The sequence below is a fragment of the Papaver somniferum genome, chromosome 1, assembly GCF_003573695.1.
Source record: "Papaver somniferum cultivar HN1 chromosome 1, ASM357369v1, whole genome shotgun sequence".
NCBI lineage: Eukaryota > Viridiplantae > Streptophyta > Magnoliopsida > Ranunculales > Papaveraceae > Papaver > Papaver somniferum.
In genome coordinates, this window is record NC_039358.1 from 204695340 (window position 1) to 204766985 (window position 71646).

Genomic DNA, 71646 nt, shown 5'->3' on the forward strand with positions numbered 1-71646 from the left:
CTGCTGCTGCTGATGAAGAACACCAAGACCACGAAGAACAGACTGGCGTAGACAGTCGTTAATAAACAGAGTCTAAGACGCACACTGGACGGTCGCAGTGCAGTCTCAACATCAGCAGCACTTGTCTCTTATCGTTCTTTTTGTGACGCCTTCTGTGGGTCGTACATTCACCGTTTTACTCATTTTTATCATTTTAATCAACTTTTGAGCAACAAACATGTATTTTGAGAAAGTGATTAATATGAGAAGCTAAATCCCAATACTGGGACGACGGATGGAGCCTTATTTCACGCATGTGGTAATTTTAAAAATTCTTTTTATGATTTTTGCACTTGTTTTTAATTGTTTTATGGTTCGAATTAATTAGTTATCATTTTATTTGATGGGTCATGCTTGCTTAAATGTTTGATGTTCCATGCTTACGATTTATAACTAATATTTTGAGAATCTATATTGGTAAAGAATAAGAGTCCATATTTTTAATATTTGAGCTATAATTGCATGGAATTATTTTTTGAATCACATGAATGGAATTTGGTGAAATTCTTAGTCCCAGTACCTCTCACCATTGTTAATATTTTTTTTTGTATATAATTTTATTAAACCTTTAAATTTAATCTTCACAAATCTTTGAGTTCGAATCCTATTTACTACAACAACGACTCTCAAAAACTTTAATCAGTAATGCCCATCCGGAAGAGATACCTTAAATTTTCAGTCTAAGATAATAATCTTAGATTGAGAGCCTAAGGTGAGAAAGGCTCTCCCAAGGAGTGCAGAAACTCGATCAGGGCGCCGAGGTACGCGGTTGAGTCTAGTTACCGAGGCGTCTGGAGCGTACCTTGCCACTCTTGACAAGTCCTGACTATGATGCACTCGGTCCTATGATACCCCACTTAGGGTGCGGTATTGTAACCACAAAACCTCATCGGTGGTGGGATACGAGACTGGGAAATCAACTGGTTGTTGATACCGGATTGGAAGAGCCATAATCTTAACCCGATAGAGGTAAGCTTCCTTGAAAGGGAAACCAGGGGGAAGATAAGGATGACACCCTCCATTAGGGAGCTGAATTGTTTAAAAAAACGACAATGTTATGGGGCTTTTACTCACGGGAGTACTTAGGTCTGTCGCATTTTCGCATAGAGATATCCTGAAGAGGCAATAATACAAGAGATGATAAGTCAAGATCAATGGGTCGTTGCATGAAAGTGTAAAGACTGCCTGCGATTTTTCGCCCGACAAAATAGAGGCAACAATATGACCTCTACATAGGGAGGCGAAGTAAGACCACACTAGACACACACAGACCTATATATTATGATGATTATATCATTATTATGCAATTCTAATAATGCAGGAATAAGGAAAAAAAAGAGAAACAATACAATGCGATACGATGAACTAAATGTAAGTAACTAAACATTATCTATACATTACATGACATAAGCATCGCATACGCATTCATAGCATAAGCATTACATGGAATAAGCATCGCATACACATTTCATCGCATAAGTGTTTTCGCTCAATTATTTCGCATCAGCAATTTGAAGACATTATACTCAAAGAAGAAAGACGTGAAAATCAATTCGCTCATCCAACACTTTCTCAAGAGTTCTTCCCTCATAGATAAAGAACAGAGGAAACCATGGATAATCAAGAAAATATATTTTGTTCTTTATCTTTTAGGTCAGAATCATTTCCAAAGAAGACGCTCATTCATGAATAACAAGAATTCTCACCAACAATGAAGTAAGAGAAATAGAAGACATGAAATAGGAATCACATCAAAAAAGTTTCGCATGATTGATTCACAATACTTCTTATATTTCGAGAATTAGTACTTCTTATACTTTTTCAAGGATACTTCATACTTCTTATGCTTCTTTAAGGATACTTCATACTTCTTATGATTCTTTAAGGATACTTCATACTTCTTATACTTCTTCGAGGATACTTCATACTTCGCATACTTCAAGAAATGATACTTCTCAAAGCTTCGGAACTTCACAAAAGAATCGAGCCAAGTACGTACTTTTCAAGTCTAGTATTCTTTCGCTCGTTCCTTCAACAACAAAGATCAAAGACTACTCCAACATCACGCATCTCACACCAGAGACTACAACAAAGTGGACTTTTCCTTGAAGATCACTCTTCAAGCGATATTCAAGAAAAAGAGGCAAAATGTAGGATCAAAATATCGCACAACACATTTGTTAATGTGCGAGATGCAATCATCTTAGCATGCGAGAACGTAGCACACGTGCGAGAGAAGTTAGCAAGGGTATAAGGCAGAAGTTAGCACAAGAATAACAAAAGATGAGTTGTACTCCACTACATGTGAGCTGACATCCACTATGCAAATACTATATGACAAGAGAAAAGAAGGAGAGAGAAAGTAATATGACAAGAGGGGACACATTCTGTAGAGAGAGAAAGTAGAATTTGTATTATTATTAGTATTATCTCCTTCTTCTCCCTTCATCAACCTAGAGCTCCAAATACTCATTAATGAAGTCTTAACTGTAATTCATATGTAATTTCTACAATCATAGTGAAACTTAACCCCGTGGATGTAGATCACATTGATCGAACCACGTAAATCTTGTGTCCAATTTACAATTTTAGTACTTTAATCTTTATTTTGATTGTGAAATAGATTTAGGTCTAGGAATAGTTAATGGGGTGTGTTATAGGATTTCCTACAATTGCAAAATCGGTTCAATCCCGACCATGGTCACCTCTAGTTTCTTGGGATTTGTTTTTTCTAAAGTAAAATTAGGTTAAAACCCAAGAATAATACTAGAGTTTAAGCCTCTCCCATAAGGGAGAGTCTGCTCCCTACAACCTCACGCGGTTAGGAAAGAAACAAAAAAAAGTTTCGTTCTCCACATTCACACTCCAATGTTTGACGAGTTTCTAGCTCATATTAACATCTGCAATTTCTTTGTTTACTGCATTGACTTTGAGATTTCCAGAGATACTTGACGTGCTCGTAAGCACCAATGACCTGGTTTAAAAATTACATAAACTGCCTTCAAATCTCCGACTTCCATATATACTTTTTTTTTTTAAATTTTTTTTGAGCCTATAAGGGTGTGATAGTATAATCCATTATTTCGGGGAAACATTCTTGGTGTCTATCGTGCCCCTGATTATAGTGGATGCGGCTACCGCATATTATTACATATTGAACAACTTACTGTTCTGCTGCGCCCCAGAAGCACTTCAAAAGAAGCCGATCTGACGAAGAAAAAGAAGACTACTTCAATAGGCATACCAAGGTAATTTTTCAGTGGATTTTTTTTAAGTCGGCTTCCTTTACTTATTAGGTGGGTCTAGTAAGTTTGATCAAACTGGTCCCTTATCATACCTGCACTCTAAAAATTTTCTCTCTAAGATAGACTCTTTTCTTTGTTTCGCGCCGCTAGAGTTAGTTATCACTAGTGTGGTTTAATATGTATGAGTTAACTCACCATATCGTTATACATAAAAAGTCACAGTCAAAAAACTGGAGCCGAAAACCACCAGAGAGCAATAAGTTTGCTTTGTGAGAATATGGAAGACTGATATTAGATGTTCTATTAAAAACTAGTTCCAAAAAGTAAGCAAATGTGACTGGCCGCACTTTCGGCTGGTGAAGATCAGGAATTAAGCAAAATACATTTGCAAATGTGACTGGCCGCACTTTCGGCTGGTGAACAGCTGAACTGCTGCATGGATCCGGAGGCCTCGTCGGATCAGTGGTGGGTTGGTCCTCCACCAACCAAGGGACAGAGACTTCCGCACCAGTTGGGAGATCTTCAGCATCGAACTTGGCTTGTAAAGCTACAGCCTCATCATATTCAAAATCTGATTGATCATATTCATAATCGGATCCTTCTTCAAAGTCAACAAGACTATTTTCGTGTGACTCATACATATCTGACCCATCTTCATCATTGTCTGAATTATAATTACTCATTAGTTCATCTAGTTCAACTTCAGAACTATCAGATACATCTTCCTCCCCGCCTTCAGAAGGTACCAAATGAATCGTTTTAAGCTTTTTCTCGGTGTTAGAAGTAGCCATAGAAGAACTAGTTTCCATATTGTCCATATAGAAGAAGGAAGCGAAGATCAACCGCTTGAATTCTTTGATCGGGGGATTATCCACCAAGCAAACACTTAATAATATATTGGATGAGTGAAACCCTAGATCAAAAACTATGCATTTATTAAGATTAGAGAATAAAAATAGAGTGCTATGCAAGGAAACACCATTCTTAGACCGTCTACGAAAGACTTTCCTTTCTCAGCCGGGATTCTGATTGCATGCATGCCTTAGGAGTTAGTTTATGTTTAGGACAAGGTAGGTTTCTTGATCCAACCATTTTTCTTTGTTTCCTATTTTAACTTAACTAACGTCTGCCAAGAATTTCAGATTTCCGTACAGATTATTGTTGTAGTAGCCCAGCATTTGGACTGAGTTTGAATGGTATTTATTTCCATCTAGTGTGAGGACTACACTGCAGAACCTAATAAGTACTGATGAGTCTGAGGTTCTCTTAGGGAGTGGTGCATGGTACTTTTCTAAGGAGGACTGTGTATAGTTCTCTTAGATTTTGTTTATTTATTTTTCTTAAACTTTTCTAGCTCTGTGCTGTCATTTTTATTGTCTCTTTTATTAATACAATACACATTATCAGTGCTGTCGTGATCATTGACAGAGATTGTTCTACTTCATGGAAGTTTAATTGAGCACTTGCACTTGCGATATCAACAGATAAATTTAGACAAAACGACTTAATGCATCCCTGGCAATGAATTTACGGCTGCGGAATTAGCATTGACAAGGCGGTGTCTTTATTTTTCATCTGACCGAAGTACGTATTCCTACCTCCGAGTAATCTAACCAGCTCCCTCATTAATTTCAAAAAATAAATAAAAACCAACAAAATAAACATTTTAAATAAGTCTTGGTAAATCACTTATGTAAAGGAAAACTCTGAATGGCTTAAAGATTCTTTAGAAGAAGGAAAATGAAGATTATGGCTAATAGTTATCATCTTTTAAAAGAGTAACACAGTGGTTCGCTCCCATGGCCCATGGGGTTTGATGATCTGTTGAAGGATTTATGATCCCGGGATACAGCCCTAAAGAGGGCAAGTCCATAATGGGATTGCAGTTTCATCCTGAGCGAATGAGAAAGCATGATTCTGACGAGTTTGATTATCTTGGTTGTTCTGCAGCTTATCGAGTAAAACCTCCATCCATGTACGACTAGTCAATATATTTTGTTACCTTGAAATTATTATCTGCACAAATGATCATGTTTTAACTTAATAATGAAGAAGTAGTTTTTCGGTCTTACTAAAACAACAGGCATACCAGTGTATCTCCGATCGGGTTCTGCTGAGCTCTGACGGAGAATGGAGCAGGTGTTATATATTTCGTCGTTGCCACGATCCATGAATTTTAAAATCCTGGCAATAGAGGAGGACAGTTTTGCCCTAAATTTGGTCCGATCCAATCTTTATTGAGACTTGATAATAAATTTAGATTTCGCCAATGTCTCAAAAGCATCTTCTTCCAAGAAAATCTGAAGCCAAGATTACAAGTCAGTTAAGATGGTGGTGGAAACAGTTGTGAGTAGAATTATTTACCTGATTGCATGTAGCTTTGGGAGAGCCTCTAACTAGTTTTTCCCCATTAGAAAGACTACCATCAATCTTAGATACAAAAATCTTCTGGAAACTTTTACTATAAAAAACTGAGAAAAGATAGAGCTATTAAAAATCTGAAAATTAGATCAGTTGGAAGAACATATTACTCCCTCTTGATCTCTTTATACTCCGTTGTTGGATATTTTTATACAAGTAAAGGGTTACCCAATTTCACATTGCATGTTCAACAAGTTGTTGGATGTTTTTATACAACAAGTTGTTTGACTCCCATTGTCCACACAAGATGCCAGGCTAGGAGTAGAAGAAGATCCTTGGTCAGATCCTTGCTGCACCTGCAGTGGATTGGCTGGAACATAATTCACCCTCAGTTTCAATTCCTGAATATCAACAACATCGGCACTTTCTTTGTTGAACATTTCACGTAAACCGATGCTCTCTACAAGGACGGCAGTTTCTTTGTTAAACATTTCCCGTAAAACGATGCTCTGTATAAGGATCTTGTCTATGCATTGCAGCATATCCTCCTGTGCCCCTGGTGCTCGCATAGTTACTGTAACGTCACGTGTTGTTCCAGGCAATAAGATTCCCATGTTTGGACGAGCACAGAATTTGTTTCCACTCGATGTTTTGACCTTGAAAGCAACATATTGATCGGTTTGGTTAGCTAATTTCAGACAGCATGAAGTCTTCTTATTCAATAAGAATGGAAATTTGATCTCTGGAGGGGGAATTGATGCCATTGCTCTAGGAGGAGGAGAAGATCCTGCCGCATATACCCGCAGTACTGGATTGGCTACTGGAACAACATAAATCACCCTCAACTTGAATTCCTCAATAACCCTGCCACTTTCTTTGCTAAAAATTTCACTTGTAATGTTCCTTGTTGGTGCTGCAACAACAGTAGTCTGTACAAGGAACTTGTCTTTGGATTGCAGCATATCCTGTGGAGCTTCCTTTTGTGCTTGCATAGCTACTGTAACGTCGCATGTTGTTCCAGGCAATACGATTCCCATATTTGGACTAGCAGAGTATTTCTTTGGGTTCGTGGTTTTAACCTTGAAAGCAACATATCCATCGGTATTGTTAGTGAACTGCAGAGAAGATGAAGTCTTCTTATTCAATTCGAAAGGGAATTTGAGCTCATGATCTGTGGGTTGAATGTTTAAGAGATTATTATTTGCTCTACTCATTCTTCTTCACCTTTGTAGAAACCTGTAGCTGCTTGAAATCGATGAAGATGGAGTAGTAATAAACTCGCTAGGAAGAATTACTTAAGATGAGAAGAACACTTTCTGGTATACGCAAAGAATTACCTCAGCCAAGGCTTAACAGCCTTTATATACTGCTGCTGCTACTACCGAGTTCGACCGGAAGTCGGAACCTCAAGACCGACAGATTCTAAAACTATACAACATTAGAATTCCTAATCAAAAAATAACTCGGTCAGATTTCCATAATAGTGGCGGTTTAGAGTTGATTAAAATTATTTATTTAAAGCTAATTTTGGGCCGGAGCGTATTCCGGATAACTGACCCAGTTAAAAATAGGAAGAATCATAGAAGATGCATTGAACCCTGATTTTGGGCATATCCAAAACTTTCTAGGCATACAAAACAATAGTCCCATCTTGGGTGATCTTATAAGGGGTACCCCATGGGTAGTTCAATTACCTATATACTCTTAATGTAAAAATCTAAAATCAGTTTTCTAAAAAATCAAAATCAGTTTTCCTTACCATCTCTTCTTCTTCCTCCTCCTCTAGCCGAACTCTTCCCCCTCCTGCGAAAAAAAAAAATTCATCATCGTGATTAATTGTCGATTCGTAAAAATTTGGTTGTCGATTAAACTCAACCACATAATGACTCGTACAAAGAAAAGCAGGGACTAAGCAAACCAAATCGTCTTCTAATCCATCAATTGAAGAAGAAGAACCAATTGAAGATGAAGGTGTAGAAACTGAAAATCAACCACCAATTGAACCAGAAATTGAACCAACTGCATCTCCAACTCCGCAAATGAGGATAAGAAAGCAAGTTTCACAAACCCGATCTCCTATTTGCTGTTTTTCATCGATTAAATGACGGTAACAATGTTGGGTTCGACTCAAAATTGAGTTGCGTTTTTAGCCGAACTGTTCTTCACAAAAGCTTCCTGTAAGTGTATATGAACAGTTCGGCATGAAATTTCATTAAATTTCAAGCCGAACCTAGTCACAGATAGAGATGTATAGGGGTTCGGCGTATTCGATAATCATAATATGTGCCGAACCTAGCACATTTACGAGGTTCGGCTATTACGATATTCTCAATATGTGTCGAACCAATAACAATATTTTAACCCAAAAAATAACAAATTGATGTTCGGCTCATACGATTTTCGAAATATAAGCCGAACCAGTAATTATTTTTTTCCGAGCTATTCAGGATGTTGTTCGGCTTACTATGAAACTTTCATATAAGCCGAACTAGTGTCTAACAAAAGGGTTGGAATTGAAAATTATAGGTTCGGCGCATGCAGTAAACAGATTCAGTGAGCCGAACCGTTCATCAATTGGTAGATTCGGCTCATAGATGTGAGCCGAACCTCAACCTGTTTCGCCGAACCATGATCCAAAAAATCATCTAAACAACCTTTATAATTCTGAAAATTATCTTAATCACTAAAGAAAATATTTAATCACTAATCAATATTACTAACACTAATACGTAAAGGGCAGATTTGCCATTAAAAAAATTTGGGTTAAGAGGTAATCTGATTTTGCTATTTCACAACCCTTTTTTATCTTTATGCAGTATGCCCAGTAAGATTTCAGTATGCCCAAAATCAGGGTTCGATGCATTTGCAGCTAGTAGCTGGAATGGGTTTTAAGGGTTTATCGGGAGATCTGATATTTTTATATAGGCCCGGTTCCATAAATCTTGTGGAACACTAGTAAAAACTCCTGCTTAGGCAAAACATATGTTGGGCGGTGAAACATTCAACAACTCGTGATGGAGCTTAAAAAAATAGTCCGATTTCATTCATGGTGGATGCCCGCCAGTACGCCGATCAAGAAGCTCCGGTCACTAGCAACCGAATCAGGTCTTGGACACCCTTGTTGAGCTAATTGAGGAACTGGAAAAGGGGGCAGATTCTTCAGAGCATAAACCTAGCAAGTTCAATTTCAACCTTATTACATAATTTCTCTCCTGCATCTGATAAGCTTCACATTTTAGCAGTTTAATGGATCATCAGCAAAAGTCAATAAGATCATCAGCAAAAGGACTAGAAAGGAGTGTTCTTCATCGCAAGGGGTTATGTTAATTTATTTATGACTGACTATTTGTCTTGAGGCTCTGTATCTAGCGAGCAGAAGACCAAGACATATGAGATAGAGCTGATGCATCAAGCAAGACACCAGTCCCAGTTAATACAGAGATTCCAATTGAAGCTAGCTAGCCAGTCCAAGAACAAGTCTGTACGTATTGACTGTGATCCCTCTAGTGCCAAAAGTTCAAAGCAGTCTGATTCCAATGCTAGAATCAGACTGATGAAACTCGCAGAATCTAGCAAATGGGAGAAATCCTACCCAGCTGGAAACACCATGTTCAAGAGTTTAACCTGTGGAATGTGCTGAAGCAGGAAGAAGAAAACATTACCTCAGAGTGTACATCTGTTTCATACTCTAAGTCAGTCAGTGGTTTAGCATGAGACAGTGGTAGAGTTTTCTAAGTGGCTCTCGTCTTCCCCAAGAGTGGGAGTGTTCAAATCAATGAGGCATTATCTAGTTAAAGATCACATAGTAAAACTCCCGACGAGGACAGACCTATGCACACTGGAAACAATGATGAGATTACTCGTATCTAACCCAAGTGGTTGGTCGGTAATGAGATCTCGAACTCGACAAACAAATATAAGGAGGTAGTCCTAAGTTCCATCCTGGTTCTACTCGTGCTAACTATCAACTAGAACAGGGCTCTAAATTTGTTCTTATACTTCTGATTTTACCTGCAGGATCAGAAAGTTAGCTGGCAAGGAACCCCATTTGAAGTGAGATTGGAGAAGGCGTTATCAGATGAGACTCTTGTAAAACTAATTCCAAGGTATATCTTCTTTCTATTTTTGCCGCCAGAGTTAAATATCAGTAACTCACCATTTCGTTATGCATAAAAAATCACAGCCAAAAACTGGACTAACTTGAGATTTGGACTAACCTGGTTGAAACACAACCAGATTTGGAGCCAGAAAATACCAAATGAATGAGCAATAAAGGAAGGCTGATATTAGATATTCAATTAAAAACTGTTCCCCAAAAGTAAGCAAATGTGATAGTCTTCCAGAACTTCCAGAAGGCGGAGCTCAGAAGTTAAACAAAAAAACATTTGCATAATTTCCTAATATAGACACTAAAATAGTAATATATCTAGGCTAAGTAGTGTTATTTGTCCTCAAATGAGCTTTACCTTGAACTTGAGGCTGAGCCTGAGACTCAGGTTGAACAAAATATGAGCAAAAGGTTGAAGTTGAGCTTTAGATGTTGAGTGAGCAAAAGGCTGAAACTGAGGTTAAGATTCAGCAGCAGCAACTTGTTCTCCAACTGGCTTGTAGAAATGTTCCTTAAAAATGTCACTGTAATTGGCTTCGGCTAACCTATACGCGTCTCCCAGACAGATGAACTGCTCACAATTCTTAGCGCCTTTAGATATAAACATTGGAGCAAGGTTCCCTGCCATGGTACCCACTTCGTTTTTGAAGTGCAATGAGGTGCAGCTCTTTTGACCTTCATTTACATCCTTCACTCCATGAACAATGGTTTCCTCCTCGTTCAAGGTTAACGAGGAGCTGCTCTTTTGACTCTCATTTTCAACCTGCACTTCTTCTTCACTCTCATTATCATCCTGCACTTCTTCTTCAACAACAGAACCGATCTGAGCACCTTCAATGTAAGCCTTACAAGTCGCCAAAATAGTCTGTGCTCGAAGGCGGAAATGTCCCAGTACATATTCCTCAAAATGCTTTGGGGGATTCTTAAGCGTGTACTGCATTGTCTTGCATGAAAGAATAAATGTGTCCTCATTGTATTCTTGGGAAAGCTTCTCGCCCCGTACAGTGCCAGCCTCGAACTCATATCCAGGCTCATTGAAGTAAGGCTTTTCATTCAGCACCAGTGCCTGGATAGAGAGAAGAACTTGCAGCATAGTGGATTGCCCTGGGGTCCAACGCTCAACGGTATGCCCCTGCCATGTGTTGAGAAGACTAAGGCAAACATATCCACTATTGTACAAGTTTGGATTTAAACGCAGATTATGTGCATGGTAGTTGACGAGCGGTGGTGTATCAGGATAATCTGATGGAAAGTAAACATCGAAGAAGAAGAGGCCGTCGTGATAAGGAGTCCCAGCTGCACCTACAATTACAGCCCTTAAAAGATCCATTCTTTCTTCATAAGCTCTAACAAATATAGTGTCAGGCAAATCCTTCTCTAGAAGTCTCCAATCCCGCTGAATAGCTTTTACCCACTTCTGTGATGCCTGCGTTGATTCGGTAACTGACTCTGATTGATAATGGTGGTCAGAGAAATCCACAACTGTATCGAAACTTTTAAATGATTTAAACTTCAGCATAACTTCATCCTCCTCTTCTTCAAACTGCTCGGGAACAGATGAACTGCTATCAGTGGGTTTGTCCTCCACCACCAACCAAGGGACAGATACTTCTGCACCAGCAGGGAGGTCTTCAGCGTCGAACTTGGCTTGTAATGCTGCAGCCTCCACCTCAGCATTCGACTTAAAAACAACATCATCAGATTCATAACCGGATCCTTCTTCTGGATCATACCCTTCTGACCCATCATCATCATCATCATTGTCTGAAATATCATTCACCATTTCATCTGCAGGTTCTATCGACATGACAGCCTTTCCCTTGTTATCTATGTTCAAGTATTTCTTGTCAACTTCACAACCATCAGCTACATCTCTCTCAGTAATTTCATCAAACATTTTAAGCTCTTTAATCCTATCAACTACATCTTCTTCACCATCTCTCTCAGTAATTTCATCAGTAATTTTAATCCCTTTAATCTTATTAGCTACATCTTCCTCTCCATATCTCTCATTAATTTTAACAAACATTTTAAGCTCTTTAGTATTAGCTTTAGAATTAGAAGTAACTATAGAAGAACTAGTTTCCATACCTTCAACTTCGTCCATTGAAGCAGAAAACCCAAGAAGTAATCCTGTATCACCGTGAGTTTAAGAATCCCTACACCAACTTTTGATCAAATTGGTTGGAGAGATCAGACTGCGGAATTGGGGATTATTGATTGTTGAAAGGAAAACCTAGAACTTATAAGCAGAGGTACAGTAAGAGGAAATGTTACAGTGGCGCAGGTCTCGTTGAATTTTTATTAAGCTACTTACAGTAATAATACACGTGGCGTGTTATATCATGATGGAATGATAGCCGTCGATTCAATCACGTGGGTATGCACGTGCCCAACACTCTGTAATTTCCTTGTTTTTTCCACCAGGCACGAACCCTCTTTGCACTTCCATTTTCTGCTGAGGGAGAAAATCAAGGAACCGGAAAATTTCCAATCTGTAAGGTAAAATGTGTTTGCTTATAATGTTTGCTAAATTTCTTGTTAATGGTAAAGAAACAGAGTTTATCTATGGAAGCTTAGTTTTTTTCCTTCAATTTTCTCTCTGTGGTGGTAAATTGGTAATGCTAGCTAGGGTTTATTGAAGATTTTGTGAAATCCCTATTTGTCCATGAAACTTGATTGTTTTTTGTTATTTGGAGTTTCATTGATTAGTCTAGAAATGGGTTTATACTCTATTTATGAAATGGGTTGTTTAATGGTAGGGCTTAAGGAAGTGACAGTTTTATATGCTTGATTAGCAATTGTGTATGCTTGATTGTTTCTGCTCATTCTGTTCCTTAATGAGTATACTTGGTTAGATTTTCATTTGTGATTTATTCTATGACTTTCCCCGCATACATTGTTTGTAACATTTCGAGTGCAATTGGGTGGTGCAGAAGCATCAATTGGAGCATGTTGCGGAAATCAGTGAAATAAATTACACATTTTTGGAAAATGGTGGGTAACATATGGTGTTTTGAAATTTGCTTAGTTAGGCCATGGAACCATGTTATATGTATTGATTAATGGAGCTTTGATATGGCACAGGCAGGTACTTCAAATTCCGCTCGGTGCAAGGCCATTTCTTATTTCATGTCAATGGGGTTTGATGAAGAGTTTGTAGTGAAGGCAGTTGATACGCATGGTTTGTATATCCCCTAGTAATCTGATCGATTATATGTCTAATAATTTCTGGTTGTTGATTGAGTAGTTTAAGAAGTCTCTCTTATATAAACTTCGTTTTCATGCGTGCAGCTGAAGGAGACGAAGTAGGAATACTGGATGCTTTACTTGCTTATAATGTGAGTTTATATTCGGTTACAACATCTGGTTTTTCAACTTACGAAGAAGACTCATCATCTATGTGACATCTCACTTGTATATAAAGTAAACTAATTTTGATGTTCTGTGTGTTTCAAATCTGGTACTTGGAGGTAGTAATGCCACCTTAGCCAAACAAGTAATATGAGGCATTGAGGTAATTATGAGATTTCATCTGTTTGAACTCGAAAAGGTAGTGCTAGCCATATCGATGTCTGTGATTACCATATCTAGGTAATAGGACCAACTTGAATTTACACTATCTTGGAGTGCCCTGTCTTCTTTTGGTTTGTCTCAACATTCAGGTTTCACTTTTGTGATTTGTATTCTTGTTGTGGTGTTCGAGCAATTAAAAATGTACTGAGATTTCACATGAATTCAGCCGCCCCAGTTGTCCATCTACAGAAAAATCTATTCTTACTTTCTTTCTGTCAAGCTATGTAAACAGACATTTAATCTTGCAGACTCCTGATGAATCTCCAACACCAGGCGAACCTTTCCCTTCAAATACTCAGGCTGGTGATAGATCTCTTCCACGAGGCGAAGCTGTCGTTTCCGATCGTTGTTCTCCAGATATTGAATGGGATGATGATCTGGATGAAGACTCAGATTTCTCGAGCATAGGATGTCTCCGAAATGAGGTATTTTAACTTGTGTACTTCTTTCAATTTCATATTCGATACACACTCTTTATCTGTTATCAAGTGAAGACGTTGATTCTAGCCTGTAATATCTGTAATGATGGTGCTTGACTATTTACTTTTATTCTCCTAGGAGACCTTGGAACATATGACTGACAGGGATCAGAAAATGATGCAGCTACTCGAGATGGATTTCCCCATTCAAGAAGTTATGTCAGCTATTCACTCATGTGGTGTGTATACATGTACCACTCTTTTCAGCTTTTTCATGAGCTTCTTAAGATATAGTGGTAATTAGTAAACTTATGTATTACCTCATTATAATATTTCTCACTTGTATATTTATTACAGTTCCAGAAACCCCAATATTGGAACTCATAGATTATATCCATGCTTCTCGAATGTTGAAAGAGGAAAGCTATAATCATCAGCGCGAACATCTTGCAAGTTTCAATGATGACAGATCATCACGACACCGAAGAGAAGGGTTAAAGAGGAAGCGTCAAAATGATGATGAACAAACACTCAAGCCGAGAGCAATGATTGAGTTAAAGAATAAGCTACCAGATTCAGCTATGGGGTCTCCGTATTTCTATATTGAGGACATTGCACTTACTTCAAGAACAAAATCCTTACAAGGCATTGAAACTGAATTCATAGATTCGAAGTTATTCAGTCCAGCTGCAAGAAAAAGAGGGTTTATTCATAACCTCCCAACTGAGAACAGATTTCAATTGCTTCCAATGCCTCCACTAACAATTAAAGCATCTCTACCACAAACAACCAGATGGTGGCCATCATGGGATTCAAGGACTCAGCTAGGCTGCTTACTAACTTCCACCGGAAGTGCCGAACTGACTCCGACTTGTGAGCGGATTAGAGAAACCCTAGAAAGTAGTGGAGGAGACCCAAATGCAGAGAACAAAAAGTTCATTCTTTTTCAGTGTCAAAAATGGAATCTGGTTTGGACTGCGAAATACAGTGTTGCACCACTTGAACCCGAAGAGGCAGAGCTATTTCTAGGGTATCCAGAATTCCACACCAAAGTTGGAGGAGCTAACCGAAATGACAGATATAAAGCGCTTCGGAATTCGTTCCAGGTTAGCAATCATCCAACTCCGGTAATATTTGCTCAATTTTTTTATTTTTATTTTTCGCCGATTAGCAGACAAAGCTGTAGAGTGGATAGGAATCCAGTTCTGTTTTGTTGATATGTCTCTGAAACGTGTCCATATTACACTGATGACTGATTCACTGGTCTTAGTACCTTACTCCCTTAGGATCACATGATCACATCCCTCAGGCTCAACTCAACTTCCACGGGTCTCATGTTTGATATTTTATTGTTAACTACATTTTGATTCCTCATCACTAGTTTTAAGGCAGTTTGTACAAATTTGAAATGTTCAAAATTTTGGTTCTTGTAAAAGCATGATAAGCCAGTTCACAGTAATCCCAATTTAAAATACTTACTCATCAGTGAAGCCTCAGACATTAGCTATCATTACAGGGCTATAATATTCAGTAGTCATCATCCAAGCGTGTGTCAGCCATTATGTTTTCATGGATTTGCCATGGTTACAACTTTAAATAAAACTCGCAAATTGGGAATTAGGGAAACTATGCTGACTCCTAAAGTAGTGAGTGAACTAAGAACTTGTTGTGCTGGTTCCTCACTAATATTTTCTTATTGATGTATCCAAGCTTACTGAACTTATCACCGTTATGTTTGACTTTACATTTTGGATTGCTGAACTCACTAGTATCTCCTATAAAAGATACGGAGTCTTTCGTTAGAACCACTTGGAATATAATTGACATTGTGGACTAAAGCTATAATCATTTTATGAATATTCTTGTCAATTGATTTCTCTGTTTTTGACTAAAGCTATAATCATTCTACGAATATTCCTGTCAATTTTCATGAACAAATTTCTGTATTTTTTGCAGGTAGATACCTTGGCTTACCACCTCTCCGTATTGAAAGACCGCTTTCCAAGGGGTATCTCAGTGCTGTCTCTTTACTCTGGAATTGGCGGGGCCCAAATAGCTTTGCATCGACTTGGAATATCTCTGAAACTTGTTGTTGCAGTTGAGCCTTCTGAAGTTAACAGGAAGATCTACAAGAGGTGGTGGGAGAGGAGTGGGCAGAAGGGGAAGTTAGTTGATACCATTACAGACATCAATGAACTCACAATAGATAAGTTAAGAAGCCTGATTAATTCTTACGATGGGTTCGACTTAATAATTGGAGGAAGCCCATGTAAGAATCAACCTGGAACCCATAAGAAGATCGGAAATACTCTTGAAGGGAAACTACCGGTTAAATCTTATGATTTTTGCAAGATATTAGATGATGTGAAGTTCCTTATGGCTGCGAAACAAGCATGAATCCGATTTTAAAATATAAGTAGAAACCTTGTTTAATGTACAGTATGAAAACGAGAAATATATAATGTACAAAAGCTTGTCCAACTATGTATGTCTTTCCTCTAATATAATTTTGCTTAGATTTGCAGATAAATTTCATACATAAATCTGAGATTTAACTTTCTTAAATTTGCTGGTTGTAGGGTAAGCTGATTAATATGAGCCATTCGAGTGCTCAAGCATTAGCATTTTTTATTGTCCTTCACACCTCGTATCTAATTCTTGGAATTGAATTCAAATCCAAAAAAATTAGTGACTCCATTACACTACTAGACCAATACTATGGAAAGCTATTATTTTGGAGGGAATTGGATTCCCAGGAATTGAAATTCTTAATTGTATGGAGTTGATTTGGGCTGTTTGGTTCAAGAAATTGGTGACATTCCCCCGAAATTGGATTACCAAAAATCCAATTCCTTGAACCAAACATGACGTTAATGTTTTACTGGCGCAGAAGCTAAACATGGGAGCGTGTATGCATGTAGGAGTACTCGCTGCTTATTGGTTAAACTCATGAAATAATAATAACAAAGATAGAAATTAAGATGGTGATTTTGCAAGATAGTCATGATTAACCGCTAAGCCCAAATCCTATGTAATGCTAAGCCCAGTTCCAAACACACTCTCTGTGTTTATTCCACCCAAGATAAAAATTGATCTGAAAGACTACTCTTCTGAGAGCAACCACAGTCACGGCCAAATTTGGGGACTAAACTCAAATTTGGTCTCAAAATATGCCGCAACGGAAGGGACCAAACCCAAATTTGATCGCCAAAATTAGGGTTTGAGACCAAATGTGGTCGTTAACCCAGACTAAACGAAATATAGTGGGACGGAAGTATTAATAGCGTATGAAAGCAGACGAGATTTTAGTGACCGTATGAAATCAGACGGAAGTATAATTAACGTATGAATCAGGCGCATCTATAAACTCCGCCTAACCAAACGCATGTAATACATACGCCCCAACACAGACGTAGTTATATTGTACGCCCCAATGGGACGTTGGTATATTTTACGTCCCAATGGGACGTTGCTTTAATGTACGCCCCAATGGGACGTTGGTATATTCACTCGTTTAGTGGGCTAATACGTTATTAGAAGAAGATTAGTGGGCTAATACGTTATTAGAAGAAGATTAGTGGCTAATATTTATGTAAATTCACTAATCAGGCGGTCATTAAAAGTGCGCCTGAATCAGGCGGTCATTGAAAGTGCGCCTGAAATCAGGCGATCATTAAAAGTGCGCCTGAATTAGACGGACATTAAAAGTGCGCCTGAATCAGGCGCACATTAAAAATGCGCCTGATATCAGACGGTCATTAAAAGTGCGCCTGAATGAGGCGGACATTAAAAATGCGCCTGAATGAGACGGTCATTAAAAGCGCGCCTGAACTGGGACGGTCATTAAAAGTGCGCCTGAACTGGGGCGTTTGTTATACTTCCGCCTGACTAAAAATAGTCTTCCACGACTGTGGTTGCTCAGTGTAAAATGCCAATTTTTTTTAGCTTTTGGTCTGCTATTTGGCATTTGGTCGACTCCATGACTGTGGATGCTCTGAGTATCCTTTCATTTGGTCTTCAATATTTTTCCTTAACCGTTTTTTCTTTCTTCTCCTTAACTTTTTCCTTCCAAACCTACATTCCTTGATTTTCGACGGAGTTCCAAATCTATTTACTGCATGGATCTTGATTATATCTTAAGATCCGGGCAAAAATTTAGTTATTGTATATAAATCTAGTATTTTGTTTGAATAAAATCACATCTTTAGCGCTTTATTTGAGTTTTTGTGTTCTACGAGAAGTCTGTGAATACCTGGAAGATTCAATGGCTTATTCATGGCAATCAGATTACTCAAGGTACACTTTCAAAGATGGTTCTTATACGTTAATGGCATTGATTGCGACAATCGCTTCAAATATATCATCGAGGGCGATCTACTCCAAAATCTTTTGAAGATCAGTGGCTACTGGAAATGATCGTGATAAAGATGATTTGCGCATATTACTCTCTTTCGGGACATTTCAATCTCAGTGAAGAACCCAAATCAAAATGGCAGAATTTCAATTCAAAAGTCATTATTCGAATACAATCTGTAACATCTTCGAAATTCAAGTTTTTGATGCTTAAGATGTATTATGAGTCAACTGTTGTTCTTATGATACAAAATCTTTGTATTTTCTCGTGGATTTCACTTTTGATGTACTTGAATCTGAAGTAAGCAAATCTATTATATTAATGAAATTTAAGAGGGCTACCTCATTCTTCCTCCAAAAAAAATATTATTATTTTTCTACTTAACTCCGTGTTAAACTAAATTCTATTCCATTTTGGTATGTTTCAAAAATGTGTCCAGCTTCTTTTTATAGTCATATTTTTCCAATGAACTCTGTACATACCCTTAAGTTTTTTGTATTCAAAATTTCTATTTTAATGAGACTCAATCTAAAATATTAATGAAATCTGTATAATTAAGGAAAAAAAATATATTCTTTTGAAGACAATATATGTATGGTTCCAAATCAAATTCTTTATTAAGGTTATACTCCATAAGTATACAATCTTTATTGATATTGTTTCTATAAATCGATATGTCTTAGTTTCCTTTTTTTTTATTTTCTATTTACAATCCCAATCAATGTAGTCAATTTCGCTCGTACCGGCCGAAATATCAACGGAATTTCGTGTACCAGTGTTAGAGCGAAACGAAAACACAAATATCGCGGTACGATATTTAGCCGATAATATCGACCGATATATACGAAACGATACAATGTGGTTCTCCCGATATTTGACAGTTTCAGAATTTTTTGTGTGCGTCAGGGCAATTTAGAAATTTAAATGAAGGGAAGGATTAAATCCCTAAATCTCATCGAAATTTTTGGCAGAAAAATCTTCAGAAACCCTTCTTGGCAGCCAAATATTTTTTTCTTCTTAATGTTAATGGCGTGATTCAATTGATGGTCTTTCTGTTAACAAGATGTTAGGATTTTGATTGTTAATTTCTTCTTTTGCTGTGATTTGTATCTAAGTATTCATTGATGAATTTATTTGTTAAATCTTGATATATTTTTTCCTTAGATTTCTTAGATTGTGTTCCTTTACACTGGAAATCACACACTGCAGTAGCAGTTTTTCTTTTCACTCAGGATGGGATTAGTAGAGTTGATTATCGTGACATCCTTTTAAAGCCTTATGTTATTGATAGTCACTTTCTAGAACATATTGAGTAAGATTTAACTTTTCCATCATTTAGAAGTATATCATGTAGGCTGGTAGCTCACTTGGAGGTGGTTTAGCAAGTCCCTGTTTGGGTACTACAAATTCTTTTAGTGGTTTTTGGTTTGCAACATGAACTACTTGGTGGAGATGATGGAGCTACGGAAGGTTATGATATCTACGATGAATCAAATAATTTTGATTAAAAATGTAATGTCCCTATTTAATTATCATTCTAGATAGTGAACTTCATATGACGGTTCTTATGTTCTGAATGGACTTGTTTGTTTTTCTAAAATTGATGCATTTTAATGTTGTCTAATTTTGTGTGAAACAATATAAATTATAGATATAAATTTGGAACCGATATTGCACCGATATTTGAAACCGAAATCTCCCCGATACAATGTTGTACCAGTGTACCGGTCCTCGGCCGAGACAAATCGGTATCCGATATTAACTACATTGATCCCAATACAATTTTTGGTAGTTTTTACTACTAACATATTTATTGAAATAAATTAGACAAGTAATTAAGGATGGGAATTTAAAGTACCATAGTCTCGTTAATATTTTGACAAAGTCAAACCGGACTGTCTTTTGTAAACCTGGGGAGTATTATTTAATTGAGAATTTGATTAGACAAATCAATTCCAGTATACTATAATCCACGTCTATTAAAAATGATAATAAAATTGCATTTTCTTGGCATGTCTTCTTGGCATCATGTGAATGTCTGACGGATGGCTTTTAAAATCAAATTAGAAATTATAAATCATAATATATTGATCATGATGGTGGCAAGAAAAAAGATAATACGAACCTAATCCATGGGGCATAGCTCGAGGGGCGAAGCCGGCCAATTATAAGGGTATGCATTTGTATCCATGTTTAGTTTGTTCCAAAACCTATGTTAGGTCACAAAATTGGTTAAAAAGACCAAAATTAACAATTCCTTGGTGAAACAGATTTGTGCATTTTAATACTGTTTATATGGATATGAATCAGAAAAATACTGGTCAATTATCCATTTTGGATATTTCACCCTGAAAATTTTAAAAAAAAATGTCTTTTACCTAAAGTAATCCTTAACCTTTTAAACCCTTTTGTTTAAACAGATCTTTTTCTTGGTGAAGCAACAAACGCAGCTTCTCTTCTTCTTCTTTTTCTCTCCTCACCTATGGAGTTTTATTATCTGGCTTATTTTCGTTACTTTAAGCATCAATCTTCTTCTCCATTACTACCACTACACCCACCATCGATATATATAAATTGACATTGCATAGATAAAGTGTTACAAGCAAAAAAACTTAAAACAAACTATACTAATAACTTTTTTTTTTTGTGGCAGCCTAGAGATGAACAACTTAACGGATCCAAATAGTCTTACTTCTGTAGTTGTTCGCATCATGCCAATTTTGAATTCTTGGTTCACTAACAATGTTCACAACATTCCAATTTTTCATACTTGATAGAACAACAACCTTCACATCATCCTTATTTGTTGTTCTTGATTCACCAACAGTTTTGCTCCGCTATTATTTCCTGCAACAACTAAATAATATTTCATTCATAATGGTTACTTTAAACATAGATGAAACCAGCCTCATCCCACAATAACACAGGGTGTGCAAAGGTCACAATTTGTAGAATCGCATGATGAAATCAGTTTCATCCACTAATAGCACATGTTGAGATCAGTTTCATCTAGTTTAAAATCATGTTCCAACCAGCGGAAACACATGATGAAACAACCATATTTCTTCCAATAGCACACCACAGGAGGAAACCAGCCTCATCCAAGGCAGCACATGATGAAACTAGTTTCATTCAGTAATCACACGGGTGTGCAAAGGTTTCATCCAGTGGAAACACATAGTGAAACCATGTTTCATCCAGTGAAAATACATAATGAAATCAGTTTCATCCAGTAATTAATAACAAATGATGAATCAATTTCTATGTTATAAACCTAGATATGTTCTTTTTGGCATTAGATAAACTAAACCTCAACCGAGATAAGATCATATGCACCAACAATAGCATTTAAAGTAGTCAAACGACACTTAAGATAAAAGTAAAACATAAGTACTAACAACCTAATCTAAGAAACATGAAACCAGGTTCATCTAACTCTACACTAATGAGAATTTGAAGTTTAACAAATCCAAACCTTGTGTTACCTAGGTTCATTAATTCTACACAAGTAATTAATAACAGTTAAAACAGAAAGAAAACGGGAAGTAGTACCTTTAGCCAGGCGCGCCATTGTGTCCTACCAAATTAGCGAAACTGTCAAAAAGGAAATTCATTCTAACTAAACCTGAATGAATCCAGTTTCATCCTAGTTTGATTGGGTTACAGAGAAAATCAGTTTGATATGGAAACCAATTTGATATGGAAACCAATTTAGCGAAACTGTTAAAAAGGAAATTCATTCTAACTAAACCTGGATGAATCCGGTTTCGTCCTAGTTTGATTGGGTTGCAGAGAAAATCAGTTTGATATGAAACCAATTTCATATCATACGTTATGATAATTTTGCAAAACCTAGATGGATGAATCTAGTTTCACCCTAGTTTAAATGGGTTAGTGAGAACCAATTTCATAAGAAACCATGACATGAAAGAGAGAGTTTCTTATACAGACGAAAACAATTTTAGAATTGGGGAAAAAAATTCAAAGAAAATCAAAATTAATAGATATAAATAGTAGTGGCCCTCTTCATGGTGAATAAGAGAAGAATCAATTAGGGTTTTTGGTGATTTTTTGGTGATTGATATTTTTGATTGAAGTGGTACTGGTGATGACTAAAAGATGAAACTGGTGAGGGTGATCTGGTGTTCATGGTTAATTTGGTGGTGATGGCAGAGAGAGTTTGATGCAAATGGAAGAGAAGTTTTGAAGATGTCAATGGTGGAGAAACTTAAGGTACCGATGGTAAAGAAGGATGTATCGTTTTTTCTGGTTGTAAAGAAAGATAGGAGATGGTCTAGAAAGTGCGAAGATCATGTCGATGGTTTTAAGGAGGTGTGATAGAAAGAGAGAATATATATGGTTCAGGGCTACTATCGTCAGTTTTACATTAAAAAGAACTTTGTCCATTTCACCCGGGCAAAAAGTTTACCCGTCCATCTGAACGGGAAAGAGTACTTTTCTAGTGAAATGACCCATTTTCTGCAAAATTAAGCGCATCTCTTCTTGTAAAGGTTGGCTTTTCCATCTCATATATCTACGCATCCTGAACTAAGCTTGTAGATGAAATTTTTATGAGAAATTGGGTCAATTGCCCAAATATTTTTAAAACATGATTATAATGGACGAGTAAAAATTAGTATGGGTGAAATGGACACCAAAAAAATAGCAAGAAAGAATCTGGATTCATCATGGCTTAAACTTAAAAATTAGCAAGGATGAAACTGGATGCATCCTGATGTAAATTAAAAATAGGAAAAAGTATTTGAAAATAGGTAGGAAACTGTTTACATCCTGGCTATTTTTACATTCTCGTCCATTTAAACAAAATCAAATTTTACATGTGTTTTTCACCCAAGAACTGTCGTTATTGGGTTAATTGACCAATTTTGTGCTTAATTTTGAAGCAAATTCAATCTCAAAAAAATCGTTATAATTAGCTGACTAATGATGTATTGATGTGGGAATTTTTTGTCAACTCTTTCAACCAATCAAAATTTTTCTATTTTTCAAAGAATTAATTAAAAAAATTATTCTGCAATCCAATTATTGGTTGTTTTTTTTTTCTTTCTTGAAGCATGGTATTCTACGCAGTTACTCTTTTTTTTTTCTTTCTTGAAGCATGGTATTCTATGTATTTACTCTGACAGATATTTTTGTGTATCAAAGAATATAAAATAGTAGAAGATCCCTTCACACTTTTATTTTCATAACTATCTCACACGTTGGGCGTTATTTTTCTGAACGAAACTCAAACCGTGACGGATTTGAAGTTAATATATTATAGATATGTTCCTTTTACCAAGTTCAACATGCCTACCAAAAATGAGCACATTCCGAAATATTTCACAATCTACCGGTCCTAATTTCATTGATTAAAATCCGTTGATTTTCAACGACTTTTTTCCAAAGTAGTAGACGGTGGTGTTATACGTTTCAAAATATGCTCATTTTCGGTAGGAATGTTGAGTTTTGTAAGACGAGGATATCCCCACATTATTAGTTTTAAATCCGTTACGGTTTGGATTTTATTTACAAAAATATCATCTACCAATATGTTTTGTTTTGTATTTTCTTTCGAACTATTTGTTTGGACAGGCCGTTTGTTCAATTCCTTATATGTGTATATTATATATGTTTTCTTTTTAAGTTTACATGCTTAATTATCTGGAATCTGTAAAAGAAAATAATGTTTAATTTAGTAAACGCTGCACTGAGCATCTTCGTATATAAATAGAGTCGAGGTATTTGAAGTGAAACCTCACAACACCTCAGAAAATAGTACTAAAGCGTTTACATTTCATTAACAATACACAATCATGGCAAACAGTCCTTTGAATCTCGTTCCTTCTTCCATTTTTCTTGGTTTGTTTTTTGTGGTTTTAGTTGCTTACCATTCTCGGTAAGTTGTTCACTTTCTTTTTCTTTTGCATTTTGTTTTTATCATTACCGTTACTCTATAAGATTTTTTTTTTTTTTTTGAAGCATGATTACTAATTTCTCATTTTTTTTCGTTTTGGTAATCAAAATACTAATGCTACAGATGATGTGTACTCTTCGTTAATGGAGACAACTTGGCGGACACTTGTACTAATGACCAATGCTCCGGGAAAACCATTCTTGGTGGTGGCATCCATCGTGCCCCTGATTTTAATGGATGCGGCTACGGCTTGTGGAATAATTTTGTGTACTGTGGCGACCCCATACCGCTCTGCGGATGTAACGAATATTGTGCAAATAATTATGGCGACAGCGTCGTTAGTGTGGAGTGCTGCAGTGACCGGCCGGAGGATACAGAGTGGAATGTGAGGTTTAATAACTGCGTTTGTTGCGGTAATTGACTGAAATCCTAGTAAATTAATAAGAAAACACAATTCCATGGATCTACTACACTATGATTCTAATGCTATATATTGTAGTCGGTTACTATACGGTCAACCATGTTAATTAGTGCTGTAATGTTGTTTTTTCATGAGCCGTGAGCATCATGAATGAAATTTGAAATCTGCTTCCCGAACAAGAAATAAATTTGATAATGCCTTGCCAACATTGGAGATTGGTTTCTTTATCATCTTCTTTAAATTCTGTTATTAAGCACTATTATGGAGTTGATAATGGCTCAGTTTAATTTTATCGTCTAACTAATCAAAACTCTTCAACACCATATATGGATAATATCACATAATGGGCCAACACAGAGTAAACATGTTGAGATCTTAATCAATGAAATTACTCTGTTTAATTAATTCACATTCTCTCCAAGCAAAATAATGGATGATTTGATCGACTAACTATAATCCACGGCATCTTGGCGTTTTCTTGAGTAGTGTTGATTTTTACTTTGATCTTATCATGCATGATGTGATTGCCTGATTGGTGGATCGATGGATTATAAAATTATAATCGTGTCATTGATTACGATGGTGACAAGAAAAAAAAGAATAATGCGTACCAAATCCCTGGGGAATGCATCGCTCATTGCTCAAATGATTCACCAAAATTTATTATCAGATAATTGCACATGGCATTTGTACTGGGACTCATTATCTTACCATCTGTTTCAGCAACTAACAAAAGGGACACAAAACAGTACTTATGGAGGTACAAGCATTTTGTTTGGGCTGTACCAAAATTTATGACTCTTGTTTTAGTGCTCGCGCCATCGTACTCATTCAAACTTACATAATAGAAATCAATTGGGTGAAAAACGAAAGTTTGACACGGTTAAATGTGCCGGTATTTTGAGCATTCGTAACACTTTTCATAATTATGATTTGAAAACTCAATGCGATAGAACATTGCCATTGCAAACGATTCAAGATAATTTTAATGGAGCCTATGGTTCTCAACACTAATAAGCTAGTTGCAGAAGTTACAGAGAATTGTCGTAATTCCAATTTTACCAAATTTGTAGCTAGTATATGGCCAAAAGAATAAACCCAACCATGGCGGATGCGCGTTTCTGTTAAGATTTCTTTTCCATTCAATAGATGTTTCCTTTTAAAAAGCAGACATTAAACTAATTCATGTTTTACCTAATCTTGTCATATTATATACAACATCTAGTTGATAATAATGTAATAAACTTTTGAATATTCAAAAAGTAGAGAAGTTAACAAGTGCTAATTAAGCTTATAAACTGATACACATCACTGGTTACATTCATTTAGAACCTCTAAAAAAGAGTTGTCATGAAGTACTCTTTGGTGTTCATCATTCTATCTTTCTTTCTGATTAATCAGTTTTCTTCAGCCAACAAAGGTCTTGTTCTTGCATCATCAGTGGTGCATGCAAATAAACTTGCACCAGCGTTGTACGTGTTCGGTGATTCTGTGGTTGACAGTGGCAACAACAATTATCTTAATACACTAGCCAAAGGAAATTATAAACCATATGGGATCGGTTTTCCGAACGGAGCTAGTGGCAGGTTCACCAACGGCTACACTATCGTAGACTATCTAGGTATGTATATTTACAATCAATTCTGTGTGTCTATCACCGGAGTCCTGCTCCTAGCTTTCTAATCTTTCCAAATTCAAGTTTCAAAATAAAATAGGTTCTTTTTTGGCAGCTGCATGGCTTGGATTACCGTTCGTACCCCCGTATTTAGGCTTGTCTAAAGTACAAAAGAGCAAAATAACAACAGGTATAAACTACGCATCTGGAGCAGCTGGTATCCTTCCGGAATCTGGAACTGCAACAGTAAGACCACATAATTTCACTTGATTTATTCTATTTCTATTCATGATTATCATAGGGGTGCTTGCATACCATATCAGCAAGAAGTTTTCAGACTCAGTCAGACCGACTTTCTTTGATGGATAAACTGGGGATACCTCCACAAATTAAGGGATATTTTTTATTGCAGTCGACATTATATTGTTGCAGTCTGTACGGAAAACAATGTCGGTCACAACAAAAAATATCTCCCAATTTGTGGGGTATCCCCAAATGTTGGGTTCCTTTCAAATGGCAAAAACTTTTTTTTTTTTGCCTTGTTTCTTGTAGTTGCTTGTTTAAGCCGGTCCACTATCACTTTTTTTTCGTTATCAAACTCGTTACCAGATATGCTCTTATAAATTTTGCTTCACCAAGGTTAACTTTTTTTTTTTGTTCTTGTAAAAATCGTTATGAATTTACTAACTTCTGACTTTTTTTTGCTTTTATAAGGCGAAAAGAAACTTTTTAAATAGTATCCATGCATGCTATAAAAGTATAAAACAGACTTTTCTGATTTCTATAAACGACGTCTACCTTCTGGTTGCCAGATATGCTCTTATTAATTTTATCTGTATGATTCAGGGAGACAACTTGAGCTTGGAAAAACAAGTGAATTACTTCAAGGACACAGTCCAATTTGACTTGCCTAAATCCTTGAAAACACGAAAAAATATATCCACATATTTGGCCAAGTCCATAGTTGTTGTTGTAATAGGTAGCAATGACTACCTCAACAATTACCTGCAACCAACAAGATACAATAGCAGCAAAATCTATACACCTCAACAATATGGTGCACACTTGGTATCAACACTCAAACAACATCTAAAGAATATGTACCATATAGGTGCAAGGAAATTTTTAGTGTTTGAAATGGGTCCGATTGGGTGTTTACCATCAGTAGTTAATAGTGTTAACCCAAGACCAATTACTGCCTGTGTAGAAGGTATTAATGGTCTGGTTAAGATTTTCAATTTCGGAGTTACAAATATGATTCAAGAACTTAGATCGACCTTGAAAGGCTCCACTTTTGTCTATGGAGATGTCTTCGAAAACACCTATCATCAAGCCATTACTCCTCTCAAATACGGTAAATTTTCTTCTTTTTTTTCTCTCCAAATTTCCCCCCTAAATTTGTCATGTTGATAAGTCTGCCCGTAGCAACTAACCCACTGTTCATTTTAGGCTTTTCTGGAGGAAATGCGCCGTGTTGTTCCGTTTCAAATATGAGTTCACTCTGTATTCCGAATCAGACACCATGCAAGAACAAGAATGCTTATCACTATTGGGACGGATTTCATCCAACTCAGAGAGTTAACCATGAAATCGCTAATGGATGTTTCAGAGGCTCATCGACTTGTTTTCCCATTAATGTTTACCAACTAGCATGCAGTTAAGATATTTTGGCGTGAATAAGGAGCAGCTGCATGTAAATTGATTCATTGGTTTTAATAAAACTTGTTTGTTATTATCTACTACTCGCTTGCAAATCGATGATACACTGGCTTGTGAAATCATGCCAGATCTGTGAAGATAATTTTGATGAGTATCAAGTCTACCTGGTGTTAGCCTTCTTTGTGCAGTAATGGCTAGATTGGCTGTGTTGTCACTTGTCACTGGATAATAGATCTTCGCATTACTTCTGGTTGTCGCCCGGTCTTCCCTGTTGTGAATAATAGTTATAGGATTGTTACAATTCTAGCACTGTAACATGGATGTAACATCCTAAGCAGTAAGTCAGCAACCTATAAGGTCTACCGACCTCCTCTTCACCACCATCACTTAAATCACCAGCTTTGACGAGTAGGTAAAGAAACGATATAGTGCTAAAATTTTGTATAAATTGCAATGACAAAGCAATCAGGTAATCCACCTCAAAATTCTCAATTTTTTTAGTTGAAGTTCATTCCACTTAATAGCTTGCTCCAATCGATTTTTTTTTTATCATGGTTAAGTATATGCTTATTAGCGAAATTGATGTAGCAGCGTCAGCAGATTTTTTATGGCCTATTTTATCATCTAAATAAATTCCTAAACTTGTTAAACAGAAAATTATCCCAAGTTCATACGAAAAAGTAGAAGTTCTTGAAGGTGATGGTGGTCTTGGTACGGTCGTTCACATTGTTCATCATCCAGGTATGTGTAATTAATCAAGTTATTACGTACCCTTAATTATCATCTCCTTTTCCTAATACTTGTGATGAATATATTAATTAGGATCGGTGCCATTGTCATACACACAAAAGATCGTGACAGTCGATAACCATAAACGTTTTCAAGAGATACAGCAGATCGAAGGAGGATATCTTGAGATGGGTGTAACATTTTACATGGAAAGTTTCCAAGTAATAGAGAAAGGCTGTGATTCAAGTGTAGTCAAGTCCATGGTTAGATATGAAGTTCCTGATGATTCCGCTCCTAAGGTTTCTCATCTCATTACTCCTGAAGATCAACTTACCAGGATTAAAGCTGGAGTAAAATATGCTCTCAGTCTTAAGAAATGATCAGTATCAACTTATTGTAACAATGTTGCTAGCCAACTTAAAACTCATGCAGTTGGCTAAGTCTCGTGTCCTGAGGTCTGAGGACCTAGTGTTCTCCTTTATAAATTCCGTCCCGTTGTGCATGTGTTCTACGTTGTTCCTGTGTGTGCGCGCTTTCAATTTCAATTGCCTCCAGTGGCAGGTGATATCGCACCTTTGTGTCCTTGTAATGTAATTCATATGTGATAATAAATAATACCTCCGCTTCTATAAAAGAAATATTTTCATTTTCTTCAGTTTGGCCTATTTTTAGGCTAAAATGAAAAGGTAAAAATATTTCAGTAACGAAGGAGCAAATAAATAATGCTTTTCTTTGTTTTATTTTTCTAATTGGCAAGTAAATCTTCAATTCAGTTTCAATCACCACACTACCTGACAAAGACCTAAAGGAAATTACTTGCAGTAAGAACCCTTTCGACATTTTGTCTATTGATCCAGTCAATGGATCTGCAGATTCTGTTGAAACTGGAGCTGGAAATGGTGAACAAGAACACTCGACATGGTGGATGTCAGAATAGATAAATATAATTCGGCAGAATATTCTGAGTAGACTGGTGATGAAGATAAAGTTATTGTTCAAGCCGAAAGCTTTGCATGAGATCGATCCCTGACTGAAAACCACTGAACGGTAAGAAAAAAGAGAACACAAGGTGATGATGTTCGAAAATCAATCAGAGATGTTGTCCTTCCGACTTCAAGGCTCCCAATTAAACTAGCGACTGCATCGGGTATGTGAAATAACAACTTCATGATACAATGGAGCCCTATAACAAGCGTGGTTATTTATACCCCTTGATCCAACCAAGAACACGCGCGATTAGGTTTCTGATGAAATACATGTCTATTGGAGTTGTCTCTTCATCTCCAACAGATATGCACCTCCAAGAGGCATCAATGATGGCTTATGGGAAGAGATTCATCTGTTCAAATTTGAACTAAAGATATGAATTAGGTTTTCTTAATAACCAGAGCAGCCCAATCATGCATATTGAAAATATCCAACAGTGCCCTAGGCATAAGTCCAACTCAAACACATGGTTGAGTTTGACAGCAGCGAAACATGCAAACCAACAGAACGAAACAAAAGAAGAAAAAATAATCCAGTTAACTAGCTCCTCCTAACATGAGATCTTTTCCCTCTTCCGAAACTCTCATTGCTTTCCTTGTTATGCTTTCCATTCTTACGATTTCATTTAAGCATCGAAAGTTCCCTCTTTAGGACCTTATCCCGGCCAGAAGAGCTGACCAGATCTCTCAAACTCTCCATCTGAGAAATCCGTACTATCCACTTCACAATCCTCCATTATAACTTTATCTTCATATTGCTTAATTTGCAATGACTATAGTGTTGTTATCTTTTGCTGTTCGTACATGTTTGGGTCACTTAGCCTTTTGCTTTTCCTGCTCTAGTTAAGCTTTTATCTTCTTTTTCTCTTGTTCTCTTTTTCTTTTTAGAAATAAAATCTTAACTTTATTTCAGATTATATTTTGTAACGAATGGTCAAAAAATAAATCCAAACCAAATAGGAGGATGTCTTCATATTGTACGGAAATGCTAGTAATAGTGCAAACCATTTGGGTCGATTATCAAACAGATTTAAATAAAACGAGTTGCATTCCTCACAGTGACTTTACTGCCTGTTATCTGGAAAATTAGCATTACAATATTCCATGACATAGTTTATTTTTCCATGCGTCTGACCAAATTATTTCTCTGGGCGACTAATCTAACCAGCAGTTTCCACGTTTAGTGTACATCAAAATGACTAGCTAATTCCTACGTCAAACCCAGTATAAACTACGTACAGCTTGAAACCCATATACGTACCTTGTTTGAGGGATACTGAAAATGCTGCTGCTGGAAGAATGGTTACGATAGTGACTAAATTAAGCCAACGACCTACAATTATCGAATTCCACGCAAGGAAATCTGAGTAAGGAATTTTCTGGGAGTTTAATAGTACTTCCTTGAGAATATCTAGTTTGCCCACTTTACAATAAACATCAACAAGACCAGTCCCAACAAAAACATCAGATTTTAATCCACTCTTAACTGCTAGACGTTCTTCATGAATTTGAATACCCCTTTTTTAATTTCGCAAGTACCTTTCAATTCAAAAGTGAAGGTATAATACTTGTCTGGTGTTACACATTTTTGATTAAAATCATCTAGGTCAGAAACTTTATGATTCTTCAATTACAAACAATCATTCCCTAGTATGCAAAAAAAAACTGTATGACCAAAATTAGGAAATTTACACATATTATGTGCATCATGAACAGACATTGAGGACTTGAAGATATTCATAGGAAAGATGGAAAGAACCAAAGATTCCAAACAAAAATAGAAAAGTTGATTTTCAAAGTGAAGATACTTGATGACTTGCCACATCGACTAACCCATTGTTAATTTTTTCAGCTTTTCAGGAGAAAATGCGCCATGTTGTTCCATATTTGAAATGCTGGTTCGCTGTCTTACGAAACAGACTCCATGCAAGAACAAGAATGCTTATCACTATTGGGACGGATTTCATCCAACTCAGGGAGTTAACTATGAAATTGCTAATGGATGATTCAGAGGCTCATAGACTTGTTTTCCTATTAACGTTCACCAACTAGCAAGCATTTAACAGATTATTTGGAATTTACTTGTGGGTGAACAATTTTAAATTCTCAAGTATTTTACATGGAAAATTTCTTGTTTGGTCCTAGGCCCATATAGTTATTTATAGTAGGGTTCAACCGGATTATTTTTTTTATCCGGAGGTCCAAAATTAATTAAAACATGGAAATGTCCATAATGCCCATTACTACCAAACGTGTGTGTCTACACTGCTTACAAATTTGAGTACATATCTGGTACACTGCTTAAAAATTTGAGTACATATCTGTCGCACTGCTTAGAAATCTGAGTACATATCTGTCATACTGCTTACAAATCCGATTATATATCTGAATGCTTACAAATTCGAGTACATATTTTTTGCACTGCTTCCAGGTAGAGTACAAATCTGTAAGAATCATTCCAAAGTTTTTCTGAGCTTCAACATACACCGTAAGATCTCTTATCTGGAAATACCAATGAAAAACATTACTTCAACTACGAGTGTAATGACAACTGAAAGAAAAATCATGAATGAAGCTACAAATGATAACAATTACCTGTTCTTCCAGATCCAATATCTTCTCATCCCTCAGAGCAATTGATGATCTTTCTCTGAAACAAATAGTGAACATGAGTAAGTTCAGATTTGCATAGTTCAAAATTTGGAAGTATTATACCACCTTTTCCATTGACATAACATATCCCAAGGTCAGAGAAAAAGCAATTTTCATGCCCTATCAGCAGCTTAATCAACAACTCAAATAAGTCGTAGTATCCACTGCATACCTAAGGGCCACATGCTACTGATGTTTTACTGATAAACATGTGGGTTTAACTTGAACCATTTCAAGATCCACTATCTGGTGAAGATATTCTACACGTAGATATTCTACACATTCCAAAGTCAATAACCTTTCCAATGATCAGATGATATTCAGTCACCAAATCATCCAAATGATTAGATGTTGGAAATACAAATTATATAATGAGCTGATTCTCCCCAAGGATAATCATTGTTATGCGCTGAACATTCTCACAGAAAGACGGTCCTTAATTTGGTACCAGCCTACCAGGGGCCCAACATCTCCACCAAGGAATATTCCAATGTGTACCTTACTAGTTTAGGCATGGGGTATCACAAGCCTACAAATATGATGGAAGAGCTCAAACTACAAGATATAAAACCATTAACCATAGTACAAGACTGAATTTGATCCTCATACCCTGCTCCATTATGCCCACGTAATTACATTGGGAACATTTAACATCATGACCTGTGGTCAAATTTCAGGGGTGTGCAGGGTATATGTTTACCATCAATTTTCAAACAGATGCGTTACTTGTTCTATAATGGGTGATTTCCAATGAAAATGAAATCAAAAACAACAATATAAGAAACTATATGCGACTAGTGATGATTAACCTTCCATTTTATTATCATGAGAAGTGTTGGTATGTACTTCCAGCAAACTCTAGTTAGTAATTGAGAAGGTATAAGTATCTTGTTTGAGGGTACTATTGTCACCTAAAATATTAACCAAGACCAATAATCTAGACTAGACCACTCCCGACAGTAGTGAAAATGGAGAGTACAAACCTGTATATGAATACGTACCGCGTAAAACACATCAACAAAACTAGAATCTATTTCAGTATTTCACACACGTACTGAATCAAACACAACAAAGAGCACTTACTATCACTATGTGACATATGTACTAAAGATTCTTGAATTACAAATCAACTGCATGACAAGAATAGGTGACAGATATATGAAAAATAAGAGAATCGAAAGACATATTACCGTATTTAACATACTTACTGAAGGATAAGACTAAAAAGGTGACAAAACTATGAATCAAACACAACAAAGAGCACTTCATATCAGTATCTGACATATGTACTTGTGGATAATAACATCTGAATCTACAAACAAGCATGGTTTTGAAGCGAAAAATAAAAAGATAATCAAATTAAGGAAGTTCTTTTCAGTATTCCATATATGTACCTATGATTCATAAGTAAAAATCAACTGCATGTCAAAAAAAACTTATAAATCTACAAATACAACACAAAACAGTTAAATCTCAGTATTGCATATATGTACTTCTAGATCAAGCAAAAAAATAATTAAAAAACTATAAATACAACAAAATTAAAGCAATTTTATCAGTATTCCATATATGTACTTCTGATCCAAACAATTTGTAACAACAAACAAGCATGATCTGAACTATTTTCATCAAAAACTACCAGTACATCATATATGTATTGATGGTTCATAAAGAAAAACAAAGTGAAAAAAATCTAAAACTAACAAAAAGAAACTAGTATAGGCAAATCTCATAACGAAATAAACAAAAAATGTGAGGATCCATCTAGATCTGACCTATTTTCACGAAAATAAACTAATCAAGCATGGAGATCGAAAAATCAAAACATCAAAAATGACCATATATATGTACAGATCGAAAAAATCACCGAACAATGCAAGATCAAGATAATTCAAGTGATTATGTAAAATTGTACATTCAAGCAAAGATTACTAAACTGAAGTGTTGACTTACCAAGACAGAGCGATTAATTGGAAGCACTAGTAGAAAGAAAGCAGCAGTGAAGATCGAGAGACTTGTTTAGCGTAGAAACAGCTTATATCTGGAATCACAATGTTTAACCGGCCGCCATTAAAGAGAAAATCTGAGAACTGGGAAGGAAAACCCTCGAGAAGGAGGAGGAGATGTTTCTGAAAGAAAAGGTTTAAAGGAAAATGAAAAGAGGAGGAGATGTTTCTGAAAGAAAAGGTTTAAAGAAAAATGAAGATGAATCACATTATTGTGTTTTATATACTCGAGGGTGTTTTGGGAATTATAATAATACGTTTTATGTGTTTCGCACGTGTACAGGACCTAGGCTTAAAAAATTGGGTCCGTTTTCTTTTTTTTTGTTTTAATTATGGACCTCTAGTTACTGGGATTTAGTGGGTGGACCTGCCACTAACTAAGACTACTATATTAGTACCTATTAGTAATTCCTAGATTTTACATTAGAGTTATTTTAGCGTGAACAAGGAGCAGCTGCATCCTGCATGTATGTAAATTAATTCATTGGTTTATAGAACTTGTTTGTCGTTATATAATTATAGCTTGCCACTCGAAGACACACTAGTTTGCGAAATCATACCAGAACTGTGAAGATAATTTTAACATCCTTAGCAGCAAGTCAGCAACCTATTAGGTCTACCGACCTCCATCAAATAAAACACAAGCTTGAAGAGTAGGTAAACAAATGATATAGTGCTAAAATTTTCTATAAATTGCGATTACAAAGCAATCAGCTAACACACCCCAAAATTCTCAATTTTAGTTGAAGTTCATTCCATTCTATAGTTCGCTCCAACCGAAAAGAAAATAAATTATTGTTAAGTATAAGCTTATTAGCGAAATAGATGTAGCAGCTTCAGCAGATTTTTTATGGCCTCTTTTATCCTCCAAGGAAATTCCTAAGCTTGCTAAAAAGTTACTTCCAAATAAATACGAAAAAGTTGAAGTTCTTGAAGGTGATGGTTGTCTTGGTACCGTCGTCTACGTTGTACATCCTCCAGGTACGTGTAATTAATCAATTTATTACTCTTAATTATCTTCTCCTTTTGCTAATACTTGTACTTGATGAATATATGTATTAGGATCGGTGCCATTGTCATACGTACAAAAGATCGTGACAGTTGATAACTGTGAACGTTTTCAAGAGATACAGCAGATCAAAGGAGGTTATCTAGATATGGGTGTAACACTTTTCATAGAAAGTTTCCAAGTAATAGAGAAAGACGGTGATTCAAGTGTAGTCAAGTCGATGGTTAAATATGAAGTCCCTGATGAACTTGCTCCTAACGTTTCTCATCTCATTACTCCTGAAGATCTTCTTACCAGGATGAGAGCTGGCGTAAAATATGCTCTCAGTCTTAAGAAATGATCAGTACCAATTCTGCTAGCCAACTTAAAACAACAACTTATCAGTTGGCTAAGTCCTGAATTCTGAGGTCAAAAGTTCTCCTTTATAGTATCGGTTCCTGTACGTGTGCATGTGTTTTATGTTGTTCCGATGTGTGTGCTTTCAATTGCCTCAAGTTGCAGGTAAGATGTCGTACTTTTGTCAATGAAATAATAAATAAATAACACTAAGTTATCCCGCTCATGAACTTGAAGAATACAAGAGCGATCATTGTGTCTTTGTAATGTAATTCATGGGTGATAATAAATAAATAAATTGGTTCTTTGTTTTATTTTTTGAATTGGCAATACGTAAATCTTCAATTCAGTTTAGACAGCAAACTTAATTAAGGTCACCATGCACACAATTTGAACTTTAACCGCAGATTTATGGACTTAACACCTAAAAACTTCAAAGAAATTTGAGTAGGAGTAGTATTTTGCCTGCAAGACTTCACTATTTATGCCATCATTTACTCCCAAACTCCCATCTCAACAACAAACAAAAGAATGAAAAAATAAATAAATGGAAATCCTTAATATCTTGCTTGGCTCCCTAAGCTTACGGGGAATGGTGAAGCTAGTGACTTCAGTTTTGGAAGCAGGAAGAGAAATTTTGCTAGAAAAGAAAAAATTGTTCGGTTGCTTTTGGTGGTTTTCTTTTGTTTCCTATTGTTTAAGGTGTTTTGTCTGCAGATTGCGCCTGTAGTCTTTCAGAGAATTATCTAAATCTAAAAGTAGATAAATTCGACCGTTCAACTGACCCAACGATATCACGCAGCAGAATGAATAAACTGTGCTGGTTGATCCCACCATTGGGTATTGTTTGTACCCTTAATATTGGATGATTTTTTTAGGGACCATGACTCTTTTGAGGGATCATGGTCTTATTAGGCCATCTTCCCTATAGTCATAAGGGGTATCCTAGAATATTGAAATGACTAACCTATCATTAACCTAATTTAATTTAAAACCAACATAATAACCACCTCTCTCTATATATATATAACCACCACCTCCTCTCACCACCACCTCCCACCACCGCCGATTACCACCACCACCACCAACCACCGATTACCACCACCACCACCACCCACCGCTGTCGATTACCACCACCACCACCACCAACCACCGATTACCACCACCGCCTACCACCGCCGATTACCACCACCACCACCTTCAATTATCACCACCAACAACCACCGATTGCAGAGAGGTTTAATGGAGTTTTTTTCAGTAAAAAGTTCGGTTATCACAAATTATTTTTTTCTTAACCGTTCGGTTGATTCGCAAAAAAATACTTTTAACCGAACTCCTTGTATTAGAACAATACAAGTCCATAAGTTCGGTTCGTTCGCAAAATTATTAAGTTTTCTTTGTAACCGAACTCTATCTATAAGCCAGTTCGGTTGATTCGCAAAATATGTTGAAGTTTGCGAACCAACCGAACTTCTAACACTAGGTTACTTTTAACCTGAAGTTCGGTTGGGAACTTGGTTGCGTTGAAGTTTGCGAACTAACCGAACACACAAGATGTACTCAAATAAATTGTCAAGTTTAAAGTTCGGTTACCTACCATGTTATCCTAGGTAACCGAACATTGCACTGTACGAACAAAACCTATATTAAGGAGCGAGTTCAGTAACCTGCGTGTTTGGAAAACGTAACCGAACTACACTTTCAGGCGTGTTCGGTTACATGTTCTTGACATATGTTAACCGAACTGGACCAAATCTACATAAAAAATTTCATTTTTTTTGAAAGTTTGGAGCAATTCAACCAACATTCTCTAAGTTTGAAGCATACCTGGGTACCCAAATACCCTTCATTCGGTTGTGGTTGGTAAAATCCATCGTTTTTCATGTTTTCCTTTTTCATCTTTGCTAACTTTACTCTCTCAATAATTCTACTTCTTTAAAAAAAAATCCTCTGATTTTTTAATCTCACTAATTATCTTTAACTTAATCATCTCACTAATCAATTACACTAGCTAATCATCACCCAAAATGAATCAGGAGGGTAATTTAGGTATTAATATAAATATCTAGATAAGGGGTGACCTAGATTTACTTCTAATGTCTTTACCCAAAATAAAACCATAGTCCCCCAAGAAAAATCATGGTCCCCAAAAAATCGTTCTTAATATTCTACACCAAAAATGGACTAACTTAGGCCTACAGAGCTCCTCCTATTAGCTAAGTATGGTTCATTGGGCCCTAAAAGCATTCCATGTGCAAGGCCATGTGCAACAAACTAAACAAAATAGCTAGCTAGGCCTCATAAGGTTTGTACATGGATGCCCATGTGAAAAGATCCAAGTCATGTCATGGGGGTACCAGCCATGTCATCAATTCCTGACCAACCAAACACTGCCGCGTCAGCACATGCCACGCCAGCATGTGCCACGTCAGCAAAGCGACACGACAATATGTGACACGTCAGCAAGTCGCACGTCATCAACCTGCCACGTCAGCACAGAAAACCTACCAGATACAGCCACGTCATCAAGCTGCCATGTCAGAAGCACTGTTCAATTAGTGACTGCCACGTCATCGCTGGAGTGCCATGTCAGCTTGCAGGATATTCCGTTACATGCCGGCGGCCAAAACAAGTTTCGTCAGACCACCGATCCGGTGTATCAATGTCCAGCCGCATCCGCCTGGTAGCAGTTATGCTATGGTGCAACACGATGCAACTTAAATCCATGGTTCTGTTTCGGTATATCTCGGCGTAAGTTAATAACGTAGGCCCGATTCAATGCAGCGCGACATAACTTTAGTTCGTAGCCCTGGATTCTTCGGCCCTTTGTTGTTTGCCTAGCGGATTTCTAAGCCCCACCGAGGGCTTAAGTGGATTATTCGTCTTGGGCTTGGCATGTAAGCTTATTGTTGGGCCAACCCTTTGCACCATTTTGGCTTGGCTAGTTTCATAACCCTAGAGGAGGTTTCTGGAACATTCCAGGAGGCATGCAAGGGCCAGTTATTCCAGAGCCATATATGCAGGGAGGCATGCAAGGGAATTAAGACAAATTATATTCATTTCGAAATTGGGATTGAGGGCCTAATTCGGACCATATAAATACAGGGATCTAGAACCCAAAAAGGTATGCAATCTTCCCCACTAAAACTCTTGTGAAAATATCTTGCTAACTTAAGCATCAGAGGGTCTTTTGCAGGTACCCCCCCCCCCCCCCCCCCCCCCCATTACTCAATTCAATTGGAGGATTACCAGCGGATCTGCAACAAAATCACTATTAAATTCGTGTTTGGGGTAGGAGTAATTTTACCATACAAACATTGGCGCCGACCAAGGTTTTCGAGAAAAGATTTTAGTGTTTTACCAGATTGAGTTATGGCAGTAGTCAGACAGACTGCACGAAGGGCTGATTCTGTTAGCGATTCCCAACAGCGCAGGAAACGCGAAGCTGAAAGGCACGAAATTGTCAAGATCGTGTTCATGACAGAACCATTGATCGAGATCGGGATCATACTCATAACAGATCCCTGGATCGTGGACGAGATCGAGATCGTTTCCGTGACATAACTCCAGATCTGAATCGGAGAAGAGAAAAACAACTGGTGATCGAAGACGAAGTAATGGATGTTGATGGGAAAACCCACAAGTTCGAGGAAATAGAGATCTTGTATTCGGCAGTCCGTTAAGGAAGAATAACGTTCAACTGGACTCGCGAGACAGACGAACTGCAACTCCTAGTACAGAGGAAGAACTGTTACTCAATCGGCTGAACGAGTTAGAGAAGGAGAACGCTCTCCTGAGATTAGAACGTGAAAACCAGCCTCGACCTAGGTCTGGTAATCTGAATAACCAGAGGGGTAGGTCTGTATGGCAGCGTCTTTGAATACGAGTTAGCCCGCAAGATGCAGACCGAAACAGAGAAGTGATCGATCTTGATCGACCAAAGAAAAATTTGTTGGTTACTGGAGAGATACCTAAGCGAAAGCCTGTACGACCTCGGCGAGCAAGGACCCGGACAGCTGCAACTCAGCAGAGTGTATCCAGAACTTCCACCGGTTCAAAACGTACCAGGAATGATGAATTTTCGCATGATTACTATGCTCGTTCGGAGCAAGAAAGAAATGGAAGAGTCCCCACTGGTCCCCGAAGGAAAAAATGAGATCTACATCTCATATTCCAGAGGACCGAGATTATGCGTAGGAGGACAGTTCCTCAGATGGCGACGTAAACGCAAGAACAGAGGCTCGCCTTTGCAAGAATATCGAGAAAGTAATGTCGAAAAAACAGTCCAGATAAGAAAAGATAGACCGATGACATCGATATGCAGGATCCCCTTTCAAGTTGAATATCAGAGAATTCCGACCGCCAATGAATTTTCAAGTTCCGAAATTGCCAGAGTTCGACGAGAAAATAGGTGATTCGGATCAGCATGTTTTACACTATGAAACTTCCATGACTCTGTGGCAGCACAGTGATGAGTTGATGTGCAAAATGTTTCCACAGTCACTGGCTGGAGGAGTAATAAAGTGGTTCAGTAAACTCCCGGCACAGTCGATCGGTACTTACCATGAATTGGTTGGAGAATTCTGCTCCCATTACAAGTCCAGCGAATGACCGACGCTGGAAAGCTGCAAGAGTACGTGAAAAAGGATTTTGGGAAAGGTCCTGGACAGTTTGGAACATCACATGTGATTAACGCACATGTGATAAATGTCAGTCACGCCAGGATTCAATCAATGACCAGGCGGGCATCGGAAGACGAGACCAGGAGGAAGCTCAGGCAGTTAAAAGAATGGTACTTGACAAATCATATCTCGGTGGAAATGGAGAATAAATTCGGGAGCTTGGTTGCACAAAGATTGAGTTCTCTGAAGCAGACATGATAGGTGTATATGCTCCCCACAATGATGCGATCGTTAGAGCGGCCTGGATTGGCATGTTTCGTGTACACCGGATTCTAGTGGATACAGGAAGCTGAGTGAGCGTGCTGTTTTCAGGAGCTTATTCCTCTATGAATCTCCCACACAACTTGATCGGGGAGGATGAAAATCCAATTATCGGTTTCAGTGGCGAAGTTACAAAGGCGATTGGAAAAGTGAAGATACCTATAACAGTGGATGACAAGTCGGTTTTAGGTAATTTCTTGTTGCTTGATTGTCGATCTCTCTACAATGCGATTGTAGGACGAGACTGGCTCCATGAGATCGGTGCAGTCACATCATCATCTCATCAATGTTTGAAGTTTATTTCCCCTGAAGGAGTCGTGAAAGTTAGAAGCGACCAGATGGCCGCCCACAAGTGTCACGAGAGTGCTATGGACGAGTACAAGAAGTCAGAAGTTAGCGGGAACCAAATCATGCGAGTCGAGCAAAAATAGAAATTACAGAATCCTCTCCCTCCAGAATCATATAGGGGAGAGGACGCAGCTGAACCCCCAACGGTCGAGAAACTGATCGAGGTCCGGATTGTATATGAGGAGCACAAAACAACGTTCGTAGGGGCAGATCTGCCTGCACATGAACGTCATGGTTTGATTACATTGCTAAGGGAAAACGCCGACGTTTTCGCATGGAGTTTTGCTGAGATGCCTAGGATAGATCCGAATGTAGCCTGCCATGGGCTAAATATCGATGAGAAGTTCCATCCAGTTTGTCAGAAAATCAGGAATATGGCGCAAAGCAAAAAAGATGGAGTTACTGCAGAAGTCGAAAAGCTGTTGGAAGCAGGCTTTATTCGACCAGTGCAGTATCCTCGCTGGTTGTCAAATATCGTACCCGTTCCAAAGAAGAATGGTAAAATTCGTCTCTGTATCGATTTTACTGATTTGAATTAAACATGTCCAATTGATCCGTACCCGCTACCACGGATAAGAGATTTGGTGGACGCAACCTCAGGGTATGGGAGACTGTCATTCATGGACGGTTTTTCAGGGTGTAACCAAATACCTTTGTTCGAAGAAGATCAAGAGCATATTGCGTTTGTGACTAACATAGGAGTTTATTGCTACACTGTAATGCCGTTCGGGCTAAAGAACGCAGGGGCGACCTACCAGCATTTGGACGATTAACAGCTTTAAATCGTCCAGAAGCTAGCAGGACGATTAACAGCTTTAAATCGTTTCATTTCACGCTCTTCGGATCGATTCAAACCATTCTTTGATGTATTGAAAAAAGCAGTGAATTTTGGTTGGACGGATGAGTGCGAAAAGCTTTCGAAGTGATACGGCACATCAGAAACGATTTAAAAACAATCGACACGCGGATAATCCACTCCGATAAACAAGACCCAAATATGATAATCAACTCCAATCTAGGAGCAAAGTGACGAATAACGATCAAATATGATCAATCTCTCAAAGAGAAGTAAACAGGTTTTAAACCAAATAATCGATTTCATTAACGAGCTAATCCAAGTTAAATTACAAAGATAATGAAACAGACTATATATAACATCAAACATCTAAACCTAGAAATCCAAATGTTACCAAACTGACCTAAGAGAATATAATATTCTCGTAAAACAAGATAAACCTAAACAAGAAAAAAATTATCCTAATAGTTAAAATACTAAAACTAAAAGATATCCAAGATTTAGCCAAATCTTGGAATATATGAGACTTGCCAAAATACGTCCCGTATCAAGCTCCCCTACTACGACGAAACTCGTCTCGAATTTATACTGAAAATGGCAAGTTGAAGAAAGAACTCGGACGCTTCCATTCGTGGAACAAGTCGATCTTGAATCGTGCATTGGAATCACTAGCCGTTAGCGGTTCAGAAAATAATCTCATCTTTCCAATCTTCATTTTATGCACTGAAACACTCGTCAGCCAATGTCTTTTGCTTTCTCCGTTGCAATTTAGAAACTTCCACGATGTCTTCCAAGCACTGTCCTTCCGGTATCTATAAGAGTTGGAAGTACCATCACAAAACTTGGTAAACGGGTTTTCATAAGTGCTTTCGGAAACTACCTTTACAGTTGCATTCATCCAGCAAGGACTAACCTTAAGCATCTCATTTACCAATGTCACTTGATTAATTGCCAAGACATCATTTACGACGTGCTGTTCAACCCCACCAATCTTGCTTTTCAACTCAGCCTCACCCGCTGTATGAAGTGCACATTCTAAATCCACTTCTTTGGATTTTTCTGGCGGTCGCTTACCCGGCATTAGCTTGATTTTGGTTGTTCCCCACATAAACTCATAAGTTGTCACGACAAATATGAGTTGCTCGAACATCAAACAACCAAGGTATTCCCAACACAACATCACAAACGTTCATAGCAACTACTTCACAAAAGATTGTGTCGAAATAACACTTACCGATTGATACTGGAATTTTGCAAACACCCATACAAGTAATCACCACTTTGTTGTTGTTGACCCATTTAATCCGATCCGGATGCGGATACCAGTCCATATCATAACCCAAAGCTTCCACCATTTTAAAAGAAACCAAATTTTGTTCACAACCACCATCTATAATGAAATCACAAACCGTGTTTTCAACTTTGTATCGACTTCGAAAATGCTGCTTATTTCTCTGCATCTTGCATGTATAAAATCAAACTTTCCTGGCTAGGTACTGATTGATTTTGGGAAGATTTAAAACTAGGTCTTGACGGGAGAAATGTTCACAGGAAGTTTGGAGCTTTAATTGTGTAACATGTGAAAATGGGTAGTGGGTTTCAGGAGGTTTAATAAATTAATGGGCTGGGCTTATATTAAGCCGAACTTGATTTTGTGTTGAGTATTGAACGAACAGAAATCCTTCGCAACTCAGATTTTGGGTTTTCGTTCAGGAACAAAAATGAAAAAAGGTTGAACGACGCAAGATGAAACAGATGCGCAAAAGATAATTCTTCACGACAATGAACCATTCTCTTTTCTTTAAAACATCAAATGTGATCCAAAAATAACAAAGGTATAGTAGAAATACTTACCAACGCAAGGTGGTGGCTGATCACTGATGATATAAGAACCGAAATCTCACTTCTTGTACTCTTTTTTGATTTTTTTTTTGATTAGATTCTTCTAGGAAAAACCCACAGATGAACATAACAGGAAAAGCCTGCTCTGGTAGCACCTGATACGGCACAGCGGAAACAATTTAAAAACAATCGACACGCGGAGAATCCACTCAGGTAAACATGACCCAAATATGATAATCAACTCCAATCCAGAAGCAAAGTGACGAATAACGATCAAAGATGATCAATCTCTCAAAGACAAGTAAACAAGTTTTAAACTAAATAATAAATTTCATTAAAGAGATAATCAAAGCTAAATTACAAAGATAATGAAACATGCTATATATAGCATCAAACATCTAAACCTAGAAATCCAAATGTTACCAAACTGACCTAAGAGAATATAATATTCTCATAAAATAAGATAAACCTAAACAAGAAAATAATTATCTTAATAATTAAAATACTAAAACTAATAGATATCCAAGATTTAGCCAAATCTTGGAATATACAAGACTTGCCAAAATACGTCCCGTATCACGATGAGATTAAACAGTATTTGTCAACTCCTCCAGTTTCGGTGAGTCCAAAAACTTGACAACCTATCAGAGTTTATTTGGCTGCAATGGAGAACGCAGTAAGTGCAGTGTTTTTCATTACGGATCCACATGAAAAGCCTGTTTACTTCCTCGGTAAATCTGTGACGGGGGCGGAAACACGGAACAAGAAAATTGAGAAGATAGCGCTTGCACTTTTCCATGCATCTCGCCGCCTCAAGCCTTAATTCCAAGGAAGGCAGATCGTAGTCTACTCGGAATACCCGCTGAAGAGAATCCTGGAATGTGCTGATGATTCAAGCAGACTAGTCATATGGTCAAATTTTTTTGGGGCGTATGAGATCAAGTAATAAACCAGAACTGCAGAAAAGGGACACGCCCTGGCCACTCTGCTAGCAGATTTTCCTGTGGACGCCATAGAAATGGTCGCCGGAGAAGAAGAGGAGTTGTTCAAACCCAGAGAGTCAGCCACTGATCAGACTGGGGGCGAGTCCGGAATGGAGGTCGATACACCTGAACCATTATGGACTGTATTTACTGATGGGTCATCAAATGTTGGTGGAGATGGAGTTGGATGTGTCATCCTTACTCCCGAAGGATCGAGGATCGAGAAAGCGACCAGATTGGGTTTTCAAGCATCAAACAATGAAGCTGAATATGAAGCAGCAATTATCGGTTTAAAGGTTTTCAAACAGTTAGATGCGAAGAACGTGAAGTTGGTAACTGATTCCATGCTATTAGTTAACCAGTTTCTAGGGACCTAAAGAGCCAAGGAAGAAAGGATGGCCTTATATTTGGATCGTATGAAAGAACTGGAAAATGAGTTCGACCTGTCCTCTATTGGGCAGCGACCTCGGTTGGAAAACAGGCACGAAAATGCTTTATCATATCTTTCTTCCGCAATCGAAACTGATACCACCCGTTTCGTTGTGGTAGATTTCCAAGAGTTACCTAGCATCTCCGACAGCCACCTTGTTCTGGATCTCGAACACGCTAGTGGGGGTGAGAGGCCAACTACATCAGCACAGGGAGACAGTGAAAACATTGACAGCAATATGGATATTGACAGTCCAGTGATTGATGATTCAGGCAATCTTGTTGAAAACGCTTCAGACTCGCGTCAACCTTACATCAGGTATTAGTGAACTCCCAGAAGATGAGAAACTTGATTCAAAGGTGAAAAAGAATGCTTGGAGATATTCAATGATCGAGGGGGATCTGTACAACAAACATGTAGCTTTGGAGCCATTTTTGCGGTGCATATCAGCCGAAGAAGGGCAAAAAATATTGGCGGAGGCTCATGAAGGAATATGTGGCAACCATTCTGGAGGGCTCAGTCTCGCGCACATGATACTTGCACAGGGATACTTCTGGCCATACATTGAGAAAGATGCTAAATAATACGCGCAGAAATGCGTGCCATGCCAAGAGCACGCTCCAATTCCAAAAAGTCCCGCCAACGAATTGCATCCAGTTTTTAGTCCCTGGCCATTATCTATGTGGGGACTAGACATCGTCGGACCACTTCCCAAAGCTTCTGAAGGCGTTAAATTCGTACTAGCCGCTACTGAATACTTCACCAAATGAGTCAAAGCAGTGACACTTGTACACGTTACCATACATGATGTGAAAAGGTTCATATGGGAGATTATCGTCTGCAGATTTGGAATCCCAGACACGATAGTATCAGACAATGGGAAGCAGTTCGATTCTGGGGTGATCAAAGACTTTTGCGAGAACCTGAATATCCGCCACAATTTCTCATCTCCTTACTATGCTCAGAGCAACGTGCGGGCGGAAGCGATTAATCGCGTTATTATGGACAATCTCAAGAAAAGGCTGGAGAAGGCGAAGGGAAAGTGGACAGAAGAATTCCCTGGAGTCTTATGGTCCTAACAGACAACCCCAAAAAGATCCACTGGATTCTCCCCATTCACACTGGCTTACGGGACAGAGGCAGTCATACCCACCGAGGTACATCTCAAGACTACCAAGACTCGTGCTGTCAAGTCTTGGAAAAACGACAGCATACTGGATTTGGATAAAGAGTTGCTGGAAGAACAAAGAGAAACATCCTTACAGCAATTGGTCTGATACCAGCAGGAAATTAAGCTGAACTATGATCGTAAAGTCAGAGAACGGTCATTCAAACCAGGGGAATATGTATTGAAGAAAACCCGAGAAGCCACAATGGAACCAAACTGTGAAAAGCTCGGAGCAAACTAGGAAGGTCCGTACATAGTGGACATGCCAGCGTCTCGAGTCTCCTACTACCTAAGGAACCTCGATGGAACTCAAGATTCAAAACCATGGAAGCCATGAAATTCGTTCCACTTGATGAAGTTTTATCATTAGGAGTAGTTTCAAATCCTGTTGTGCTGCACTCTGTTTCCTTTATGATGGTTTTATCCCACTGGGTTTTCCACGCAAAGGTTTTAACGAGGCAGCTGTTGTCGAACAGTAGGTATTTATCTTGTTATTTCTATTCAGAAATTTAATTCAACATTATTTTGGTATTCCGCACTTTATCAAAATTGTTCGTGTTTAATTAAAAGATGCTGGAGACGTTCAAATCCGCAGTCATTCCTAAATGGCAAAACAGTGCAGTTCAAGTCTACTGTCAGCAACGTCTATGACACCTCGCAGATAGGGTGAATGCACAGTTCGAGCATTTTTACCCTATTCCAACGGTATCCCCATCATATGGGACATCAACAAATGTGGCGAACATTTTCACCTGTCGAGGCATGTGAGAATGTACATATCTCAGCTCTGCGCGCATCTTGAATAATAGGATTTCCCCCTGCGCGAATTCAAGATAGAATAAAAACTCGACTTTACATCCCATGCGCGAGAAAAATGCAGCAGGGAGGTGCACCCTTGCGCGAGCATTGAGAAGCATGACACAAAACATATTGGGGGCGAGTTATATGTCACCTCAACCATTTGGGGGCGAGATATATAACACTCCAGCGCAATCATTACATTCCTGGGGGCGAGTTATATGTCACCTCAACCATTTGGGGGTGAGATATATAACACTCCAGCGCAATCATTACATCCCTGGGGGAGAGTTGCATAACACTCCGAACAACGCGCTTGAGGGCGAGTTATGCAACACTCCAGAAAACACAAATTTCATAGGATTGGGGAACCCAAACTTCTTAATCCATAACAGGTTATGGATTAAGAGGGGGCGATGTTTGTACCCTTAATATTCTACACCAAAAATGGACTAACTTAGGCCTACATAGCCCTCCTATTAGCTAAGTATGGTTCATTAGGCCCTAAAAGCACTCTATGTGCAAGTCCATGTGCAACAAACTAAACAAAATAGCTAGCTAGGCCTCATAAGGTTTGTACATGGAATCCCATGTGAAAATATCCAAGTCATGTCATGGGGTACCAGCCACGTCATCAATTCCTGACCAACCAAATACTGTCGCGTCAGCAAGCGACACGTCAGCACATGTCACGCCACGAAAACATAACAGCACGTGACACACCAGCATGTGCCACGTCAGAAAAGTGACACGACAATACGTGACACGTCAACAAGTCGCCACGTCATCAACCATCCACGTTAGCATAGAGAACATACCAGATACAACCATATCATCAAGATGCCACGTCAGCAACACTATCCAACCAGTGACTGCCACGTCATCGCTGAAGTGCCACGTCAGCTTGCAGAATATTCCGTTACATGCCGGCGGCCAAACCAAGTTTCGTCCGACCACCGATCTGGTGTATCAATGTCCAGCTGCATCCGTCGGGCAGCAGTTCTGCTATAGTGCAACACGATGCAACTTAAATTCATGGTTCTGTTTCGGTATATCTCGACGTAACTTAATGACGTAGCCCCGATTCAATGCAGCACGACACAACTTAAGTCCATAGCCCTGGATTCTTCAACCCCATGCGGTTTTCCTAGCGGATTTCTACGCCCCACTGAGGGCTTAAGTGGATTATTCGTCCTGGGCTTGGCATGTAAGCTTATTTGTTGGGACAACCCTTTGCACCATTTTGGCTTGGCTAGTTTCATAACCCTAGAGGAGATTTCTGGAACATTTTAGGAGGCATGCAAGGGCCAGTTATTCCAGAGCCATGCAGTCATCAATGCAGGCTAGTTATTACATGAGGCATGCAGGGGCCAGTCAATGCAATTCATGACTGGAGGCATGCAAGGGCCAGTTATTCCAGAGCCATGCAGGGAGGCATGCAAGGAAATTAAGACAAATTATATTCATTTCGAAATTGGGATTGAGGGCCTATTCGGACCATATAAATATAGGGCTCCAGAACCCAAAAAGATATGCAATCTTCCCCACTAAAATTCCTGTGAAAAATCTCTTGCTAACTTAAGCATCATAGGGTTTTTTGCAGGTACCCCGTTACTCAATTCAATTGGAGGATAAACAGCGGATCGATCTTCAGCAAAATCACTATTAAATTCGTGTTTGGGGTAGGAGTAATATAACCATACAAACAGGTACCATTGCTGGCGCCCCATTTAGCTAGCAAATCAGCCACAAAATTACTATGTAAAAATCTGAAATGAATCGTTGACAGAAACTCCATACATTTCTTCCAGTGAACCAGCCATTATTACATGCGTTGAGTCGCACTCAACTTTTAGCCTTCGCTGTTTGTACATGTTTGGGTTAGGCTTTTGCTTTAATTCCCTGCTGTTGTCTGCTTTAGTTTGAGATATTGTGTTCTTTCTCTGATCTTGTTCTCTTTATCTTCTTAGAAATAAAATCTTAACCTTTTTTCATAAAAAGAAAAAAGAAAAAAAAAAGTAATTCCAATTTTGCAAAATTTGTTGTAACTAATGGTCACAAGAATAAATCCAAACCAAATAGGAGGATATATGCGCGTTTTTATATTGTACGGAAAGGATGCTAGTAATAAACCTTTCAGCAACAACAATTATTTTGAAAAACTAGCCTAAGTTGCAGGGAAACAAATTGAGCTTGGAAGAACAAGTCAATTACTTCAAACATACGCCGATCAAAAAAAAAAAAATTGCTTCGAACATACAGTCCAAATCAACTTGCCGAAATCCTTGAAAACCCGAAAACGTTATCCACATACTTAGCCAAGTCCATATTTGTGAGAAACTAATTTTTCATTTCTCAAGTATTTTACATTTGAAGTAATTTTGGAATAAATAAGGAGTAGCTTTATGTATATTGATTAATTGTTAATTTTTAATAAAACTCCTTGTTTGTTGGCCGGTATACACTAATTGTATCGTATGCAAATCGATACACTGGATTGTGAAATCATGGTGGATCTGTGAAGATAACTTTGTTTAGTAGTAAGTCTCACTGCAGGATATGTTGACAGTGTCGGTGTAATTTGGTCTGGATTAAGATAATGCAACTTGATTAGTGAGTTAGTAATTACTTTGCAAATTAATCACATGCAGCAACTTAAATTAATCTCATCTTGGAACTTTCAGCACATGAACTTGATCCTAAAGTTACTCATCTTAATCTTAACGGTAATTTTTGTTAAGTCAACTGATTGGGATAGGAAAACTAATTAAGGCACATTAACTCAATCTAGCTAGTTGAAAATTTATTATAATTTCGATGGCTAATTTCAATTCTTATAAGCAAGGATTGGTACGTAACAATACCAAAGAAATTTTGCACACAACTTGGTTGTCATGAAGTTCTTCTCTTTTGTGTTTACCCTTCTGATCTCGTTCTTTCTTCTAATTCGAACGAAAGAGTTTGCTTCCACTGAAGCTCTGAAACTACCTTTCCAAGGCCGTGTTCTTGCACCAGCATTATATGTATTTGGTGATTCTTTGGTAGACAGTGGCAACAACAATTACCTTCAAACACTAGCAAAAGTAAATTACACACCATATGGAGTTGATTTTCGAAATGGACCCACTGGAAGGTTCAACAATGGCAAAACTGCTGTAGATTATATAGGTAACTATGTTTATGTACAAGAGGAGATGGATACCTCCTACATTTTTACAGTCTTTCTAACTTTTACATTTGTTCATTTATTTTGGCAGCTAGTTGGCTGGGATTGCCGTATGTACCACCGTACTTGGGTTTATCGGAAAAGCAGAAGAGAAGAACAAAAACTGGTATAAATTATGCATCTGGAGCGGCGGGTATTCTTCAGGAGTCAGGAACTGTAACAATAGTAAGGAGACACTAAATTCTTTCTATATGAAATTCAGATGTAAAAAAAAAAAAAAACCTGATAGGAAAATTTAGACAATTAGTAGTACATTGTTACAGTATTATTTTCAAAAGATAATTATATCAATGTGTTTTTATTTTTGTGCATGTAGGGTGACAACTTAAGCTTGGAAGAACAAGTCAATTACTTCAACAAAACAGTCAAACTAGACTTGCCCAAAATTTTCAAAACCCATAAAAAGATATCCAAATACTTGTCAAAGTCCATATTTGTGATCTCAATTGGCAGCAATGACTACATCAACAATTACCTTCAACCAGCATTGTACAATAGCAGCAAAATATATAATCCTCAACAATATGCTGACCTCTTAGTGTCAACTCTCAAAAAACGTTTAGCGGTATGTATAACCCTTGGCCAATAACAATATGTACATACTGCTGAGCAGGTCCAGTGAAAAATCTAACATATTTTGACAACATCCCTCAATGTGTCTCTACTTCTGACCCTATAAATGGAGGAAGTTGCGAGAATCCCACCAACATCCTTAATAGGCAAGAGTTGGATCTCCTATTTGCACTGGAGTTCGAACTCTCACCCTCTTTTTAATTTTTAATTCGTAATTTCTTATAATGATCTTGCGTTTATGTGTTGAACAGAGTTTATATAAATTAGGAGCAAGGAAATTTGTGGTACTTGAATTGGGTCCTGTTGGATGTACACCAGCATTTGTCTTTAGTGCTACTCCAAAACCAACTACACCATGTGTAGAAAGTATTAACAGTGTGGTTAAAATTTTCAACTCTGGAGTTACCAAAATGACTCAACAACTCACATCTACCTTGAAAGGCTCCACTTTTATTTATGCTGATGTCTTCAAGAAAAGCCATCAACAGAACTTGCATCCTGCTAAATATGGTAAATTTTCATTTTTTTCTCCTCATTCATTTTATTTATTTACTATCCAATTTAAGTAATCAAAAATGAAGATTTTTTTTTTTTTTTTTTTTGACCTTTATTTCAGGGTTTTCCGGAGGGAATACACCATGTTGTGCAGTAGGAGTATCTACGCTTTGTCTTCCAAATCAGAAACCATGCGCAAACCGGAATGCTCATCTCTACTGGGACGCATTTCATCCGGTTCAGAGAGTTAACTATGAAGTTGCTAAAGGATGTTTTGATGGCTCGACGACTTGCTTCCCTATTAACATTCGCAAATTATCATACATTTAATAGAATGCACTCTATAATCTATCTGTATTTTGTTCCCAGTTGATTTTTATTTTTAAGCAAATCGTATTCCTTCATAATTTAGTGTTTGTTTTCGTCACTTTAAGCATCCATTTCTATGTTATATGACAAAAAATATTAACTTGACATTTGCATCAAATTGGTTAGTTTTAATTAATCCGATTGGTACTACTATTTCGTGTTAGTACAATCCAGTCCCATTATCTAGCATAACTATGAAAAGGCAAACAAATGGTGTTCACAAAATCCCGTTACATGGTTGGAGATGCTCTACAAAGAACATGTTGTTTTCAAAACAAATTAATAATCCGATTCATGGTCAAACTCCCTTTTCTTATCGATTCTTTTACATATATTGGTTAGAGGTGAATGCCGTGTGTTAATTGCTTAAGATATCTGCACAAGTTACACAAAAGTCTAACATGCTGTAAGGTGCAAGTGTCAAATATTTTTTTTCCATCCAGAAGCCTATTATTCCCATTAATTGTTTACATGCTGCTCTAATCAAAGAAATAAACTAATAGATTTTATACTGATTCAACTTTTGAAAACACACGAACTTGGAATGTTTAATTAAGACTTTCCAATATTAAGCCATCCATTCTTGATTTATTTCACTCTATATATATAACATCCCTTGCAGAATAATTCATTCACAAACCCTAACAAGAAACACCAATTGTTAAAATGAAGTTCTCTGTTTTGTTCATTCTTTTCTCTCTTTTTCTTTTTACTCTAAGTTATCAGTTTTCTTCTGCCACTCAAGATCTAGGCCTTGAATCAAATAACAAACCTGTACCAGCGGTGTATGTGTTTGGTGATTCTTTGGTTGACAGTGGCAACAACAATTATCTTCAAACATTAGCCAAAGTCAATTACACACCATATGGAGTCGATTTTCTTGATGGAGCAGCCACCGGCAGATTCACCAATGGCTACACCGTCGTAGACTTTTTAGGTAACTATACATACATACTAGAATTCATATACTTGTTTTGTAGATTTTGGACCGTCATATATCATTAGCAGAGTTTACTAGATCATTACATGGGTTTTCTGATGTTGAGGATTGATCCTTGGATTTTCTCCATCTCTTTGTTCGGAAGTTTTTTTGTCTTTCTTTATCTTGAATTTTATTGAAAAAGGAATGATTTACGATTAGGCATTTGTCATTTATCTAGTTGGTTTCTTTTGGCAGTTAAATGGCTTGGACTACCATACGTACCACCCTATATGGGTTTATCCGAAGCGGAGAAGAGAGAAACAACTACTGGTATAAATTATGCATCTGGAGCAGCTGGTATTCTTCCAGAATCAGGAACTGCAACGGTGAAACACTTTTTCTGTTCAAAAACGAATGAGTACTTGCTCGGCCAGTTCGGAATGGCGAGCGCATGCAACATCTTCACCATGCATGAATATTTTAATAATATGACATTTTTTCACTTGTAGGGAGACATCCTGAGCTTGGAAGAACAAATCAATTACTTTCTTCAAACAGTCAAAAACGATTTACCGATGTCATTCTCAACCCAAGAAGAGATTTCCAGTTACTTGTCCAAGTCAATATTTGTAGTCTCAATTGGTAGCAATGACTACATCAACAATTACCTTCAACCAGGAAATTACAATAGCAGCAAAACATATACTCCTCAGCAATATGGTGCCCTCTTGATATCATCTCTCAAGCAACATCTAATTAGTTTGTATAACTTGGGAGCAAGGAAATTTTTGGTATTTGAATTGGGTCCAATCGGGTGTTTACCGGCAATAATCAATGCAGTTAATCCAAAACCAACCACCCCGTGTTTAGAAAGTGTTAATCTTTTGATTAAGATTTTCAATTCCGGAATTCCCAGTATGATTCAAGAACTTACTTCCACCTTGGAAGGTTCGACATTTGTTTATGGTGATATTTTTGATAAGAGCTATCAGCAAAACATGTCTCCTCTTACATATGGTACGTTTACAGTTTCTCTTGGTATTTTTCTTGCCTATCATTCGTATTTTGACACTCTTTCATTTCATTGGAGACGTTCTAAATGCTAAACAGATTTCATTTTTGAACAAATTTTAGGGTTTTCTGGAGGAAATACACCATGCTGTGTAGTTGGAGGGAATGGGACAACAATTTGTCTTCCAGATCAGATGCCATGTGAGAACAGGAACACTCATCTGTATTGGGACGCATTCCATCCGGTTCAGAGAGTAAATTATGAAGTTGCTAGTGGATGTTTTAGAGGATCGTCGACTTGTTTCCCTGTTAATGTTTGTCAATTAGCACGCATCTAGTTGTTTCTATTCTTTTATTTTGCTTGTAAATTTACACGCAAACGCTTTCAATTTCCGAAAGTTATTCTCATCTAAGTTGGTACTTTTATCATTATAAGCAGCAATATTTATTCATGTAAACTGGATGAATGATAATAATAATAATAATGATTAAAAAGAAAACTCTATTAGTAGAACTGTTAAATGTTGATCAATTTGGGTAAATTTGCTAAGAGAAAACTTGTATACTGTAGTCGCAAGAAATCCCACAACCACACCCTTAATGTAATCTTAATATCAATTCAAGTAATCATCTTAAAATTCATACATCATTCATAGAATCTTTAATATGGTTACAAGATTTGAGATGAACTCTAACTTGGAGAACAAACAATATTTTTCTCTCTCCTCAGTTCCAAGTCTAAGCTCTCAAAAAGATCCCCCTTTACATGGTCGCTCGGTCCCTTATATAAAGATTTTACATAATGGATGACATCTAATAAAGCCCTTATTTTCGCACTCATTCACCTCTTCATATTATTATCAGCTGACAAGTTTCCGTGATTTGAGTGTAACCGTCTACACGTACTGATTTTCTCCCTTTTTGTCGGCAAGTTCGAATTCAACCGGTCAGTTTTTTCATCTATTTATTAACCAAATTTTAGAAGAGATAATCTTTTCTTCTCCATTTCATCTTCCCTTCTTGTCTCTGCAAATTCTCTGCAAATCTTTATCTTCTCCAGATTCCTCCATCATTCTTTCAAGGCTTCATCTTTAAATTTTGTTGTTGTTCCCATGGATCCTGATCAAAGGTTTGTATATTTTGCTGGAAATGATCTGATCTTTTGTTGGAACTGATATGATCTTTCTTTATGTTATCGATTTATCATCATATTAATCTCCATACTTATTCTGTTTCAGCAAAAAATTCTTCTTCTAGGAGTATCAAATTCACAATTCCGAACCCTAATTTTTCTTCAAGCTTGAAAGACAAAGAATCTCTCAAGAGGAAGCCTGGTAGGGTTTTGAAAGAACCTACAACTTAGACCTGCAAGTATACAGGGTCAGTTGTAGTGAGTGAATAAGCAGGGGAAGTCCACAGGGACAAGGAGGGAGCTGTGTTGATTTTCTATGTTTCTTAATTGAATTCGAACCTAAAGTGTCAAGACAAAAGCTAAAGCTCAGTGTGGATATGGAGATTGCTAGGATTTTGGAGTCCACCACCTAATCTTAGCTAAGTAATTCAGTTACAGTGATGTCATTGTCTCTGGTAAAAAGTATTTATCACAAGTATTAATTGTCTGATTAAAGCACAACTAATAAAAAGATAAATCTATTCATTTTAAGCATGATTTACAGCACAACAACATAGAATTGATCAAACTACCAAGGATGCATGACATACATGGTGAAAGTAATATGTTGTGGAACTAAGATGAAATCTACCCTTAAGCAATTAAGTACAGCAATAACACCACTAAAAACATGAATCAATTTAGCAAAATATTAAGGGCTCCATCTAACCCTAGCAGAATGGATTAGAACATAACAAACATTGTGAACAAATGTAATTGAGTTCTACTGAACATGAAATTATGCTAAAAACTGAAATCGTAATTGAAACTAACAATAGAGAGCACTGGCTAGTCCAGGCCTCTAAGGTTGAGCTCTGGCTAACCCAGGCATACCTTCTACAACACCCACACATCCCTATTTATAGTTGCAACATAAAAATATCAAAATCCCCAAAAATTAGGGTTTCACCTAAATCGAAATTAAATCATACCAACTCTCTGAAATTTGATTTTGATTTCGACCCATCCCTCTTGTGCGTCTCCTACATCTCCTGTTGCTTCCAATTTTATCTTTAACCTAACCTATTTCATCAACCCCTAAAACTAGGGTTTCAGAGAGAAAAAGATCGAGAGGTTGATGTAATAGGTAGATAGAGTGATGGGTGTTGGTTGTTAGAGTGATATGATGAAGGTGGTGGCGGTATGGAAGGTGCAGACGGAGTTGGTGGTGGCAGTGGAGTAGTTGCAGAGGGAGTGGGAGGAAGAAGATGGGTTCGATGGAAATAAGGAGGGGAGTGTTTGGCGATGGGTATAGGTGTAGGTTGTTACAGTGTGAAGCGGGTGTAGCCAATTCGATGTCCAGCGAAGCTGAGCCGTTGGATGTGGAGGTGATGGATCGATCTAACGGCGAGATGGAAGGAAGCTTAAAGCGACCGTTGGATGCGGAAGTACAACGAAACTGACGGCTCAAGATGGAGTTAGGTGTTATAGTGTTTGACAGGAGCTTCAGATTTCGATGCACGAAGATGATGCGACCGTTGGATGCTGAGATGATCCAATCTGATGGCTGAAGATGAAGGCGGGTATGGATATTGGAAATGGGTTTGGGTGAGGGTTTTGGGCCTTGGGTGTGCCAAGCCCATATCTTCTTTAAGAACAATTCTTCCTCTTCAAGCCCACTTCTAGCCTTTGAGTCTTGCGCACGACATTCTTCGTGGCTTCCTTGCGTGATTCCTCCCGGCTTTTTCACCACTTTTCTGCTCTTTTCTCTCCGCGATTCATCCAAGCTTTATTTATTACCTAAAAATGCAAAATTAATTAAGAAAAATATTTATTCTTGAAAACAAAGAAAATACAGAATATGGGATAAAATGTAGAATTAATGCACAAAAGATGAGTTAAATGCCAAGAAAAATATATAGAAATATGCACTTTTTAGCACTCATCAAATACCCCCAAACCTGAATTTTACTTGTCCTCAAGGTTTCTAAAGATAAACATATTCATAACTTGGACAAATCGGAAAAACATGTTGAGTTTTGAGAGAAAGGAAGGAGAATACCCGATTTGACGAAAGAAATAAACGAACTCCATTATTCATGGTTAGAATCCAACGTATTTCAGCCGCGATCACCATGGAGTAGCAAAATATAAAGAAAACATAAAATTTCACTAAAAACTACCTACCAGATTATATACAAAAAATTCACTATATACATAAAGTCTAAAGAGTTGAGGATCAACCCAAAAGACAAAGTGTTGAAACATAGACAGTTTCAAAACACTAAAATTGGACTGAAATGAGAGCGAGAGTGAAAAACCGGTTGAATCACCCCCAAACCTGTAATTTTCAGCAGGTTTACTTTTAAGCACAAAATCTTTCCATTTTAGGGGTGCAGGATTCACAAGGTCTAACTCAAAATGGACTTTGTTTGGGATGGACAAACATGCATATTCCAACTGTGGCTCCTTAAAAGTATTGTATTTAGATGCAAAATAGTCCAAGAGGACTTGAGAGGCACACAGTTCCAATCCTAGGTTGGGAATCTTCAGAAAAGTAGGTTTAAAATTTTTGTTACAAACCAAATCTAGGTTGGGTGGAATAATCTCAATCTGTGACTTAGGCAAGAAGGTGACATCTAAGTTTCTCACATGCATGAGATCAAAAGTACCAATATTATCAGTCACATCAGCATTTTCTAAATCATAATCAAGTTATGTAGCATGCTCATCATCACAACACAATTTCACAAGTCCAAATTCAGAATCATGGTTATCCGAAATATCCAAATTAACATCAAAAGAAGCAATATATTGTGGCTTAGGTATGGAATCAGACATATCAACTATATTTTCATGCATAGGATCATTAGTGTCAACAGAAGATTCAACATTACCTAAGTCATGCTCTTCACAGGATAACTGCACAATATCTAAATCAGTAGCCTCATCACATGTATATGGAATACTAGAAGAAACATCATTCATGAAGGTCGGGGCAGAAAAGCCTAATGTATTTGAACCCAAAGGTTCCATAACATTTTCAGCATAGACATGTTCTTCTAATATAACATCATCATAATCATCATCATCACAAATACATGAAAATCCTACTTTGTCAAAACCATTAGTGTTTTTCGTCCATACATCTGCCTCTAAAATAGGTGAATATGGATTGACATTTTCAGCAATAGGGTATGAAACACTATATCCAGAATTAAGCTCATTGGGAAAATCAACATATGACTCATGGTGATTACCCATATCATGTGGCATGGTCCTAGTTTCCCTATAGGTTTCCCACTGATGGGTTTTCTCTGCAACTTCAGCTAGAAATGACCATGCATCGTCCACAGTTTTATCAATGAATTCACCATTACACATAGATTCAACCAAGGCTCGATTCTTAAAGTCTAGTCCCTCATAAAGAATGGCGACCAGTCTCCATTTCTCGAGGCCATGATGAGGACACTCAAACAACAAATCATTAAATCGTTCAAAATAATGAAAAAGTGTTTCTCCATCTAACTGGACAAAACAATTAATACTTCGACGAATAGAGATGGTCCTATGATGTGGAAAGAACTTTCCGACAAATTGATTTGTGAGTTGGTCCCAAGTGGTGATTGACTGCGGTCTCATATTGTAAAACCATGTTTTAGCCCTTTCCTTTAAAGAAAATGTAAACAAGCGCAATTTCAAAGAGTCTTCGGATATATGGTCAGGTTGTAAATCCCGGACAATTTGTTCAAACTCTCTTACATGGTTATAGGGATTCTCAGAATCGAACCCTCGAAATATAGGAAGTATTTGTATCATGCTTGCGTTTAGTTCAAATGGGCCATCAGTCTGGGACGATACATGATAACTGACTTATTATGTTAGGGTACATGTATTCATGGAGACTACGGAGTTTATTCACACACTCGCCCATTTTTTCAAAAAATTTGGTTTTAATGGGTTTTGAAAATTTGGTTTGAAAGGGTTTTGAAAAGAAAATTTGGTTTTGCTTGGGATAAAATTTTGGTTTTTAAAGAGGGAGAAAAATTTTGGTTTTTGAAATTAGGAGCAAATTTTTTTTTTTTAGCCCAAAATTTAGTTCACTTTGGTTCACAAAAGAGGCAAGCCCAAAATCCAAAAAGTTAAATTTAGAGCAAGCCCACTATTAAGAAACTACAAGCCTAACAAACAACTAAATTACAAGCCCAGATAAAGAAAGAAATAAAAATAAAACTAATTATTACAAACCCACAAAAAAAAGAAAAAAAAACTAAAATTATTACAATCCCAAATAAAGAAAGAAATAAAATTAAAATTAAAATAATTATTATATGCCCAAAAAGATAATTAAAATTACAAGCCCAAAAGAGAATTACAATACAAACCAAAAAAAATTACAAGCCCAAAAAATTTGGGTTTGGGTTTAGGCTTACCTTTTTGGAGGGAAGCCCAGTTGGGCTTTATTCCCTTTTCTTAAGTTGCACAAGCCCAGTTGGGATTTGGATCTTCCTAAACTTTTGTTGGAGAGGCCCAGTTGGGCTTTGGCTTTCCTTTGGCTTTACAACAGAAACCCAGTTGGGTCAACCCAACAGCACCAGGCAGCTTGGAGAAGGCAGCACCAGCAAGAATGGCTAGCTGTACCAGGTTCACTCCAACTGCACCAGGGCAGCCTAGCAGGCAGCAGTACAACAACAACAAGTAGCAGCAGGGCTACACAGCGCTCAGCAGCAGCGGGTGAGAACAATATGCAAAACAGTAGGAACTAGCTAAGGACTAGCTCAGAAAAGCAATGAAGATGAACAAGCTAAGATGACTTGGTAATGCAAAAAAGTATGCAAGAACTTAGTATGCAAGACCATCTAAATGCTTACACTAAATGCACAGAAGCAAGTGAGACTAAGATGCAGTTACACAATGATGCTTATGCAAATGGATGCAGTGCAAGAAGATATGCAAGATGATGCTTCACAGGGAGGACCAAGGCCCCACAGCAAGGTTAAGAAAGGTCTAGCAGCAACAGGCAACAGTTAGCTAGCTAGCTAGCAAAGGCTAGCCAGCAACAAGACCTGCAACAACAAACAAATGCAGAGAACAGCAAACAAATGTAGAACAAAAACAACAACAGCGCCGCTAACCGAGTCCCCGGCAGCGGTGCCAAAAACTTGGTAGGGTTTTGAAAGAACCTACAACTTAGACCTGCAAGTATACAGGGTCAGTTGTAGTGAGTGAATAAGCAGGGGAAGTCCACAGGGACAAGGAGGGAGCTGTGTTGATTTTCTATGTTTCTTAATTGAATTCGAACCTAAAGTGTCAAGACAAAAGCTAAAGATCAGTGTGGATATGGAGATTGCTAGGATTTTGGAGTCCACCACCTAATCTTAGCTAAGTAATTCAGTTACAGTGATGTCATTGTCTCTGGTAAAAAGTATTTATCACAAGTATTAATTGTCTGATTAAAGCACAACTAATAAAAAGATAAATCTATTCATTTTAAGCATGATTTATAGCACAACAACATAGAATTGATCAAACTACCAAGGATGCATGACATACATGGTGAAAGTAATATGTTGTGGAACTAAGATGAAATCTACCCTTAAGCAATTAAGTACAGCAATAACACCACTAAAAACATGAATCAATTTAGCAAAATATTAAGGGCTCCATCTAACCCTAGCAGAATGGATTAGAACATAACAAACATTGTGAACAAATGTAATTGAGTTCTACTGAACATGAAATTATGCTAAAAACTGAAATCGTAATTGAAACTAACAATAGAGAGCACTGGCTAGTCCAGGCATCTAAGGTTGAGCTCTGGCTAACCCAGGCATACCTTCTACAACACCCACACATCCCTTTTATAGTTGCAACATAAAAATATCAAAATCCCCAAAAATTAGGGTTTCACCTAAATCGAAATTAAATCATACCAACTCTCTGAAATTTGATTTTGATTTCGACCCATTCCTCTTGTGCGTCTCCTACATCTCCTGTTGCTTCCAATTTTATCTTTAACCTAACCTATTTCATCAACCCCAAAAACTAGGGTTTCAGAGAGAAAAAGATCGAGAGGTTGATGAAATAGGTAGATAGAGTGATGGGTGTTGGTTGTTAGAGTGATATGATGAAGGTGGTGGCGGTATGGAAGGTGCAGACGGAGTTGGTGGTGGCAGTGGAGTAGTTGCAGAGGGAGTGGGAGGAAGAAGATGGGTTCGATGGAAATAAGGAGGGGAGTGTTTGGCGATGGGTATAGGTGTAGGTTGTTGCAGTGTGAAGCGGGTGTAGCCAATTCGATGTCCAGCGAAGCTGAGCCGTTGGATGTGGAGGTGATGGATCGATCTAACGGCGAGATGGAAGGAAGCTTAAAGCGACCGTTGGATGCGGAAGTACAACGAAACTGACGGCTCAAGATGGAGTTAGGTGCTATAGTGTTTGACAGGAGCTTCAGATTTCGATGCACGAAGATGATGCGACCGTTGGATGCTGAGATGATCCAATCTGATGGCTGAAGATGAAGGCGGGTATGAATATTGGAAATGGGTTTGGGTGAGGGTTTTGGGCCTTGGGTGTGCCAAGCCCATATCTTCTTTAAGAACAATTCTTCCTCTTCAAGCCCACTTCTAGCCTTTGAGTCTTGCGCACGACATTCTTCGCGGCTTCCTTGCGTGATTCCTCCCGGCTTTTTCACCACTTTTCTGCTCTTTTCTCTCCGCGATTCATCCAAGCTTTATTTATTACCTAAAAATGCAAAATTAATTAAGAAAAATATTTATTCTTGAAAACAAAGAAAATACAGAATATGGGATAAAATGTAGAATTAATGCACAAAACATGAGTTAAATGCCAAGAAAAATATATAGAAATATGCACTTTTTCGCACTCATCAAAGCCATTGCATAACAAAGGAGTAAGGAATACTTTCTTTTGTATAAACAATATTGTTGTCTCTGTTTCTTATCTTCTTTGTTATTCGCAGGAGTCCGAATGCGAGATTGATGGTAGTAAGAAACCTAAGATGAGAAGAATTCGCAAAGCAACTCCACTCTACAAGAATCTCAATTCTTGACTTCGATTTCCAATAGGTTGATGCTTCTTCTCGCGTCAATACTGGCGCTTTTGTACCATACTTGACTGCTCATATTTCTTTGGATTCAACTACTTATCCAAATGAGACTATCGCTTTTTAGGAGAATTCTCCTACTGATGAAGTAGTGAAGAACATTCCCTTTTCTCCTTCAGTATCCGCACCACCCGTGGTCCACACTGTTTCTACCTTCGTCAATATTCCTTTGTCCGCGAATATCCCCGCACCTATAGAAAATTTCATTGCTTCTGCTTCTGTGAATATTCCCGCATCAATGGAGAATGTTACTGCTCCTGCCTTTGCGAAAATTACCTTTCCTTCAGTAATGGGAAAATCTCCCTCTACATTAACGGACTCTTCTTCCCTTTCTTCTAAATTTTCTCCTCTTTCTATAGAATCCCTTTCTATTGATAAGGATATTTTAGGAGAGATGAGTTCCACTTCTCAAGCTTTATCTGAGCTTATAGACTCTCCTCTCTCATCTTCTGATGACCCCTTTAAGCTTCGCATCTGTAGCGCTCTGAAGAAATTGGTGTGGGATTCTCCACCCAACAAACCAACCAGGAGCGAAATATTTTCTGAAATCGATCCAAGCATACATATTCTTCTGGATGTCCAGGTAAAAAAAATTCGAACATCCTTTTATTCTCATTGTATTACTTCGTATTTAATCCTGTTTTTTATTATTCCCCTTTTAGGAAGCTTGTCGTCGCATGATTTTAGCTGAAGGCTATTTTGAATTTCATAATTCCACAATGGAACTCTCTTATCAAAACACCATCCTAAGAAATAAAATTAACAAATTGAAAGAAGAGCTTCAGACCGCAACTCTTGAATCTGATGATCTTCGTAAGAGGAATCAAGATCTAAGAGGTGCCCTTCTTTTTTCTATATATTTTCTCTTATTGTAATCTGCTTTTCCTATCCATGTTTTTTGAATTTCTTCGCATGCACGTTAAGATTTAAATCAGAAACGCGTTATGGAGTTACATGAGTTTCAATTTGCTGCTGAAGATGCTCGCTCTGATAATGAGAAGTTAAAGAATCAGATAATTCAACTAAACAATGAACACTCGTATTCTCTTGACCAGATTGAAAATCTAACAAATCAGAAAGTCTGTTTGTCTCAACAATGCGAAACATTGGATTCCCAACTTTCTCATCTGTCTTATTTATTGGGTATTGCTGACTTGAGACATCAAACCTTATCAGATGAAAATCAAGGTCTTTCCCAAGAGAAACGTTCTTTTCTGAAGAAGGAAACGATGTTTTCGCGTCAATATCTTATTCTTCATAAAGTTTGTGAAGACAAAGAAGAATCTCTTCGCTTATTACAGAAACAATATGATGAATCTTCGGAGAAATTAACCGCTCAGAACGAAAAGATTATTCAGAGTAAGATAAATTTGACGGTGAAAATGAATCAACTTCGAGAAGAGTATACCCAATTGAAAGAATCTCATGATGCTCTTACGAAAGAGAAGACTTCCCTTTCTTTAGATCAAAAAAGAATCTGATTTCGTCTTAAAGGTCTAGTTGGTGATGATTTGATAAGGCTATGGAGAGTATGAAGAATAATGGTCTTGGTTTAGCTCAATCTCTCATTTCTCAAAGGGAAGGTAGTCACATGGAGCTGACTGGCTTAATTTACTTATTATTATTTTATTTTAATTATTACTTAAATTATGTCGTTACGAGAACTTCTCCTCTTTTATAACTCTAAATTTCTTCATGCAGATTCTGAAAAATCGCACCAGTCTACCATCTCCCAGTTAAGATCTGATCTGGCCAAGGTTCGCAAAGAGCGTGCGAAATAAACAAAAATATCCAAAGATCTTTCAGTTTCACTCAGTTGTTCTCGTGACCGAGCTGAAAGTAGATTTTCGTTTCTTCAAGATTTTATGGAGGTTGATAAAAGGAATTCTGAGAAGAATATCGCTCGCCAATCTCATACTAAAACTCAGAATCTTGTCAATAAGATTCTTCTGAGCAAATAACTTCCTCCGGTTATTGTTCCTCCTCTTGAGATAAGTGATGATGAAAGACTCCCTGAGCCTGATAGTGACTATGATCACGTAAGTGATGAAGAAGAAGATCTTAACATTCCACATCAAGAGAATCAACTTGGGGAAGACAAATCTGGTGAAGATTTATCCAAAGATCCTGAGAGTGAAGTCAACATCGAAGCTTCTGCGGGTGTTCAAGATTCGCCTTCTAATCATACTTAGCCTTTTTATTTTCTTAATTTCTTGTCTTTTCGCAAATGTATTTTGGGGTACTTCAAACATTCGCTTACTTTACGTACTCATTTCTTGATAAGGAAGATAATATGTCTTTTCTTTCAATCTCCATACTTCCTCTTATTTTTTTCCTGGAAAGAAACGTGAAGTAATTTTGAACATCTCTTATGTAACCTGCAAAATAATATTAGCGTGAGTTTGTGTTTTCTCACGAGGTCTTATCGTGCCTTCCTAAGTAAAGGTCTTATTTTTCCTAGTATATTAAATTCTTGTGTGCGACGAGATCGCAGGACGTCTTTACGCTTTCCCGCAATGACCCATTGGTCTCGCCTTATCATCTTCTTGTATTATTGCCTCTTCAGGTTTTATTATTGCGCGGATATGATAAGTATTAATGCTCCTGTGAGTAAAAAGCCTTATGATATTTGCGTCTTTTGACACAATTCATCTCCCTAATGGAGGGTGTCCTCCTTATATTCCCCCTGATTTCCCCTTCAAGGAGGCGTACCTCTACCGGGTTAGGGTGGGATCCTCCCACCCAGTAATGAAACAACCAGTTGTTTTCGCGGCCTCTTATCCCTCCACCAATATGGCTTATGGTTACAAGACCACACCCTAAGTGGGTTTTCTTCGGACCGAGTGCATCATAGTCAAGACTTGTCAAGAGAGGCCAGGTACGCTCCAGACCCCCCAGGCACCCTTGACTCAACCGTGTACCTCGGCGCCTTGATCGAGTTTATGCACTCCTTGGAGAGACCTTGTCACCTTAATCTTTCGATATAGGCGCCTCTCCTGGATAGGCTTTTATTTCGCCCCAAATCTCCATGACTCAAGCTCCAGGGTCGGTGTAGCTTTTTACTTGAGCCATTCTAACTAGCAACCGAATTATGACGTGTGTTAGGTCTTATTATTTCCTCTTTCTTTATGCAAACTAAGGTGCACGCCACAATCAAATAGCTAGGCTCCTTAATTGGATACTTTATTTCTGATGCCTTCTATGAAGGTCTTACTATAAGGTCTTATTTTTGTCTTTTTCTTGTACAATATCTTTATAACGAAATCTTCAAATCCATTCATTTGATTACTACACTCTTATTGAGTATTTAGGAATTCGCATCTTCATTTTCGTTCTCTTCACCTTCACATACACGTGTCTTCCTCTTATATGTATGCGATCATCATCGCATCATCTATGGATAATATTTCTTCAAGTATAATATGTTCCATGGACGTTCCAATTTTCGACCTGTGTTCCTTCCCTCAGGATCCATCAATTCATAAGCTCCATTTCCAATTATTCTTGTAATTATGTAGGGTCCATCCCATCTTTTCTCCAACTTTCCATCATTTCCTCTTTGATAAGGAGGTATCTCTCGCAGCACTAATTTTCCTGGCTGAAAGTCTCTTATTTTTACGCGCTTGTTATATTCTCGAGCTATCCTCTAATGGTAATTTTCCATATGTCGCAAAGCAACTTCCCTTCTCTCTTCTAGATCATCCAGTTGTGTTAGGATTAAATCCGCACTTAAATTGTTTTCCCATGCTTCTCGCTTAGTTGTAGGAATTATAACCTCAGTTGGCAATACCGCTTCAACTCCATATGTCAAGCAAAAAGGTGACATTCCTGTAGCTTCTTTTCTAGTTGTTCTGTATGCCCATACTGCATTGTGTACTTGTTTGCACCATCCTTTGTTATATCCCTCTAATTTCTTTTTAAATATATCTGCGATTGTCTTATTGGTTGCCTCAGCTTGACCATTGCTTTGTGGATACAATGGAGTGGACTTCCCACTTTGGATTTTGAACGCATTAAGCAACATTTCTATATTATCTCCTTCAAATTGTTTTCCATTATCGGAAACTAGTTGTGCTGGGATTCCGAATCTGCAAATGATATTCTCGAATATGAATGTGAAAACATCTTTATCTCGAATGTGCTGCACTGCTTTCACTTCTGCCCACTTTGTAAAATAGTATGTCGCTACTATTAAATATCGTTTTTCCCTGTTCCTGGTATGAATGGACCCACAATGTCTATCCCCATTTTCCAAATGGCCATTCACTTGTTGATGAGTTGAGCATCGCCCCGGGTGCGTGTATTTTCTTTCCATGACACTGACACTCTTCGCACCGCCTTGACACTTCTTTTGCATCTGCATGCATGTATGTCCAATAATAACCTTGTATTTTCGTTCTATACGCCAAAGATCTTCCTCCACTATGATTTCCTGTGTCTCCATAATGTAATGCTTTCAAGATTTCGATTCCTTATGTTCTTGTTAAACATCTAAGCGACGGTCCAAGGAATGATCTTCGGTAAAGTACAACATCTCTCGGCTCATAATTTGTTTCTCTGCTTTTTAACTTGTGTGCCTCTAACCCGTTTCTTGGGACTTCTCCTTTTTCTAAATACAAATGAAGTTGGGTTCTCCAATCTGCGACTTTGTTCGCCTGCTCTTCTTCTTCATTGTCTACTAGCATTACATCTGCATCTTCGCATTCTTCTTTACTAATTGAGGGTAAAAAGAGAGTTTGTATCTTTATGTCCCTCGCAGTCGAATCCACCATCATAGACGGAATAAAACCAAGTGCATCTGCTAGCCGGTTATCTTTCCGCGAAATGTGCCTCCAATTTATTTTGGAATTTGTGCTGATAGCTCTCCTACAAGCTTCTTGTATTTTTGCAAGGATGGCTCATTTGTGCTATATACCCCTTCTATTTGGCGAATGACCAACTGTGAGTCACTAGTGATTCGCACATCTTCTATTTTCATTTCAATGGCTAGACATAACGCGTGCACAACCGCCTTATACTCAGTTTCATTATTGGTGGACGCGAATTCCAGTCTGAATGAATATTCCATTCTTTGTGACACCCCATTTACAAAACCTGCTTAGACAATAGGATTATAGCCTAAACCTGAAGTAACAACTTCTAGATCATCGGTCTTAAGTAATATAATTACATAAAGCAAAACAAGACTAATTCCTAAGCACTCGGATACTTTATAGATGAAACTCCCAAAAGATATTAATATATACATGTGTACTATTTTACAAACAACAAGAATTCATCTATATGAAAGATACAAAAACGTTCTCAAGCGGCTATCGGTTTAAACTACGTAAGCGGATGTCTTCAAGTACACCATCTCTTCGGTAAACTGAAACTGAAGTGGGAACAAGTGAGAACATCATCCCAAAGGGGTTCCCAATGGAAACAAAATAACTCTCAAGTATTCACTAACATGTTTTACAGTGAATATAAATTGGAAGGAAACAAGAAGAAACTAATCATACATCAATGTATGCATCACGAAGCAAGTGTCACTGTAACCTCGCCAAACTCATTGGAGAAGACAACGCGAAAGCAACCCTAATCAATAATAATAAAATCGTCCACACAGAGTGCTCATACAAACCATGATTCAGAATATTACCATCAAGATCAGAAAGTTAGACAAACAAGTATAATATGCAAACGAGTGATTTCCCTCAAATAAAATAGTATATATAATATCATAATGGATGAATTACCGCCCTACTACTGTAATATTCAAACGGATGAGTTACCGCCCTACTATATTAATAAGCATAATATTATAACGGATGAATTACCGCCTTACTAATGAAATAGTGATAATAATATTTAAACGGAGGAATTACTGCCCTACTAGATAATATTGTCGACGGATGAATTATCGCCTTACTTAACTTAGCTAAGATCCATGGGGAACACACACACTCCTCACCGAGAAATCTCACAATGCATATCAACACAAAACGTCATAGAAACACCATACATATAGATGCAACATATATGTCATACTCAAGATACAGAAAATAGAACATCACAGTATACGCTATCATGCACTCAAATAGTAAATACTCATCATGCTCGCAGATAAAACAAAACTTAATGATTACAAGTAGGTTACAGAGTTCCCACCTGATTTGATGACAAGCCATGCCTACCTCGAGATCTACGATCCACTGGTTCATCGTTTGAATCAATGGTTGTTAATAAAGAGTAATTGTTATTCACGCAAACACTCTAATAAATTAGCCAAAAGACTCATACAAGGTTTATAACAAGTCTATATAATGGTTGTAAACCCATCTATAGTTCTACTCCCTTTCATTTTCTACCTCTAACACTTCTAAGGGTTTACTAATCCAATTGAGTTGGTCTTATAGTTCATTTAATAAGTCTTAAAAAGATCTACAACTTTGTAGAAGGGTCCAAAGACTAATTCGGACCACAAGGTCCAATTCATTGTTCAATAGTAAAACTGGCCCTAAAACTATACAAGCCCTTTAACCTAGGGCCTGGTCCATCTGAGTCAACTAACGGTCATTGACGGTCAAAGGGTCAGCTAACAGTCAACGTCTAATGTCAAGGTCAAGTCCAGTGAAAGGTCAACTAAGTCAAATTTCAGTCAACAGGGTCAAGGTCAACAATTAAGGTCATGTCAACGGATTAACTCAGTCATCTAACTGAGTCAGGCGCGTCACTACTGAGTTGAACAGATCCAACTCAAACAAACCAAAACATTAAGATAAATTAATTAAATTGACTAAGATGACTAATAGGCCAAATGCCCAAGCTATACTTCTATTGCATTCAACTGACCAAAGCCAAAACATGGTGCAACACAAACAGATCAAGACACAAAAGATTCAGTTCTAATTTTATTGCTAAACTTCAGCTTAACTAAATTACAACCTCCAATTCCTACAATCTTTAACATCAAATCCTCAACTATCCTCAATATTTTTATACAAATCCTACATATTGAACTTTATCAGTTTCACTGCCATTTCTAGTTTACCATAATTCACTTTACAGCACCATATGTATTCTATTCTAAGTCTTGTAAGCTAATCCAAACATCACCTGCAACTCCAAACATCACCTTCCCCAACTACAGTTGCAATCTCACTCACCATAGTTCAACATATCCATTTCAGGTCCATTATCTTCACATCTGTATCTTCAATTCAACCACAACCGAACAAGCCTCTTTTCCTAACTCTAATTCTTCTACACATCTCAACACTTAATACTTCATCTTCATCAGTTACCCATTAGTCCAGTTCAACACTTCTACTACATACATAACCACTAGTTCCGTTTTACAAACATTTCAGCTCATATCTCATCTGCATTGACATACATAACCAGCACCAACATCTAACTCAACCTCCACACTTGAGATTCAACATCTCATCTTGATCAACATCACTATCCCCATACCTACATCACTAACAACAACACATCAATAAACACTCTCTTCTTGTCTCACTACACTAAATCCATCACAGCAGCACCATACTTAGGTCAGCATCCACAACCTCTACTTCATATTCAAACCCAACACATAAATCAATTGCAAGTCTAGCATCACCACATTACTAGCTTCATATACACAACTTCAACTATAATCATCTCAAACCTCAGTTTCATTCTTCCATCCCCTGAAATTCAACCTACATCTACAATTAACAACCACCAACAGCTTAGTTAAGCTCAACTGAACAAACACATCAACTAGGCATCTGCAATATCAATTTCATCTTCATGCTTCATAACCAATTCATTTCATAACTGCAAAGCCGTAAATTAATAACCCAACTTCAATCACTTCCAATATCAGTTCCTCATCTCCCCTGCCAGCTCAATAACAGTATCACAGCCTCAAGCGAAAATCACAACCATACTAAGTCAATATCATCACTACCAATGATTCAATCTCCATCTCCACCAGCTACATTTACATCTTTATAATCATCTAAGTTTCTAACTCAGGAACCCTAATTCCAACATTGGGGAAGAATAGAAACCCTAATTCTTTAAGAACTCAAAATTAGACTTCATATAACCATTTAGACTTCAATCAAACACAAACTCATATACTAATTCAATTAAATAACAACAATCCCAAGAAGGAAATCAAATTAATTGAAACCCTAAATTACCTGGTTCTGATTCTTTATAAGAACAACTTCAGAACTTCAATTAAACACCAACCCATTCGATCTTCATCCAATAGAAACTCAAATCTCCTCTTAATCTCTCTTCCAACTCAAGAGCAGAACCCTAATTCGATTCAACTGCATCACTCCTTCTTCTCCCTAGCTCAAAAACATCAGCAACACCACCAGTAATCAATTCCTAAGGTTTACTCTAAGTTTTTCTTCGATTCGACCTCAAAATTATCTCATAAAATCGCCAGAGGCGAAGGACAGAAGCAGAAGGAGAAAAAGAAAGAAGAATGAAGAAGAAACGAGAATAAAATGAGCTTATCTGCTCGATGGGTGAAGGGGATAAGACCAAGAATAATTATTAAGGCGCCCAGAAAAAGGATAAGGACAGTCAGGCGGTTTGACAACACAATGACTATTTTTCCCTTCGACTAGTCTGATGAAATCTTCTTCGTGTGATATCCGAATAACACGCTCGAGTAGTCCATCTCGCATAACTTTTCGATATCTATCTAATGATACTAATTTCATATTTAGATCGTTGTTAGATTAATTTCTAATTAATTAACATTCATCTCTAATTAATCGAGTCATTAGCGGCTTAGTCATCTCTTGACCATCGCTAGACCGGTCGAATAGCGTTGAAGAGATTGAGGGTCCTTACATTCTTTTTCTTGTCGGTGATATGAAAACTATTCCAATTCCATTATCCTCTCCATTTGATGATACATCCACCAATATCTCCCATCTAGTGTTATCTCTTCCACACTTTCATCATCTTCTAAAGGGAATTCTGCCAAGAAATCTGCAATTACTTGTAACTTTGGGGGAGATAATATTTTATACTTGATCTCAAAGTTCCCTATTTGTGCATTCCACCTCTCGATCCTTCCTGATCTTTTTGAATTTTTCATTACTGACTCAATGGTATTTTTGTTAACACTTTGATCTTGTGAGCTTGAAAATATATACGAATCTTTTGTGTTGCATACACCAGTGAGAGTATTAGCTTTTCTATCTTTGAATAATTCTTCTCTACGGCATTATAAGTTTTCTTTATGTAATATATCGGTTTTTCCACTCCTTCATCCATACGCAGCAGTACGACACTTAATGCGTGTGGTTTTGATGCTAAATATATTAGTAACTCCTCTCCTTTTTCCGCCTTTTGCATGATGGACAAATTCATTACATGGTTCTTTATATTTTGCAGCGCTTTATCGCATTCATCCGTCTACTTGAACTTAGTCCCCTTTTTCAGAATGTTAAAGAAATGTTTGCACATGTATGATGATCGCGAAATAAATCTCCCTAGTGAAGCTAGCAGTCCATTTAGTTTTTGGACATCTTTTACAGTCGCGTGTGATGGCATTTCTCGAATCGCTTGTACCTTCTCTGGATCAACTTCTATTCCCTTCTTTGATACAATATAACCTAAAAACTTTTCCGATGCTACTCCGAAAATGCACTTTTCAGGATTTACCTTAATATTGAATTGTCGCATCTGTTCAAAGATTTCCTTTAAGTTGTCTACATGATCTTCATCTTTCTTACTTTTTACCAGCATATCATCAACATAGACTTCTAATGTGGTATGTATCCACTGTGCGAACACCTTCTCCACCATTCTTTGATATGTCGCACCCGCGTTTTTCAAACCGAAAGGCATTTTTGTATAACAATATAATCCTCTAGGCGCGAAAAAAGCAGTATGCTCTTGGTCTTCTTCAACAACGGAACTTGATTGTAACCCTTGTATCCATCCATCAATGATATTCTGTCATTTCCTGCTGCCGACTCAACCATCTGTGGTATGTCTGGCAACGGATAACTGTCCTTCGGGCATTCTTTGTTTAAATCATTGAAGTCAATGCAAATCCTTATCCC

At 37.6% G+C, this 71646-nt stretch overlaps 7 protein-coding genes across 7 annotated transcripts; 5 read left to right on the forward strand and 2 right to left on the reverse strand.

Annotated features, from left to right (window-relative positions):
* Positions 1–5518: 5518 nt before the first annotated feature.
* Positions 5519–6859, reverse strand: LOC113358740 (vesicle-associated protein 3-1-like). The gene is made up of 4 exons (XM_026602399.1): positions 6455–6859; positions 5874–6001; positions 5649–5745; positions 5519–5584 (listed from the first exon to the last, which is right to left on the reverse strand). Exons 1-4 carry the CDS (start codon positions 6857–6859, stop codon positions 5519–5521), a joined length of 696 nt encoding a protein of 231 aa, XP_026458184.1.
* Positions 6860–9908: 3049 nt separating this feature from the next.
* Positions 9909–11954, reverse strand: LOC113313089 (putative ubiquitin-conjugating enzyme E2 38). The gene has a single exon (XM_026561812.1). It carries the CDS (start codon positions 11858–11860, stop codon positions 10214–10216), a length of 1647 nt encoding a protein of 548 aa, XP_026417597.1. The 5' UTR covers positions 11861–11954; the 3' UTR covers positions 9909–10213.
* Positions 11955–12206: 252 nt separating this feature from the next.
* Positions 12207–16266, forward strand: LOC113313096 (DNA (cytosine-5)-methyltransferase DRM2-like). The gene is made up of 8 exons (XM_026561820.1): positions 12207–12255; positions 12690–12750; positions 12845–12937; positions 13048–13094; positions 13578–13754; positions 13888–13987; positions 14106–14854; positions 15705–16266. Exons 3-8 carry the CDS (start codon positions 12886–12888, stop codon positions 16143–16145), a joined length of 1566 nt encoding a protein of 521 aa, XP_026417605.1. The 5' UTR covers positions 12207–12255; positions 12690–12750; positions 12845–12885; the 3' UTR covers positions 16146–16266.
* Positions 16267–25779: 9513 nt separating this feature from the next.
* LOC113313103 (GDSL esterase/lipase 7-like) lies at positions 25780–27792 on the forward strand. Its single transcript, XM_026561826.1, has 4 exons — positions 25780–26061; positions 26171–26301; positions 26902–27409; positions 27505–27792. The coding sequence occupies exons 1-4, from the start codon at positions 25791–25793 to the stop codon at positions 27714–27716; spliced, it is 1122 nt and encodes a 373-aa protein (XP_026417611.1). The 5' UTR covers positions 25780–25790; the 3' UTR covers positions 27717–27792.
* Positions 27793–28203: 411 nt separating this feature from the next.
* LOC113313111 (S-norcoclaurine synthase 2-like) lies at positions 28204–29157 on the forward strand. Its single transcript, XM_026561832.1, has 3 exons — positions 28204–28268; positions 28368–28455; positions 28537–29157. Exons 1-3 carry the CDS (start codon positions 28266–28268, stop codon positions 28821–28823), a joined length of 378 nt encoding a protein of 125 aa, XP_026417617.1. The 5' UTR covers positions 28204–28265; the 3' UTR covers positions 28824–29157.
* A 20418-nt stretch (positions 29158–49575) lies between these two features.
* LOC113335703 (GDSL esterase/lipase 7-like) lies at positions 49576–51441 on the forward strand. The gene is made up of 5 exons (XM_026581723.1): positions 49576–49908; positions 49998–50131; positions 50283–50531; positions 50791–51049; positions 51156–51441. Exons 1-5 carry the CDS (start codon positions 49635–49637, stop codon positions 51362–51364), a joined length of 1125 nt encoding a protein of 374 aa, XP_026437508.1. The 5' UTR covers positions 49576–49634; the 3' UTR covers positions 51365–51441.
* Positions 51442–52024: 583 nt separating this feature from the next.
* LOC113335713 (GDSL esterase/lipase 7-like) lies at positions 52025–53836 on the forward strand. The gene is made up of 4 exons (XM_026581733.1): positions 52025–52340; positions 52581–52711; positions 52835–53342; positions 53460–53836. Exons 1-4 carry the CDS (start codon positions 52070–52072, stop codon positions 53672–53674), a joined length of 1125 nt encoding a protein of 374 aa, XP_026437518.1. The 5' UTR covers positions 52025–52069; the 3' UTR covers positions 53675–53836.
* Positions 53837–71646: the final 17810 nt, after the last annotated feature.

Coding starts and splice junctions, on each gene's coding strand:
- LOC113313111 (XM_026561832.1), top strand. Junction 28,456..28,536: donor TCACATTGTTCATCATCCAG/GTATGTGTAATT, acceptor TATATTAATTAG/GATCGGTGCCATTGTCATAC.
- LOC113358740 (XM_026602399.1), bottom strand. CDS start 6,859: ATGAGTAGAGCAAATAATAATCTCTTAAACATTCAACCCACAGATCAT. Junction 6,002..6,454: donor TTGTTCCAGTAGCCAATCCA/GTACTGCGGGTA, acceptor AATCCACTGCAG/GTGCAGCAAGGATCTGACCA. Junction 5,746..5,873: donor AACATGCAATGTGAAATTGG/GTAACCCTTTAC, acceptor AGTTTTTTATAG/TAAAAGTTTCCAGAAGATTT.
- LOC113313096 (XM_026561820.1), top strand. CDS start 12,886: ATGTCAATGGGGTTTGATGAAGAGTTTGTAGTGAAGGCAGTTGATACG. Junction 12,938..13,047: donor GAAGGCAGTTGATACGCATG/GTTTGTATATCC, acceptor TCATGCGTGCAG/CTGAAGGAGACGAAGTAGGA. Junction 13,988..14,105: donor GTCAGCTATTCACTCATGTG/GTGTGTATACAT, acceptor TATTTATTACAG/TTCCAGAAACCCCAATATTG.
- LOC113313089 (XM_026561812.1), bottom strand. CDS start 11,860: ATGGACGAAGTTGAAGGTATGGAAACTAGTTCTTCTATAGTTACTTCT.
- LOC113335703 (XM_026581723.1), top strand. CDS start 49,635: ATGAAGTTCTTCTCTTTTGTGTTTACCCTTCTGATCTCGTTCTTTCTT. Junction 49,909..49,997: donor AACTGCTGTAGATTATATAG/GTAACTATGTTT, acceptor TTATTTTGGCAG/CTAGTTGGCTGGGATTGCCG. Junction 50,132..50,282: donor AGTCAGGAACTGTAACAATA/GTAAGGAGACAC, acceptor TTGTGCATGTAG/GGTGACAACTTAAGCTTGGA.
- LOC113313103 (XM_026561826.1), top strand. CDS start 25,791: ATGAAGTACTCTTTGGTGTTCATCATTCTATCTTTCTTTCTGATTAAT. Junction 26,062..26,170: donor CACTATCGTAGACTATCTAG/GTATGTATATTT, acceptor CTTTTTTGGCAG/CTGCATGGCTTGGATTACCG. Junction 27,410..27,504: donor CATTACTCCTCTCAAATACG/GTAAATTTTCTT, acceptor TGTTCATTTTAG/GCTTTTCTGGAGGAAATGCG.
- LOC113335713 (XM_026581733.1), top strand. CDS start 52,070: ATGAAGTTCTCTGTTTTGTTCATTCTTTTCTCTCTTTTTCTTTTTACT. Junction 52,341..52,580: donor CACCGTCGTAGACTTTTTAG/GTAACTATACAT, acceptor TTCTTTTGGCAG/TTAAATGGCTTGGACTACCA. Junction 52,712..52,834: donor CAGAATCAGGAACTGCAACG/GTGAAACACTTT, acceptor TTTCACTTGTAG/GGAGACATCCTGAGCTTGGA.